Below are 65,145 nucleotides of genomic sequence, written 5' to 3' on the forward strand. Positions count from 1 at the left end.
CAGCTCAAAGACAGGCTGAGAGAGGAAATTCTCTCTTCCTCAGCGTCTTTTGTTTTTCTCACATTAGGGAGCACAATCTGCTTTACTCAGTCTGTGGATTCGAATGTCAATCTCATCCAAAAATAAACCCCACAGACACACTCAGAATAATGTTTGACCAAATATCTGGGTACCCTCTGGCCAGTCAAGTTGATGCATAAAATTAACCAACACAAATGAGCATGTACTGAAACCTGTTCTGAGGGAAAATCATTCTAAAAACTGGGATAAAAAAGTAAAAACTACACAGAGTATAATGTTCTTTGATAATGTTGAAAAAAGTTGTTGCTTCTTAATCAATCTAACTAAAATCTCACCTTAGTGGCGCAGGCTGGACCTGAGAAAAATCAAGTAATATCATATAACATTTTTTTTTTCTTTTTTCTTTTTATCTCCCTCCCTCCCACCCTGCCTATCCCACCCCTCCAGGCGGTCACAAAGCACCGAGCTGATCTCCCTGTGCTATATCATATAACATTTTAAAAGGAGGGCTCCTGAGTTAGACGGCTTGGGTTCAAATCCTGGCTGCTTCAGTTACCAGCTCTGCAACCTTTGGCAAGTTATTTACCTCTGTGCCTTGGTTTCTTCTTCATCTCTATGACAATGGAGAGGATATCCATAGTTTACATGCTAGAGTTACTGTAAGCATTAAATGAGGAAGACATTCATTCATGGGTTGTTATATTACACCTGCTATGTGCCCCACACTGTGCTAGGTGCTGGGGATACAGGGATGGACAAAACAATTAAGAACGGTGTTGCTTATCTAGTGAGTGAGAAAGGCAGTAAGTAAGTAATGAAATGAAATCATTTCTGCAGTGACAATTCCTATGTGGCTGAGAAAAGTATGGTCCACAGTATATATTGCTGGTGGCATGCAAGAAGATTTTACATGGGAAGCAGATGAACATTTTTAATTGTTTGTAATAGTTGTAGATTGACAAAGTATCTTAAAGAAATACTTGCTTTTCTTTTTTTTTTTTTATAAACTTATTTATTTATTTTTGGCTGCATTGGGTCTTTGTTGCTGCATGCGGGCTTTCGCCAGTTGCGGAGAACAGGGACTACTCTTTGTTGTGGTGCGCGGGTTTCTCATCGCGGTGGCTTTTTTGTTGCGGAGCAAGGACTCTAGGCGTGTGGGCTTCAGTAGTTGCAGCATTGGGCTCAGTAGTTGTGGCTTGTGGGCTCTAGAGCGCAGGCTCAGTAGTTGTGGAGCACAGGCTTAGTTGCTCTGCAGCATGTGGGATCTTCCTGGCCCAGGGATCGAACCCATGACCCCTGCATTGGCAGGTGGATTCTTAACCACTGCGCCACCAGGGAAGTCCAGAAATACTTGCTTTTCTATTGATGACAATGACATTTATTCATTCAACAAATCTTGAGTACCGGAGACTTCCCTGGTGGTCCAGTGGTAAAGAATCCGCCTTCCAATACAGGGGACTCGGGTTCGATCCCTGGTCGGGGAACTAAGATCCCACATGCCACAGGGCAACCAAGCCCGCGTGCACCACAACAACTGAGCTCGCGCACCTCAATGAGAGAGCCCGCGTGCCACTATAGAGCCCACGCACCCTGGAGCCCTCACGCCACAGCTAGAGAGGGAAAACCCACACGCCACAACTAGAGAGAAGCCCGTATGCCGCAAGAAAAAGATCCCACATGCCTCAACGAAGATCCCATGCTGCAATGAAGACCTGATGCAGCCAAAAATATAAATTAAACCACAAGAACAAAAACCTTGAGTACCTACCAAGCACTTTATTAGGCACTTAGGGAATATAGCAGAAAGCAAAACAGAAAAATCCTTGAACTGCTGGGGCCGGCGTTATAAATTTTCATTTACAATTAACTATGGTTTTCCTTTCTAAGTAAATTTAACTTTGAAAAGTAGAATCCATCTTACTAAGTGAACAATACCTTGTTGGTGTGCAGACATGGCAAAAACTAGTGAAAGGGGTGTAAAATGAGCCACATCAGGGATGCCCTGGGCCTGAAGTTAGCGCTTACAGTACGGAGTTCCCAGACGGGCGCTTTCACAAGAAGTGCTAGGCTCCGTCCCCACTCCCACTCCCTCCTCTTCCTCTGTTTATATCTCCTCTTTTATTTATTTATTTGACTGTGTTTTGAGGTGTATGCAAGATTAAGTCAGAGTATTTCCATTTTGAAATTACAAGAAAACCCACTCATTGGATTAACTAGCAAAGCTCTGTAAATCAAGGAAACTTGGAATAGGAAAATATTTATAAAGAAAAGTGATTTTCACTTTTGCTAATTATCTAGTTGGCTAACCACGAGTTGCCTATGGAGAACCTGTTTTTCTGAATCTATTAATATCCTATAATTATCCTGTCAAAGCTTCCATTTAAGTAGACCATATCATATCTGCATTCTAAATAAATACAATGTACTTGAAAATAATCTGTCCCTCAGGTAGATCAACATGGTCTTGCCTCCCTAATTAAATGAACAACATAAACACATTAAAGCATACTGCTGCCCCTCCCCCATTTCATTATTTTGAAAATAAGAGTACTCTTACCTTGATTAGCTTTGATCAGAATGGGGGTGATTGTAGAGAGCAATTTTATGTGTCGATGGAAAACTATCATCCACCCTTGTGGGTTATCAGATTCTAGTTCTGTTCATTGAGCTTATTTCACCTCTTTGTAAACTGGATCCTGCTATACCACACATTTTGTCAGTAATTAATGTTTCCAGTTTTTCTCCCACTCTCTTGTCTTGGCATCGCTGAGAACTAAAATGTCCTTTTTCCAAAGCCCTGCATGCTGAACTGGGCGACTTGACATAACTTCAAAAGATTTATCACCAGAACACTGTGGGCCACTCAGAAAGTTCACCGGAACACTTGCTTCTTCCATGGTCCCCTCCGGGGAAGAGCCATGACTGTGACATTGCCACTACCATCATCAGGCTACCACCCAAAGACATTTTGAGCTCAACATTTAGAAATTTCAACTGGCTGCACTCTGGACCAGGAAGGAAAGAAAAGAAAAGAAAGAAGAGAAGAGAGAAGCTCCAACCATAAATCTTTGTTTTTCTTTTGTTTTCATAGAAATGCTCCTCATTAAATGCCTCATTGCTTGCACCATATAAAGGCCTAATTTTGGCCCCACTTCCCTCTGCACCATCACCTCCTAAAATGACACAAAACTTTAACTGGACTGATCTGTTCCCAGGACTGAGAGGCTGGGTCAGTGGAATACGGGCCAATCAGATAACTCAGCTCCTTATCTGTGAAACTTCTAGGGAAGTTTCAGATGGGGTAAATGAAGGGATCTGGAATATACCATTGTGAAGAGTCTTTGTTCTGAATTCCCCTTATCTGCGTAAAAGCAGAACCTTCCGAAAGAATTAAACTGTCATAAACCTCTGCGCCAGGAATTCACAACCAGCGAAGATTGACTCCTATCATTGGAGATGAGAAATTGGCACCAGAATAAGAAATTACCTAAATAGACACGATCACAAAACAATCATATCTCTCAAGTAATTCCTAAGGGCCCATTTATCTTTTCAAAAAGTCGTTTGTTTTTCCATGAACGCCCTTCTCCTCCTCTGTCCTCTATTAAGTTGGTTTATGAGCTCCACATTCTGTCTCCTTGAGTCACATTTTTCTGTGAATTCCCACATACATGTGTGAATAAAAATCTGCCATTTCTCTTGCTAATCTATCTTTTGTCAGATTAATTTGCAGAGCTCCAAACGCTGAACATAAGAGTGTAGATGAGAAGTTTTTTCTCCCCAGCAGGTTAATTGAAACAGAGACTGACTGCCTTGCAGGTGGTATTAAATGGATAGCTACCCATCTTATCATCATTCTGCTCTTTGTCTGATGACTCCAGCTGTGGGGCACAGAGCTGGAAAGTTCACTAAGTAAATATAGAATGACTTTGGCTTATGTCTTAAAGACGTCATACCACCTCTATATTTCCTCTCCCACTGGCCTCGAGGGGAATATACCCAGACGAGGATAACAGGGTTTTATTTTTATTGCCCCTAACTAAAGCAAGGTTTTAACAGTCACTTACCCTGACATTTAATTGGGTCCTTAAGGATGGTTTAGATTCTTTAAATAGTTAGTCTTTCCAGGGGACATTTAAAAAGTCATTTCAAGAGCTTAGCAACTTTAAGGGAAATAGTCTAATGGAGCCGTTGCCACTTACCATCTGGTGGGGAGATAGGGGAGGGAGGAATGTGTTGAGGATCCCACAGGGGTGCAGTCAGTCAAATGAGGAATGGGGCCCAGATGAGGAATATGGGACAAGTGACTGACCAGAGACTTCAAATAAATGGAATTTGGGGGGAAAAAGTGGGAAAGAGAGGAGAGGGGAAACTGTTAGCCATTAGAAGACACAAGAGATAGATCAATCAAGTGCAATGTTGCTTTGGATCCTGATTCCAATAAAGCAAGTGTTAACAATTCTTTTTTGAAAATAGGGGGAAACTGAATGGATTGTGCTAATTTAATTGTGTGCTATTGGTTTGGATTTGCTTATCTATTGGAGATACATACTAAAGTATTTATGGACGAAAAGCTACACCTACAATTTATATCAGGAAAGAAAAAAATGATGCATGTTGGTGGGGGAGAGAGGATGCTGATCGACCAAGAATAGCAAAATGATGATTATTAAAGTTGGGTAATACGGACACGAGAGTTCACCAGATCTTTGCATGTTTGATATTTTAAATAATTAAAAGTCAAATAAAATGGCATACATCATTACTGGTAGTGGAAATTAATAAACTTTTTGGAAACTCATTTGGGATACATATCAAAAGTAATAAAAATGTTTACCTCGTAAAAAGAAAATTGTCAATTTTGTTAACTTTGACAATTGACTCACAGGAATCCATCCTAAGGAAATAATCCCAGGCCGGCAATGGTAGACACTCAGAATCCTCAGCTGCAATTTACAGTTCAAGAGAATAGGAAGTGGGCTTCCCTGGTGGCGCAGTGGTTGAGAGTCCGCCTGCCGATGCAGGGGACGCAGGTTCGCGCCCCGGTCTGGGAAGATCCCACAAGCCGCGGAGCGGCTGGGCCCGTGAGCCATGGCCGCTGAGCCTGCGCGTCCGGAGCCTGTGCTCCGCAGCAGGAGAGGCCACAGCGGTGAGAGGCCCGCGTACAGCAAAAAAAAAAAGAGAATGGGAAGTGTATCAATTCCCTAAGACTTCTGTAACAAAGTACCACAAACTGGATTGCTTAAAATAACAGAAATGTAGTTTCTCGCGGTTCTGGAGGCTAGAAGGCTGAAATCAAGGTGTTCACATGGACGTGCTCTCTCTGAGGGCTGTCAGGGAGAATCTGCCCATGTCTCTCTCAGCTTCTGGTACAGCTGCAATCCTTAGTGTTCCTTGGCTTGTAGACCCCACTGGCTTATGGCATCACTCCAGTCTCTGCTTCCATCCTTATATGGTGTTCTCCTCATGTGCCTCTGTTTCTCTTCTCTTCTTTTTTTCTGCCATTATTATTCCTATTTATTTATTTATTTAATTGTAGTATAGTTGATTTACAATGTTGTGTCAGTTTCAGGTATACAGCAAAGTGATTCAGATATATATGTGTGTATATATATATATATATATATATTCTTTTTCAGATTCTTTTCTCTTATAGGTTATTACAAATTATTGAGTATAGTTCCCTGTGCTATCCAGTAGGTCGTTGTTGGTTATCTATTTCATATATAGCAGTGTGTATCTGACACATACTTCTCTTCTTATAAGGACACCAGTCATATTGGATTAGGGCCCCCACCGTAACAGAGGATGACTTCATCTTAATTTGATTCTATCTATAAAGACCATATTTCCAAATAAGGTCACATTCACAGGTAGCAGGGCTTAGGACTTCAACATATCTTTTGGGGGGACACAATCCAACCGCAACAGGAGGGCCACCCTCCCCCTCCAATTTCTAACATCCGGGTAAGTCCTGACGTGGGCCATGTGCCCAGTCCTTCAGCTAATCACCTTGTCCTGAGGATGCAACCGCCTGCTTGACCCTGTGATGAGGCCAGAGGTGCATGGTGGTGGGCCGTGGGCAATGATTTGACTGTCATGTACCCAAAAGTCACATGGAGTTGAGAAAATTCCTCAAAAAAAACAAAAGAAATGGTATGACCAAAGTGTGCTAGGTGGATGAAAATAAAAGCTGCCACAGTTCACTCTAAACCATTATATCAAATCATTCCATTTTCTGGGGTTATGTTTATTGCCAGTTCATTTTGAGAGGTTCACCAAGAACTTATGTTGGGTATATTTTTCTTTTCAAATATAGGTGCCCAAATTACTGGTAACACCTGCCTTAAAACTTTTCTAAGGTGAAATTGTCAGGTGCATGAAACATTTCCTGACTCTTGAGAGAATCTCATGGATAAAACAGCTGTCTTAATCTCTGAGGCAAAGTCAGTGTAGGTTCATTTCAAAGAATGTTTTTGGAATAATTATGAACTATAGTTATGCAACAAGCCTTTAAAAAATAGTTATTTTGAGGAGTAGTCTTGGAAGCTGGGAATTGTTACGGCCTAAATTGTGTCCCCCCAGGGCTTCCCTGGTGGCGCAGTGGTTGGGAGTCCACCTGCCGATGCAGGGGACACGGGTTCGTGCCCCGGTCCGGGAAGATCCCACGTGCCGCCAAGCGGCTGGGCCTGTGAGCCATGGCCGCTGAGCCTGCGCGTCTGGAGCCTGTGCTCCGCAACGGGAGAGGCCACAACAGTGAGAGGCCCGTGTACCGCAAAAAAAAAAAAAAAAAAAATTTGTGTCCCCCCAAACTCATATGTAGAAATCCTAACCCCCAGGACCTCAGAATGTGACTGTATTGGAGATACGGTCTTTCAAGAGGTAATTAAGGTAAAATGATGTCCTTAGGGTGGATCCTAATCTAATATAACTGGTGACCTTATAAGAAGAGGAGATTAGGACCAAACACACACGGGGGAAGACAAGGTGAAGACACAGGGAGAAGGCAGCCACCTGTCAGCCAAGGAGCGAGCGAGGCCTCAGAAGAAACCAACCCCGCCAATGCCCTGATCTTGGATGTTTATAGTGTCCAGAATTGGGAGGAAATAAATTTATGTTGTTTAAACCACCCAGTGTGTGGTACTTTGCTATGGCAGCCGTAGCAAACTAATACAGGGACTGAGAAACAACACAGAGGATCAAAACAGAGGTGGTGGACATGAGCCAGCGCTCTGCCCTTACCATTCAGTCCTGGCAAAAATTTCCCTGGAGCCTGCCTCTTCTGCGTCCTCAGTGTGCTGGGCGGACAGTCAGGCAGCTTCAGAGGTGGGTCTGAAGACTGGGTTAAACACAGTTACCTCTGGGGGCACAATTTCTCTCAGGCATGAGTGAATGACCTCATCTGGGCAAATAAGGCTTGAAAAGACATTTGTTAGAGGCTTATGGGAAAGCAGCTTTCTTGCTTTTCTGAGAACGCCACTGGGACAGACCTTTTCTCTTTCTGAAGGATGTGGAAGAGGAAGCAGGTAACCCCTGGATCTACTGGCAACCATCTTATGGCCATGATTTGAGATCGTTTTAACATGAAATAGTCCGTACAGAAGGCAGAGTGTAGTGAGAGGAAGAAAACAATCTTGGGTGACATTTTCGAGTGCTATATTAAGCCTTAGCTGACTTTGCAATTGCATGGGCCAATAAATGCCCTTTCTCATATAAATCTGTTACTTTAACTGAAAGCATCCTACTATAATGGTTAGAAAATCAAATTTAAAAAAAAATAGGCCTGGATTACTTTCACAAGTTTAGAGAAATAACTAAAAGCAACTGACAGCAAAACCCAAAGAATTACTTTTGAAAAATTCCATAATGAGAAAAGTAAAAAGCAGGAGGAATTTTCTATGAGGCACTTATTTCTAAAAACCAAATACAATCATGATAAGCAAATATAATAAACAGTTACTCTTTACAGATGATCTACTATGTGCCAGGCTCTACACTAAGCATGTCACATGCAGTAGCTCATTTAATTTACACAACACTCCTGTGAAGAGAATTCTACAAATATGCCCACTTTACAGATGAGGAAACAAAGATTCCAAGAGTTTAAATAACCTGCTCAATGGTACAGTAAAAAAGGCTAAAGAAGAATTGGACCCAGCTAGTCTAACTCCAAAGCCCCACCTTGAACGAGTACACACACTGCCTTCCAATCATCCATCAATCTAATCCTTACACCACTTTCCAGGGTGCGACCCATAACAGATGAGGAAATTCATATTCACAGAAATTAAGTAACAGGTGGGAGCTCCCTCAGCTCATGATTATGCAAAAAAGGTGAACCAGAGGGCACAGAGTATTAAGTCTTAGAGACTAACAGGCAAGATAACTGATATGTGGAAAGAACCGCCAAAACTGGGCACTCAGCAAGCCCTTAAAAGATTCCTGGCTCGTCACCTTCTTTTAGTACTTGAAGAGCTAAGGCCCAGAGAAGTTTCATATCTTGCCCAGGGAAACACAGCATGTTAGTGGCAGAGGTACAACTAGGACACACTTCTTCTGTCAAGGAGAGCTATTTTCTAGGGCTTCCCTGGTGGCGCAGTGGTTAAGAATCCGCCTGCCAATGCAGGGGACACGGGTTCGAGCCCTGGTCCGGGAAGATCCCACATGCCGTGGAGCAAATAAGCCTGTGCGCCACAGCTACTGAGCCTGTGCTCTACAGACCGCGAGCCACAAGTACTGAAGCCTGCGCGCCTAGAGCCCGTGCTCCACAACAGGAGAAGCCACCGCCATGAGAAGCCTGCGCACTGCAACGAAGAGTAGCCCCCACTCGCCGCAACTAGAGAAAGCCTGTGCACGGCAACAAAGACTCAAAGCAGCAAAAAATAAATAAATAAATTTATTAAAAAAAAAAAAAGGAGAGCTATTTTCTAACACACAAAAGTTCCTTTGATGAGCTGCGTGTACAGGGTACCTGCTAAACGTGCTTAATTTGGGACTTTTCCCTGTCTTATTGGAGTAGATTGAGCCTCCAGGGCCTGTTCATCTGATTATAGCCCCTTAATTTTCCCTGTGGAAACAACCCCTTCCCCCCACATGTGGTCTTGGAAGGACTTGTAAATCTCCCTCCCTTAGAGATGTGACTTGAGCTAGAACAATGGGAATCTCTCTCCTGGGAATTTAAATTTTGGCTACCATTTATTTTAATAATAAATCTCTGTTTTTCCTTAAGGAATTCAGAGTCCGTTTGTATTGTTCACAACCCATGAACCTGGATTAGTTAAGGCTTTTCCAGTTACAAGCGTTAGAAAACCAAGCTAAATATGCTTGAGCAAAAAACGGAACTTATTGCCTTAGATGCAGTATCTGCAAATTATTGCTCTTGGGCCAAATCCTGGCCACCACCTGCCCTTCTAAATAGTTTTATTGGAACTCAGTTATGCCCACTGGTTTATGTATTGGTTATGGCCTTTACACTGTAATAGCTGAGATGAGTAGCCCTGACAGAAACCTTTCCTATCCGGCCCCTTATAGCAAAAGTCTGCTGATCTCTGATTTAGGCAGACTCACAGTCAGGTGCTGCTTGATTCTGGGGTTTAATGATACTTCCAAAATCCAGGCCTTCCATCTCTCAGCTTCTGTCTGCTTTCCTCCATGTGTTAGCTTGATTCTTGGACTAGCTCTCCCCTTGCGGTTGCAACCCATGCAGGGACGAGAGCTTCATCCCCTCCACGGGAAAGTAAAAGTCTTGGGTCAGGCATTCATTGGCCCAAATCAGCCTTTCAGTGTGGGCAGAGGAACAGGCCTTACTAATTGGTTTAAGTCTGTAAGGATTGACCCCCTGAAGCTAAGAGTGGGGTAAACCAGGATTCTACAGGGGCGTGGGAGCCCTGATTTGCCAGATTTGTTGTGTAAATACTCCTACCATGGCCTTCTTCAAGCCATCAACACATCACTAAATGCAAAGTTGGGAGGAGATGCACAGTAGCACACCATTAAATAGTATTTCCACCATAGATACAATAGACTTAAATATCTCAAGGGCTGAGGTAATAACGAAGTGCAGCAAAATAATTAGGAAGTGGTGAACTTTGAACATTGATTACTAACTGCACATTTATATAATTTAATTTTTAATAATGGCCGTGTTTGACAACTGACAGATACTTAACAGCCAGCTCCAGCACAGTGCAAAACATTATGGACACTTCCGTTACCAGAATAAAAATAAATAGCTATTAGATGCTAAGTAGACAAACAAAAAATAAAATAAAAACCCACACAAGTATCCACTGTGGAAAAACTGATAAAGGGCATGTAACGCTAAGGAAAAAAAATATATGCACCTGTGGGTGAATCCAACAGTGGTGGGAAGCTAGAGTCTGGCCCTGTGAGGCTAGAGATGTGTGTGCTTATACAGGCTTCCCACTGCCCCTCAAGGAGCTCCATTGGTTTATGCTGACTTCAGGTGGGCCCCCAAACTAGGAAAGTAACCCATTAGGCGGCCATACTGAGAGGTGATCCAGAAAGCTCCATTAGAAAGCAATCAGGCCATTTAGGAGAGCCAGACTCCAAGGAAATTTAAAAGCACAATACCACAGAAATACATATAAGTATTAAATGCTGTTCCTATGGAACACAGTTCACTGATGACACAAAAGGTCTCTGGGAGTATTAATAATAAGAGAATTAAGAAATGTCTTAGATCTGTACGGTCCTTGAAAGCTCTCAAAGGACAGTCCTAAGCACCATCTGATTTTAGCCCCATGCTCACTCTCTGGGGCTTTACAGATGAGAAAATAGAAATGTGAACATAGTTATAGCTGATAATTGACTGAGCTGTGCCTATAATTCTAGTCTTTTGATTCCAGACTCGATTCTATGAGCTGTAAGCCCACAAATAGCATGCTTTTGCCTTGGGATATGTACACACACATAAACAGGTCCAAACTAGAGAACCAAGTCACCACAAGAAAAAATACCAAGATGATAAATGCTTCTATTCAGGGATTTATTTTCACAGGCTAATGAGTCCATTAATGTACTTTGCTTAATTACATATGTTAATGCCCAAAATGGGGTAGGTAAATTTGGCTCCATTGTTTGACTTTCAAAGCAGTAGATTCCAACGCTAGTAGCATGGATAAATAGTGGTTCAGAGTTCAGATTCTAGAGACAGGCTGCCTGGATTTGAATCCCAGCTCTAGCACTGCTAGCTGGAGGATGTTGTTTAACCTCCTGTGGCTTAATTTCCTCATCTGTAAAATGGGGACAATAATGGTGCTTAACTCACAAGATTGTTTGAAGATTAATTGAAATAATGCTTAGAACGGTGCCTGGCACATGGTAAGCACTTGATAGATGTTAGTGGGTAGTACTTTTATCTTAATCAACACTATTGATTTTACTTTGCTCAAGTATTAGCTTTGGAAGTCAAACTTTAAATGGATATGCTGCATTTGGGACTTGTTTATTCCTGCTATGATCTTTAGTAGTGATAACACCATACACTCATATCCACATCTTTTTTACGTTGTCTGAAACCTTTCTGAAAATATTCTCTCATTTACTCCACCAATAACAAGAGGACTAGCATCACTTCCACACTAGACAGTTAAGGGATCTGAGACTAAGAAAGGTTGGATAACCTCACCGTTAAGTATTGGAGCCGCAATCTAGCCAGGCTTCCTGACTCCAGCAGTTACCAAGCAAAGCTCCACTTAGCAGCCTTTTAGCTGCTAAATCACTGTGCTGTTCTTTGCTCACAAAGCTTCCCTGATGCACCCACATTCCCTTGCTAGGTTTGATGGCCGGTCTCTGATGCCTCTCCAGCAGCAGCACCCTTCCTTTCATGGGAGAATCCACTCCTCCCCCATTCTCAGCCATGCAGTTTGGGCAGGACCAACTCCACACTCAGCTCCACATAGGATCCTGACTGTCTGACACAATTAGCCTGCCTTAGACTCTTGGCCACGTGATTGGGCATGACCTGGGCACCTGACCCAGTGTGGGCCAGTGAGAGGTCGTGAATGCTAGGTCTTCAGCAGGAGTCGTTAGAGAGATTCCCAGTCTTCCTGAGTCCAGTATGGGTTGAGGGCTGCAACTGCTATAGTTATGTTGTTCTCGTGATGCGGGAGCAGGAAACTACCAGGAGATTCGGGTTTGCGTGTAAGCAAAGGATGAGGTCAACACTAATGAAGGCACAGTGAAGATATGGCGGAAATCCCAATCCTTGATGACATCATATGAGCTGCTAGAGATTGCCTCACTGGAGGCGAGCACCCACTCTAGACTTTTCGGTTATTAGAATCAAAAATGTCCTTTTACCATTGAAGCCTTCAAGTTGGGTTTTCAGTCATTTGCAAACGAGAGTGCTGTCTGATAGAATGGGCCTTCCAATATGACCCACACAGAACCCTCAAAGAAAAGGAGGCTAGACTAGTTCTATAATCTTGACATGGGATACGTATACTCTTCACAGTGCTTGCTGCTGGTTCTAAATTTCCTTTATTCTTTTTTTCTCATACAGTACCTATTGAAGAGTTAATAACCCATTTTATTTCCCATCAGGAGAGGAAAAAAAGTGATGGGAATTAAGTGCCTCTATTATTAAAAAAAATTATTGCTATGTGATTTGGTCTATCAGAGCTTTTCTAGCTAAGAAAAAAAAAAGGAAAATTCAAGGAAACCAGCTCTCAGCAGGCCAAGCTCCCAAGAACACCTCCTTTTGCTATATTTGAGTCTCTGACATTTGCTACCAAATGTAAACCTTCTCTTCTGCCTTTTCCCCCATCTCCCTTCCCTCTGACCTATCCTGTGATCCACTCCCTCTGATTCCTTTTCACTTTTCCAGATATCCAGGACACTTCCTTGGCTGTACTGCATGGTTGTTCAAACCTCCTTCTCACTATACTCATCCCTGAGATCCTGTCCTAGTGCAGGCTGTGCACTCCAAAATGTCCACCCTCAGGGTCCTTAATGATTCACCGCTGACAGCAGCCCCACACATCCATATATACCTTTTCCAGGTGTGTTGAAAATGAACCCAAATGAACACCAACTGGATGGGTTTCATAGATTCATCACATCTCAGGACTGGAAGGAAATTATTTAGCTAATCCAATGGTTCTAACTGGTGTGTATTCATCAGCTGTGTGAAGTGTTTTAAGCAAGGTGGTGAAAATAGTACCATATAATTTACTTAAATCATTGAACTTAAAAAGGTAAGAAAAGAGTGATAAGAAGAACTATATTCAAATCAGGGACTTCTGTTTATCAGAAAGCACCTGGAACGGCTAAGCTTCTCATATCCAGACTCCACGAAGAATTTCTGCAAATCAGTAAGAAACCTGGCACCTCAACAGGCACTTTCCAGAAGAGGGTATTCAAATGGCACACAGACTCATCACTGTCTTGGGAGACACCAGTGAAAACCGCCAGAAACCAGAATGATAAACAACTGAAACTCTCATAAGAAGTCTCATGGGAATGCAAATAGGTAGAGCCATTTTGGAAACCCACTTAGTGTCTACAAAGCAGTTTAGTATCTACTGTAGCTGGACACAGACAACCCATGACCCAACAACTCCACTTCTAGGTATATCGTAGAATTAATCAAATAATGCTAAACAGACCCAATTTATGGGGAGTTGTATTCTAAAGTCTGTGTGAGAGGTAAAAAAAAAACCCAAAAGGCAAAATCACTCTTGAGGCTCCCTTAAACTGCCCATAAAATACAGTATGCAGACCATTTCATGCGTGCTGAACACTTTACATCACAAAGTTCATTTAACCCTCATAACTCTGAGATGGGTTTTTTCACCCCAATTTTACAGATGGGCTCGGAGGGGTAGAATAACTTGCCCAAGCTACATCCGGAGAGCGCTAGGGTTTAAACCTGATCCAGTCTGTCCCCACACTTTATCCATTCTGTACCACCTTTGCCACTGCTTGCCTTCACTGAGGTAGGCAAGCCCTGTGAAGGAGGGGAAGAGGAAAGGGGGTTTGAGGTTTCCCTGTGCTCTGGGTTCCCAGACCCCTATTTCATCCACCAACACAGATGTAAGCCTGCTTCAGGAACTTGTTGATTCGGGCTCTCCTCTTTTCCAGGTTCCCATCCAGAGCCTTAGCCTAGGCCAGGAATCCACAACTACAGCCCAAGGGCCAAATCCACCCCTTCACCTGTTTCTTTAAATAAAGTTTTATTGGAACACAGCCCACCTCATTAGCCTGTGTATAGACTATGGTTGTTTTTTTTTTTTTTTTTTTTTGCGGTACGCAGGCCTCTCACTGTTGTGGCCTCTCCCGTTGCAGAGCACAGGCTCCAGACGCGCAGGGTCAGCGGCCGTGGCTCACGGGCCCAGCCGCTCTGTGACACGTGGGATCTTCCCAGACCGGGGCACGAACCCATGTCCCCTGCATCGGCAGGCGGACTCTCAACCACTGCGCCACCAGGGAAGCCCGACTATGGTTGCTTTTGCCCTGCAATGGTAGCCTTGAGTCCTTGCAACGCAGAGGGCTGCATATGGCCCTCTATAAGCGCCTATTCCATTTATTATCTGACTCTTTACACAAGAAGTTTGCTGACCCCTGCCTAGACTAATACACTTCCTTTGCAGCCAAACCCCTGTAAGAAGCAGGAGGAGGTTGATTTCATCATGTCCTGGTCCTAAACAATAAGCCTCCGTGTCACCTAGGCCCCATCCCAAAAGAGACACATCTGGATGCTCTGGGTTCAGGAGAACTGAGGCACCCCAAAGCTCCTTTCTGCTCCTAACAGACCCATCCCTTCTCTGGTAGCGAATCCTGGAAGGACTTGTTTGGGGGCAAGGTAACTACGGTCATCTGTGTGAACTGCATTTATGTCTAATTAGTCCGCAGCACAATACTGATTTTGCATATCCTTTACAACGTCATATTACATTTATTACAAGCCTTATTTGATCCCAACGCTAAACTCTGCTCATGCACATTCTATCTTCATAACTAGGTGCTTGTGGAATATGGCCAATTGCTCATAATTTACACAAAATCAAAGGGAACTCTGGTCAGGAGTGCTGGGCTATTAGCTCGTACCCCGAATTAATTCTTAATGTGTAGCTGATGAAAGGAAATGACTACAAAGCTAACAGCCCCCAAAGAATTTACGAGTTCCAAAACTAAATATCAAGAGAAAACCATTAGGAAGTTTATGAATTGTGTAATGATTTAAAATTTCTAAAGCCAGAGCTATCAGCTTAAATTAATCAATTTCTGTCTTGACTAAAGCCTTTAGTAAAATAGCATTGGGATTTCCTAAATACATCTGAACTTCGCAAATGTGAATTTTATACCAGGAAATGAGGCAAATATACTCTCCTGTCCTAATAGTTCAATTCAAGGCATAAGCTTTTAATAATAATAGCTACAGTTTCTTAAACTTTTAACTTGGACAAGTCTTTGTCTTTACGTGCATTATTGATTTAATCTTCCCAACAGCCATATGAAAAGGTACTATTATTATCCCTATTTTACGATAGAGGAGACTAATGTGCAGAGTGATTAAGTAACTTACAAAAAAAGTTCCCAATGTCATCTAGATAGCCCTAACTGTTCCCTCGTTTGTGCTCTTAATGCCTCATACGCATCTTATAAAAAAGTTCACAATGCCCATTTTCCACTGAGAGAAAGCCCATTTATGTTTTGTGAGCACTCAGGCTATGATTTATTCAAAAAGCATAGATTGCATTTCTATCAAACACGAGGCACTGTTTCGTGTTTTGCAGGAATGATTTCACTTTGTCTTCACAACAGCCGCGTCAGTCCTATCATTATCTTCATTCCTTAGGTGACTAGCCTGAGATTCAGAGAGGTCGAGTACCTTGCCCGCCATCACAGAGTTAGTAAAGACCAGAGCGTAGGTTTTCAATAAGGGAAATGGGCACCTGGATGTTTGCAAAGTGCTCTGAAGCCCCTTAAGGAGAGCAACATCTTGATCCATCCGGTGAATCAAGTTGAGGATGTCGGGCTATGATGCTCTCAATTGGGTAAGTTGGTGCGCTGGAGCCAGGGCAGAGCCAAACGGCCCTGCTTATTTAAAAAGTAAAGAATTTAAAGTTCCCAAGAGGCAGAGAGAGGAGAACACCATTGGAGGCTGGTGTGGGGAAAAGGGCACCAAAGGAAACCCTCAAAACACAGCCAGGCAGGGACTTTGGAGGGAAGAAATCCTGAGGGGGAAGAAGTTGCTGCAATGGTGTGTGTATGTATGTATGTATGCACTCAACATACGCCCCTCATCCCCTCCTCAGACCTCGCCAGGATATTGTCAGTAAAGTCCACCTTGCTCACTGATGTGTGAGGAGATTCTTTTAGGGTAACTTAGTCAGGTGCCAAGATCCAGATTATTGCAAAGCAAAAACAGATACAGCACATGTGATGCAAGAGCCCAAGCCCAAGGGGTCAACCGACATCCATGCAGGTTACACAGTCCTCTACAGGGAGCTCATTTCAGTTCCTTCTTGCCAACCACCTGATTCAACTGTACTCTTTAGTACCGAATTAAGTACTCTTTAGTATCAGGTACTAAACAAGAAAAAAAAAAAAAGACTCCTTACAGGGTATTTGAGACCAAACTTCTATATCACTTACTATGAAACAGGTACTTTACCAATTTTTATTTTTTGCATTTGCCCATTGACTTTATTTCAGGAGTTAAGACACTCATAGTCATTCAAAGCTAAATAAACTAAACTTCAGACCAAGCTTCACAATTCTAAAGCCCCATAGGTTAGCAATTTCCTGCATGAGTTTCCTCAAGAACCATCCATTTTCAGGATCTCCTCCTCTCACATTGCTTTTTTGTCAGTCAAGACATAAACACCAATTATCAACTCATTTGTTTCTCACAATTATGGAAGAGAAACTGAGGCACAGAGAAGTTAAGCAACTGGGTCAAAACCACACAGCAGCTAGTAAGAAGTATGGCTGGGACTTGAACTCAGACAATCCAGCTTCAGAGTCCAGGATCTGAACGACTACACTAAACCGCCCAGCACGCTCTGCCTGGAGTACAGTGCATGGAGAATTCAGTAGTGACACTAATTGCAGGGCCCTCTATCCTCCCACATCTGGGTCCTGAGTCATCCAGACTCAAGCTTGTATTCCCCCTTAGCTGGATTTCATTGGCAGTGCAGGGGAGGTCAGTGATGTTTGGCTGCTGCCGGGCCCCTATTTTGAGGCGTTCATAAAGAAAAAGACCCCGGGGATGCGATGGGTCTCACAAACCCCATGTCCAGTCCCCAGGCCTCTCCCTGGCCAGAGCACAGCCTTCTCGGTCTGATTACATCAGATTACATCAGCACGGCAGGCTTGTCTGTCATTGGCTCACCTTCTGCTTCAAAAGGCGACGGCTTGGGCTTCCCTGGTGGCGCAGTGGTTGAGAGTCCGCCTGCGGATGCACGGGACACGGGTTCGTGCCCCGGTCCGCGAAGATTCCACGTGCCGGGGAGCGGCTAGGCCAGTGAGCCATGGCTGCTGAGCCTGCGCGTCCGGAGCCTGTGCTCCGCAACAGGAGAGGCCACAACAGGGAGAGGCCACAACAGTGAGAGGCCCGCGTACAGCAAGAAAAAAAAAAAGCAGACAGCTTTTGGCCACAGGACAAAGCAAAGCTTATCTCCCACCAGAACCTGAGGACCAGGACAAAACTAACTCTGATGTACTCAATGTTTCTAAAATCCGAAACACACTTAACTCTTTGAACCTTGCACGTTGGTGTGGCTTAAAACCTCTTTCACAAAGTGGGGTTAAAAAAAAAAGTAACAATGTTAAGAGTGGGAAATCCCCAATAACTTGGCTTACGCTGGCTTTACTTTTTCTCCCGGGCCCCCTGCCCGGATCAAGATGAGATCAACACAAACAAAACTCCAAGTAAGTTTCTAGCCCAGGGTGGAGTCCCGGGTTTGTTGTTTCTTTCCCTGAGGCTGAAAGAAGACGGAGAAAGATAAGCTGGTGCAGTTAATGGGAGGAGAGCTCTCCTATTAGGGGAACCATTAACTTTTAGAGTCATTTTCACAATAACATTAAGCCATTTACTTTGCAGTTATGCAGGGAATAAACACCGATAGGGTGTTCCGTGAGTACAGCTGCACGCCAGCATCTGGCGTTACCTCTGGAATCCTAGCAGACACGCCTGCCAGCAAAGCGGCTTCTCTGGATAGACCCCTTGGAAGTTGGACGGGAAAGGCAGCTGCGCCATCAGCCAGTGAAGTCAGGAAGGGGCGGGTTGCCCGGACCACGCAAGGAACTCTGGACTCTGTTCTGTCTTATATAGAGAGTCAGGGTCTGTGCTCCTGGCCACAGAAAGAATGACTAAACTAGTAAAAATAAACACCCAAAGTGATTGAGCACCTTAATGGGCCAGGCGCTGTCCTGTGCACCCTGTACGTGACGCTTTGTAACAGTGAGCTGGGTGCTAGTGTTATTGCTGTTTAACGAGTGAGAAAGGAATTCTCAAGCCCACATACCTAGTTAGTGGCAGAGCCGAGACTTGAACATGTTTATTCTGATGCTAGATCCCATGCTTTTAACCATCACCATATGCTAACTCCCAAGTGGGTGGTCATGAAGAGGTGTGCCAACACATTGTGCATGGGAAGTGTCACCTGCTATTTCAGTAAACAAAGAATGTGGTGGCCACCAGGCCACAAACCACTACAGCCACCCCTAACTGTGTACCCTGAGGGGATTCAGGATGGAGAAAAGCAGGATACTGGCCCTAGAGAGTTAAGGTGGGTATCAAAGGAATGATTTCAATGAGCCCAGACTCTTGCATCTTCCCATATGTAGAAAAGCACTAAATTCATTAACTTGAGATGTCTGTTTTTTTTTTTTTTTAAATTAACAGTATTCTTCTGATGTTCTGACTACCTGGTCTTTGTTGCAAAACTTCTATATATCCTGGTTCTGCCCTTCCCTCTTCGGAGCTGTCCCTCAGAGCTCTCTGAGAGACTGTCTTCTGTTCTCAAGTCCTCAGCAAGTCCACCAAAGAAAACATAATTCTTAAAGTTTAGGTTCTGCATTTTTTTTTTCAGTTGACAAGATTCTACAGCACTCTGGCTGGCTTGGACCCCAGCAGTCATATTTCCGAGCACCTACTCAGTGTCAAGCACACCCAGTGGACTGAAATGTTGGGAGCACAGCAGTGGCATGATCAGCAGATGGAGATGGTGCTCTGCACCTCAGGCAGAGCACCCACCCCACCCTCTGCTCTTCACTTGTAGCTTCTCAAATTTTCAACCTACCCTTGTCCTTCTCCCTTTCCCAAAGTCATGGTAAGAGGCAGTCAGGTGACTTAACGGTGAGAGGCAAAGCAACTATTTTAATCCATCCCCTCTAGGTCTTCCCCTCTCTGAGTCATTCTCTAGATCTCTAGATATATACAGGTAATATATTTATGTACGTGTTTCCCAAAAATGGCATTCAGTGAAAAGTCTCCCCCCACCCACCCTGTTCCCATCCCCAAGCTCTACCTATTAATATTTTCTTGTGATTCCTTCCAAACTTACACATATATATGTAAGACACTACAAACTTAGTAGTTATTAACCCCTCTCACTCCTGCCCATTGTCTTGGAGCTCTTGCCGTGTGAATACTTAGAGCATCTTCATTCTTTTTTATAGTTGCATAGTATTCCATTTTATGGCCGTGTCATATTTGCTCAAGCTTAACAGACATTCTGATGGTCAACAACTTTGGCTATTCATAAGTTGATACTTTGACTCCTTGTGTTCAGATCTCAATTGTTTAGAACTCCGTGAATAGGAGGGAGGTTGATGGGCATCCCCAAATTCCACTACAATCTATCAGAGCAAAGAAGCAAAACACACTCAGCAAGAGCCCCATTCTAAGAAGATCTTACTCTGCCAGGAGAGACTGCCATGTCCACCTTTTCCCAAATATTCCATTTCCCCTCAGCCCAGAAAAAAAACCTGACATCTTGAACTAGGTACTCTATACGTAGAACGTTTTTTAACTATAATTTCGGGGGGTGGGTTATTGATATAATATAAAACATAACCCAGCCTAGCCTACAACTCAGGAGGAAGCCAAACAGGGAGGCCTTTCCTTTGCCTCTCTGGCTGGATCCATTAGGGGCTGAGCAGTAGTCCTCTCCACTAAGATATTCGCTTCCCCAGCCCTCCTTCATCCAAGCCAGAGATGCATACCCGCAGTTGTGAAAATATCCAGCACATCAGTGCTAGATTTGTCACCAAGAAATGGTATGTGCTTCTGCTCTTACCCCTTTAAGACTTTTACTAAAAGCAGCTGTGCCAACAGCCACACCTTAGAATGGGACCAGCACTAAAATAATGAGAATTAGCACAATTTGGATGCCCTCCGGTTTGTCCTAATATCCTTGCCTTCCCTAAACTCAGTCACTGCATTCTCAAGCTGTCTCCTCTCTCCTCCCACCCTGCAGTTGATGCTGTTGGTGCCCTGCCCACATTCTCTTAGGTGGTACCATTTCAGGGCACACTGGCCTGGCTTTCGATGACCAGCATCAGCATCTCTTTGCCCGAGGGCTTTCCCAGCTACCAGTGTCCACTCTGCGCATGTGCAGGGCAGGCTGGAAGGGCTCAGTAGTTAATATCACTACCACCACCACTGCCCCAGCAGCCCTCAACCAATGACAGACCAAAGCTGATATAAATAAATAACCTAGCTCCTTTGCCCCTCAGGTGGGAAAACTCAAAGTATTCTGTTTTATATTGTTTACAAGTATTCCCCAGCAGGATTAAGCTCATTGTAATAACTTGCTTGATAAGATACCATTTACTGGACTTCTCTTGCCTGTCTCACTTCCCCCCTCCCTGCTGGTGCTTCCTTCTTTTGTCAAATGAACTCCTGGTACTGGAATCCTTGTCTCAAGGTCTTCTTGGTACCAGAAGTGCTCCTAAGAAACAGAATCTCAGGATAGGATTCTGGGAGGTGGATCCCTTGATGGCTGGATGGCAGCAAGGACCAATTGCTGGTGGTAGGTGAGGTGCTGCTAATCCCTAGGGTGCTGTAGCATCAAAGGACTAAGACTCTGGTTAGTGAATGGGGGTGCGACACAGGTGGAAGGGAATGCAATATCCAGCATTGGAGAGATATGGGAGTAGGCGTCATTGTAAAGACTGTGGAGCTGGTTGATTGATTAGAGGTTGAATTCAATAGGAGAACTGAAGGAAGAAAATGATGCACTCCAATCATTCAACTAGCAACTCAAGTTATGATGTAAAAGCCAGGAGTCCCTACAAGCTCCTAAGGAGAGCCTCATCTCCTGCAGCCAGAGAAAAGATTGTGCTTAAAATCAAGCACAGGATCTGATTGTGTGAATAGCAACGTTGCAAAGCATGTTGAATTCATAGCCCCAGCAAGTCTCCTATAGTAAAGTCAAAGCCCTGGTAGGGAAGAGGTACTGGAACTAACAATATATTGTTATAAGTATGGATTTGCCTTTCCTGGTTGCACTGCCTCAGATAGCAATACTGTTCGAGGGCTCACAGAATGTCTGATTTATTGTCATGGGATCTTGCATAGCATTGCCTTGCCAAGGGACTCGCTTTACAGCAAAGGAGATATTACAATAACCAAAAGATCTACTGGTCTCACTTTATACCACATCACCCAGAAGCTATTTGTCTAATATAAGATTAGAATGACCTCTTAAAAATGCAGGGAAGATGCCAGCTTCAAGATGACACCTTGTGGGGTGGGGATGCTTCAAAATGTAGCGTGTACTTTGAACCAATGATCATTATATGGTGCTGTGTCCCCAGTAACTAGGCTACACAGGTTTGCATACCAAGGAGTTTAAATAAGAGTGGCTCCTCTTGCCATCATTCCCAATGATCCACTTAGAGAATTTGTACTTCTCATTCTTCTCACCTGAGGATCTGCCAGGTTCTGGTGCAGAGGTGCATCCCAGAACTTTGGCAGTGACTGTGTTGCAATTATAGCTGACTTGGTGAGTGTGGTTGAGTCTCTTCATCCCTTCAAGCTTAAAAGTGTTCCAAAACACTCTCAAAAAGCTTTAATTGTGGCTTTTAGTTTATAGTCAATGAGAGAAATCTGGGAGGAAGAGAAGGCAAGGAAACATTTTGAGAGACTGAAATCACACAGCACTACCACCACCACCATCATCACCATCATCACCACCACCACCATCACCATCATAACCACCACCATCACCATCATCACCACCACTGTCACCACCACCATCACTATCATCACCACCATCACTATCATCACCACCATCATCACCACCACCACCATCACCACCACCACCATCACCATCACCATCATCACCACCACCATCACCACCACCACCATCACCACCATCACCACCACCATCACCATCATCACCACCACTATCACCACCACCATCACCATCATCACCACCATCATCACCACCATCACCACCACCACTATCACCGCCACCATCACCACCACCACTATCACCACCACCATCACCACCACCATCACTATCATCACCACCACCACCATCATCACCACCACCACCACCATCATCACCACCATCACCACCACCATCACCACCACCACTATCACCACCACCATCACCATCATCACCACCACCACCATCACCACCAGCACCATCACCATCATCACCACCACTCTCACCACCACCACCACTATCACCACCACCATCACCACCATCACCACCATCATCACCATCATCACCACCACCATCAACATCATCACCACCACCATCACTATCATCATCACCACCACCATTACCACCACCACCACCACCATCATCACCATCACAACTACCACTATCACAACCATCACCACCACTCTCACCACCACCATCACCACTACCACCACCACTGGCATTTGTAGAGGAATTTCACTGTAAGTTGTTTTCAAACTGGGCTGTAGGAAACCCTAAGGACTCTGAGAAGGTAGCTGGCAGGTTCTGCCAACAATGAAAGACATGGTGCCAAATAATGAGTATTTAAACTGCCTGTGGTAGCCAGTTATCAATTTTATATATCGATTTTGAAAAAGAACTCCAACTAACCAAAAGTACAATTTGAAAACCATAACTCTACATGATCATTTTATTTTTATAACCACACCCAACTTGCAGGTGAGGAAAATGAGATTCAGAGAGTTTACATGACTTACCCAAAGTCACAGACTAGACACGAGCTGCACTTCGGTATAAAACCACAGCATGCTCAGTGCTCTTTCCCTTACAATTCTGCTACATTTGAGCACTGATGATGAAACACGTGGTGTAGCAATTTATTGGCCGTGAAGATTGTTTTGGTGAGAATGGGTCAGAGAACAGTTGATAGAAAGTTCTTAGAATTTGGGCTGTTCCAAGAAATTCACCAAAACATCTCCCTCCCTGAGTTATATTCAGCACGTGCTGTTTTGTGCCATGTGGCCTGTGGGATTCCAGTTCCCTGACCAGGGATCAAAACCCACGCTCTTAGCAGTGAAAGCATGGAGTCCTAACCACTGGGCCACCAGGGAACGCTCCCAGGGGTTGCTTTAATGGGACATGTTCTCACATCTTCTCCTACAAGACTGCCACACCATCCATACCCTTTGAGCGACACTCAAAAACATCACCTGTAGCAGTCCCCTATGGCTGCTCCACTGCTGCAAAATAAAAACTTGCGACTTACGAAAACAAGCATTCATTTTCCTTATTCACAGGTCTGCAGATTGGCTAAGGTGACCCTGCTTCAGTCTGGGTTTGGGTCTGTTCCTTGCGACTAATCGTGGGATCCAGAGAGAAGGGGCACTGGCTATCCAAGTCATGCTCTTCTCATAGTGGTTACAAGGGAAGCCAGACAGTGTAAGCATTATTTAAAGGCTCTGCTAGAGTCATAGCCACTCACATTCCATCGGCTAAGCAAATCCGTGGCCAAGCCCAAAGTCATTGGGGCAAGAAACATCCTATGTCCCAAGCTGCAAGGGAGATGAGTGAAGATTTGCTGAATAAAACTCCAATCTATCACGTTAGCTAAAAGCGTGATTCCCAGGACGCGAGGTCAAGTACATCTTCCCAAAGCCCTCTAACTCTACAAACTGATAATGTCTTATTAATCAAGTCAGTCCTGTAAGCTACCAAGAGGAGACCATCCCAAAGGGACCTTTCTTGAGAGACCCAAGGGGAATGTGAAATGGCAGTCTCCCAGACTAGAGATCACCAAGGTAGAAAGTATCTAGTTGAACTGGGATATTTTAAAAACCCACTACTTCAGTCCTCATGATCTGCCCTAAATCAAGCTTTCAAGCCCCCCCCCCCTTCAGAGAGCATGGGACCTTCGGGCAGAGAGAAGAGGCAGGTGTGGGTGATTCATAGGCTTCACCCTAAATAATCAATGTCTAGCAATGGAAGTCTTGGCCAAGATGCAGAACAGTGCAGTGGCCAGGAATAGAGACTCCCGAGTGTGACAACGTAAGCTTGAATCTCTTCTTAAGTGGATACTATGGGCTTCCCCACCCAGCTCCCCAACATCCATTTCCCCTTCTGCCTTCCAAGAAGAGTCTTAATTTTGCTCAGGGAACTCCCCTCCTCAGGGAACAATGACCCACTTCCGACACAAACCTCAGACTAACTGACTTGGGGTAATTCTATTCCCTTTGCCAGTGATTGGTTTGAGAATAGGTAATGACCTGGAATGGGCCGAGGAGACAAACATTGTGCCTGTGGGGAGAGTTTGCTGGAAGGAAAACATTCCTTCACTGTAAGGAGAAAGCCCTAGAAAGAAACTCTCTTCTTTCCCTGAACCTTGTTATGTCTAGATGTCACTGCTAGAGCCCTCTGTCTTCCCAAAGATGAAAACAACTGGAAGATGGCAAAGCAGAGAGATGGAAAGAACAAGTGTCCTGAGGACATCACTGAACTGCTGAATCAACCTCCCATGAATCTGGCCCTAACCATGTCCTCGCTTTTCAATGAGATCATAAAAGATCCCAGTTCCTGACTCTTGACTCACAGCTTAACCAGTATCTCAGCCACTGACCAGCACTGTGTCCTTGGGCAAGTCACTTAACTTCTCTGACTCCATTTTTGCACCAGTACCTATGGCATAGAATTGTTGTCAGGGTTAAATGACAATGAACATGAAGCATCTGAAAACTTGCAGTGTCCAGTGCCTGGTAAGGGTGCAAATGGCTCACAAGCAAGGTTTTTATTATAGGGTTTTGGGATACCATCAAGCAAGAAAGTGCAGGCCTGGGCTAATAACTGCAACTTCTGTACTTCTCAATGTTTACAGTTGTCGCCCTCTGGCTGTTTCTTCTAGAAAGTTACAATAAAACCTGTCTTTAGGATGGACTGATAAATATAAGTTGTCCTACCTGAACCTCTGAAGACTGTGGGGGGTAAAAGTCCCTTGGTGAAGAGGGATACTTTTATGTTTTATTTTTTAAACATTATGTAATTAATATATTCTCCTTTTAATATGACAAAATGCAGATAAGCAATATGGGAAAAAGAAAAGAAAATTCACGTGTGACCCAGTCACCCAAAGGAGACCACTGTGAACACTGATGCGTGTGTTCTTCCGAACTTCTTGGTGGTGACTTCTTTGAAAAGAAGAAGAAAAGAGAAAAACAGGCATCCTTGTATGCTACTTTTGAGGGTGAATTGGTGAAGACCGTTTTTGGAGGGCAACTTTGCAGAGTCTTTGAAAATTAAAATTTTTTTTAAAATGCACCTACACTTTGGCTTGAAAATTCTGCTTCTAGGAATCCATTCCCCAGAAACAACAAGAGTGGTGGATACTTGGATAGAGCTTACAGAATGCCAGGCACTGTTCTCCACATTTTTATGTTATCTCAGTTAATCCTCACAACCCATGAGGGAGATACTCTAGTTTTTATAACAGTTCAATTGAGATACAATTCACATACCATACTATTTGCTCACTTAAAGTGTACAACTCAATAGTTTTTAGTATATTCATAGAGTTGTGTAACCATCACCACAATTTCAGAACATTTTCATCACCCCCAAAAGAGACCCTCATTGGTAGTCCTTCCTCACTGCCTCAAGCCTTCAACCCCCTGGCAACCACCAATCTACTTTCTGTCTCTACGGATTTGCCTATGCTGGACATTTCTTATAAATAAAATCATACAATATATGGTCTTTTTTGACTGGCTTCTTTCCGTTAGCGTAATGTTTTCAAGATTCATTCATAGTGTAGCTTGTGTCAGAACTTTATATCTTGTTAATGCCAAATAATATTCCATTGTATAGATACACTGCATTGTGTTTATCCATTTATCAGTTGATGGGCATTTGGGTTGTTTCTCTCTTCTTGTTAATATGAATAAGCTGCTATGAATATTTGTGTACAAGTTTTTGTGTGGACTTGTGTTACCATTTATCACGGGTATATACATCTGAGTAGAATTGTTGGGTCACATGGAAATTCTATGTTTAACCTTTTGAGGAGCTGCCAAACTTTTTTCTAACGTGACTGCATCATTTTACGTTCCCACCAGCAGTGTACAAGGGTTCCAGTTTCTTTCTATCCTCACCAACCAACACTTGTTATTATCTGTTTTTTGATTATAGGCATCTGAGTGGATGTGAAGTGGCATCTCACTGCGGTTAATTTGCACCTTCCGTGATGAGTAGCGAGAGGCACTATTATTATACTTATTTCATACATGAATACACTGAGGCACAGAGAGGTTAACGATCTTACCCACGGTTACTCAGTAAGTGTACAGACTCTGGCGGACACAATAGTGTATGCAGAAGAAAGTGTGCTGCAGCACTGCTCGCTTGGAAAAAAAATAAGAGCAACCTGTATGTCTATCTGTAGGGGTTTATCTCTACAGAAAACCATTATCCAGCTTTCAAAGAATGAGGAAGGCCCATTTATTCTAACATGAAAGAAACCCCAAGACATTTGTTGGTGAAAAGTCCAGAATCATGTGTACAACATGAACCTACAGATACAGAACTACAGACATCGATATAGTGACAGATATAAATGATATAAATATAGATTGGAAGGCTACACACCAAGCTCCTTAGGAAGTAAACTCCAGAAGAGCAGGGCTCTTTTCATTTTGTGCGCTGTTGTATCACCAATGCCCAGAACTGGATGTAGCACATAGTAGCAGTTAAATAAATATTTGCTGTTAAATGAGCAATTCTTTCGGAGAGAGGAATGGAAGGAAGGAGTACACACAGAGGAGCTCATGTTTCACTCTGCAGAGCCATGTCCTCTGGGCATGAATTCATGTAGTAGTTGTATCATTTTTGACACAGGAAAAAAAGTAACCTGGATAAATATAGGTAGCAGCGCAGGGGTGATCTCTGCTTCCTGTACCTTGGCATGCAAAAGGCTCTCCTAATACTCTACATTCAAACTGAAGAGGAAAATTGAAACCTCTAATGTAGCTGCTGTATTTACGAATATTAATGAATAAAAACTGCTTGGATGGTTTAAAAAAATTAAAAAAGAATTTTTTTTAATCTGGAATTCTTGGGGCTTTTAGCAAGAAAAAAAAAAATGAGGCCCCCAGAGTGTTGGTATGGAACTGATACGCAGCCGCAGTGGCTTGCTGGGATACACGAGGACCTTCCTGGGCCGCAGTGCCCCTCTCTTCAAGTGAATATGGCTCCCTCCCAGTGGCGCTCCATCTCTGGGGCTGATCACCTGCAGGGGACACTGGCTGCTCCTGCCCTGCTTGGTATCCCCTGCCTGGTCAATAAGCCGCTCTTCCAGTTAACAGGAATCCAGTGTCAAGATGCCAGCTGTGAATCTTGTTTCATGCCTGAGAACATCTTAAAAATCAATAAACATTAGAAGGACACAGCCAAGTAATTTTCCTTCTACTGTTTTTCAATATTTGTTTAATTTGTCGGCCCTGTGAGCTCTCTGAAGAGTTCTAAGGATCCAGGGCTGCTGGTGAAACAGCACAGGTGTTCACAGCATTCAAAGGGAACAGCGTGCCGGGTGGGTTAGGAAACAATTAGGAAAGGGACCAGGGGCTGTGGCCTAACTGTGCTGGTAAACTTAGGGTACAGGACTGACCTACAGATTACAACAGCTGCAGATGACAAAATTCAAACGGTGAAAATGTCAAGTTGTACCAAAAGAGATGGTTAGCAGAGTCCAGGGCAAGAGAAACGTGAGTTGGACGTACAGCAGCCTGCTCCTCACAGATGAAGGGGATGTTAGGGGCCTACTGACACCCTCTGCATTATTACGAGAAGGATATCTCTTCTCTGACTACGGGACATCCTCTGTACGTCCCATGGCGCAGGCCAAGAGGGGGCAGGTCCTCAGTGGGGTAGGGTTTGGCACCATCTTGGACTCTCCCTGCACACAACTGTTTCATCACCAAGTCTTGTTGATTTCACTCCAAAGTGACTATCCTATCCATTTTCTCCATCTCCACTGTTACTGTTTTAGTTCAAGTCACCATCACCACATGCCTGGGCGTGTGCAACCACTTCCTAAGCAGACTTCCTGCTTTCCTCCAATTCCTCCTTCACACAGAGAGTGACAGGACTTGAGAGGTAGTACTGCCTAGTGGTTAAGAACATGGACTCTGGGGACCAGGAGATCCTGGCTCCTCCAGGCTCCTCCGGATCTGTGACCTTGGGCAGGTGACTGAACCCTACTGTGCCTCAGTTTGCCTCATCTCTAAAATAGAGATGCTGATTTTGTAGGTCCCTGGAAAAGGCACAGTGAGGATTATGTGAACTAATCTAGACAAAGTGCTTAGAACAGTGGCTGCCACATGCTAACAGCTCAACACTCATTAGGGACATCATTCTGAAACGCAACCTCCTTGCTCACACCAGTGTCAGGACAAAATGCAAGACTTCCTACCATCCCACAACTCTGCAGGACCAGCTCTCCTTTCCCATCTCACCTCTTGGTGACTCCCTGCTTCTCACTCTATACTCACATTCAATGTCTTTTTGTTCCTCTAGCAAAACAGACTACCAGGCCTTCACACGTGCTATTACGTCCACCTAGAACACTCTCCGGTAAGTTCTCCCCAGTCCCCCTTGCCCATCGACAACTCATCTCTCAGGTCTGACATATTTTCTTTGGGAAGCTTCTCTCACCCATCAAATTCAAGTAGGGGCAACTGTGGTGAATTGTTATCAGTTGTTGGGAATATATGAGAATTCATTGTACTCTTGTACTGTTCTTTTGGCTTTTGACTTTTCTGTGTGAAATCTTTCATAATAAAAATTTAAAAATATAAAGTAGCAAGTGCATTGACGGGAAGTAAGGATACTGTGGGAACACAAAGAAGGGCCCCTACTTGGATTTGATGCTCTCTTGTTTCCAAGTACATTACAGACATCATGACCTTTCAACTCTAAACATTTCAACTTGCACCTTCGAAAAAGAAAAAAGACTGAGGGCTATTCTCCAACCTAAACTATAATACCATAATAACACTTACAAAAAATGAGTCATTCTCTAATAACTGAATACTTGGTCTGTATCCAAATTTCCCCAGCCCCTCCCTAATTCCCTTCTTCTGTCTTTCTGCTACATTGCATTCGAATTGCTCCTTTCCTTGGGCTGTGAGCTCGGAGAGGAATGGAATGTGTCCCTTTGCTTCCCTCACCCTGGCACTCAGCCCTCAGTAGGTATTTGTTGAGAGGAGTCCCACTTCCTCCTGCTAAGGTCTTCAGCCTCCTGCAGTCCCAGCCCAGCTTTCCCTCTCCACACACATGCACACAGATACAGATACACACACACACACACACACACACACACACATACACACTCGCTCAGCATGTCTTCAGTGGTCCAAGTCAGAAACCAGAGGAGCATTTCTAGAGGCTTTGGTTGACCTCACATGGCTCTCATATTCTCTCGGGCCAAACCCCTTCCCCTTTTCATTCTTTTTTTTTTTTTTTTTTTTGCGGTGCGCGGGCCTCTCACTGTTGCGGCCTCTCCCGTTGCGGAGCACAGGCTCCAGATGCGCAGGCTCAGCGCCCATGGCTCACGGGCCCAGCCGCTCCGCGGCATGTGGGATCTTCCTGGACCGGGTCACGAACCCGTGTCCCCTGCATCGGCAGGCGGACTCCCAACCACTGCACCACCAGGGAAGCCCCCCTTTTCATTCTTGAGGCCAAGGCTTCGGTTTGGCCCTTCATGCTGTCTTGCCCGCCTCCCAGGATGCTGACCCCTCCACTTCTCCAATGCATCCCTGTCCTGCCTCTACAAGGCAAACCCACTTGGGGGCTTCTCTGTTGAAAGCCCTGTTGGGTTCCCACTTGGGCCCTCCCTCTCCAGCCTCAGGTGTAATCTCCCAGCTTCTCCCTTCTCCCTGTCCCTGCTGCTGCACCCTCACCCTTGATCTCTGGCCATTCCAAGCCATCCGCTGGCCTCCAAGCACATGATGCTTTTCCATTCCCTCCACCCGAAACACCCTCCTTCTAGCGTTTTGTCTTCCTCTGAGAACCCATAGAGAAGCTCGGACTTCACTTTTTCCAGGGCCCCATTCAATGACGACCCATCCCTTCCTGGCAGAGTGCCCACAAAGGCCTTGGGCATAATAGTTGTTCATTAAATAATTGCTCAGTGGATGAACAGGAATATCATCATCCGCTTCCTCCCTGGTCCAAGTCAGCTGCAGCCCCAGCCCATCCCAGTCCAGTCCCCTGGGCCCCCGATGCCACCCAGCCCAGCCCAGCCCAGCCCCGGGCTGCCTCCAGTGGACCCTGGACACAGCCTTAGTACGCGACTTCTGAACAGCTGCCAGACACATTATTCATCCTCACTTTCCTAGGAAATTGTGCAAGGATGGGCAATGGCAGGCCTGGACTTTTTATATTTAAAGAAAATAATTAAAACTCTATACAAAAAAAAGGTTTTTTAAAAATAAATTAGGAGTTTGGGATTAACCTATACACACTACTATATATAAAATAGATAATTGACAAGGACCTACTGTATAGCACAGGGAATTCTACTCAATACTCTGTAATAACCTATATGGGAAAAGAATCTGAAAAAGAATGGATATATGTATAACTGAATCACTTTGCTGTACACCTGAAACTAATACAACATTGTAAATCAACTATACTCCAATATAAAATAAAATTTTAAAAAATCTTTATATTTTAAGGTCTTTGTTAGGTAGAGTACCTCCTAGGAGACAGAAGGTGAGATGATATGGCCCCTTCTGCCTCGAATAAGGTTTTCAGAACACAATATTGCTTTGATGCACTTCTACAAAAAAATATATATTCCACCCATGTCATGGTTCCACTGATTAAATTATACTGGGGGAGGGGCAAGGGTTTCAAGCAGAGATCTTTTGGTACCTAGAGCTAATCTCACACTGGACCTGTGAACCTTCCTGGTATACTTGTCACCCCTGGCACCAGCCCCTATGTTACAACTGGAGCACAAACAAGGATTTCACCTTTTTATCTTTACAACATTCTACTTAAAAGGAAATTTTTACCAGCACAGAACAAAATCCGGCAGGTAAAAGCTCTAAGAACCCAGAGTGGTGAAGGCCCAGAGAAGGGTTAGTAAAGTGGATTAAAGCTGCAATCTACACCCCCTTTTCTCTGCTAGCTGAACAGTCTAACGTGGGTAAGTTCCCTAAGCTTTCTGAGCTGCAGATTCTTCTCCTTCAGCTGTACGTGGATAATATTACCTTTCTCATAGGGATCTTCATGAAAATTAAAGGAGATGCTGTATGTGTAGCAGGATGAAAAAAATGATTTTAGTCTCTGTTTCTGCTGAAGCCACAAGACAATGGATGATGCATTCCAAAGTGAGCTATGACACCATCATGTAGGACTCGTGAAAGAAAACCCTCTCTCCCTTATCCAACCACCTCCAGCCCACAAAGAAGGGTTGGATGGGGAAAACTGTGGGAGAGCAGAGGAGGAATTTTGGAGTGAGCAGTAGGTACCCTCCAAGTCCCAACTGCCCAGTCGTTACTTCTCAGGAGCGATCTCAAAGGCACTGTGTCCCTGGAGCTTGGATGTCATCAGGGGCTGGTGTCTAAATCATGCCTTAGAAATTGAGGATGCAGGAGAGATGGGTGGCCAGCTGGAGTGGGAGGGGGGACTTTGTTTTGGCCAGGGGAGAGGGGAGTTGAGTATTTTCTATAAGCCAGAGGTGTGCAACAGGCAACCTTGTGTGTTGTGTAGATCCTTTAAGAAGAACCACCAGGAAGAAACTTCCACAGAAAGAAACTGACAGCTGGGAATTCCCTGGCAGTCCAGTGGTTAGGACTCAGTCCAAGGGGGCCCAGGTTCAAACCCTGGTCAGGGAACTAGCATCCAAAAAAAAAAAAAAAGAAAGCTGACAGCATCTGTTATGGTTAAATTGTGTGCCCCCAAATTCATATGTTGAAGCCCTAATCCCCAGAACCTCAGAATGTAGCTATATTTGCTGACAGGGCTTTAAAGCGGTGATTAAGTTAAAATGAAGCCTGTAGAGTGGGCCCCAGTCCAATCTTTATAAGAAGAGGGATTTGGACACACAAAGAGACACCAGGGATGCACATACACAGAGCAAAGGCCACGTGAGGACACAGGGAGAAGATGTTGTTTACAAGCCAAGGAGAGAGCCCTCAGGCGAAACCAGCCCTACTCACACCTTGATCTCGGACTCCTAGCCTTCAGAGCTGTGAGGACATAAATTTGTTGTTTAAGCCACCTAGTTTGTGTTATTTATTTTGGCAGCCCTAGCTGTCTAATACAGACTGCTCAGATTCTGGGAAGCTAAGGAAAGAGTCTTAGGCACCTGCTTCAAGGGACCAGCAGCTTAGAAATCTCCACAGTTAAGGAAGGACGGTGTTCTCTGAAGTAGCCACAAAATTGTACCAAGAGATAAAGAAGCAGATTTCACACCCACCAGGCCCAGCCAATGGGATGCCAGCTTCCCACAGTGTCAACCAGGTAAGAACTTCCTGCTCCTCTCCCCGCCAGGGGCCAGAATCCCCAGTCAGCCAGATGGAAGCACAAGGGGGGAAGCAAGAAACTGACCACAGACCCCCTTTCCCAGCTCCAGGCCCCACTGGAGGAGGATCCACTGGGAAGGAAGTTTGAAGGTCTGGGTTATTGCACAGACCTGGATGTATCAATTACTGACCTGAGACAGTGCTGGAACTAGAAAGGTAACCAGAAGAATTAAGGACCTGCCCTAATTTTCATCCCAGGGCAAGGAAAGAGTGGGGCGCCACAAAAAAATTCAGGGCAGTGACAGACATAAATAAAGTTGGCTTCCTGAATATACCTGGTGACTCCTGCTTATTTAACATCTGTTCTCCTACGTACGTGGCAGCTTAGCCTGTCTCTGGCCAGGTAAGCAATGGCATTCATTGAGCAATTATTATCATTCTAAATTCCTTCCCTGTCACCGTTGGACAATTCCATCTTCCTCAAGCTCAGCAAATCTAAGGACGACAGGCAAACCATTTAAGAGCTTCTGCGCTCCTGGAGCTGACAACTCAAGTGCTGATGTCCTACAAAGCCACGGTCAGAACACCACCCTCCATACCTCATGACCCAGAGAAGGAAACTAACTCCAAACCAGCCACAGGGCTGGGCAAGCTTTAGAGTCAGCTCCAGAGAAAACTGAGTTCAAATCCTGACTCTGCCACCTGACAGCTGTGTGACCCTGGGCAAGTTACTTAATATCTCTGTTACTTCAATTTCCTCATCTATAAAATGGAGATGATTAAAGTACCATAGAGTTATTATGTGGAATAAATGAGGAAATAGATGCAAAACATTTAGGACCTTGCCTGACACGATAGTTAGCATATACATAGTTACACACAGTTAGCATTATAGGTCAGTGCCCCTCAGGGTGAAACCTTGCAATAACCTCGGTTTATTGTAAGGAACATTACACAAGATGCATGATGATGCAAAGCACAGATTCTAGAACCAGACTGCCTGGGTTTGAATCAACCAAGAACGGAGAGCGCATTGTATAAGTGTTTGCTATAATTGCTAGCGGTACAGTCAGATACGTACAGTCATACACATACATAGACAACACATAGAATAAGAGCTTAATTCCGACAGCTATTAGTAGAGAACTAGTCTTCTCAACAAACCCACACGGACCCTGAAGTTTCTGGTCACCCAGAGACATCAGAGGCATGGAATGGGGGTCAGAGGGGAAGAGTGCTTCCCTACTCGGGACGTGGCAGAACTTGACCTCAGTTGCTTTTGCCTCTTTATTGTTTACCAGCAGACAGTGGCTCTCAAGCAAACGGGGTATCTTGAAAGCAGAAACCCATCCTCCTCGGGCCGGACCTTCAGCCATGATCTCCAGCCCCCGCTCCCCGCCAGCAGCTCTCAGCCTCTCTCCTGTTACCTGGTCTGGTTCCTTCCTCCAGGGCAGGCCCCACCTGGCAGGGGAGAGGCGAGGTACCACTGCCTTTCAGCCTTTCGAGAAGGTGACATTTCCACGGTGCCCAGCTGTCCCTGGGGCTGGCTCTCCACTCGGTTCCCACCGTCCTGGGCCCTGAGGACCAGCGGGGGAGCAGATGGAAAAGATGAAAAGCTGACACCCTCCGCAGGAAATCATTGTTTAACTGATTCCAGGACTGAAAAAAACAAGTGTAACGTTGGAGAAAGGAGAGCAACGTGCCATTCAAGGCCATTGTTACAGCCTCCTCTCTGTGTATCCGGAAACAAAGAGGCCCTCTGTGTGTGAGCACAATGCTGTGTGTTACCAGCCACTTCTGTGTTATTCCTGGGGACAGGAGGACGGGAAACGGGAAATGAGGCCACAGTGCCCTCCTGGGTCTGGTGTGCTCTGGACTTTGCTAACACAGTCACCAGGCCAGTCAGAGCTGGGAGAACAACTTCAGACTCCCAGCCCATGGTGTTCTGCAGTGGGGGCCCGGGGTATCCCGTCAGGAGTGACCTGGGTCCGTGCTAGTCTTCTAGGCATGGTGAACTGCCAAGTGCCCCTCCCCTCTCCCTTTCTTCTTCTCTTACCAGTTTTCAGAGACTCACCACAAGTTAGAGCTGAAAAGAATCACAGCTATCATCTCTTCAAACACTCCAACTCTCAGCTTTAATGAGGGGGCACCTGGCCTGGACTGATGCCCGGCCACGTGGCATGTCAGCTGCAGTTGGTAAGGCCAGATGAATCGTTATGTGGTAGTATCCATGGGACCCCCTCACCGGCCACTCCGTTATGATCAAGCTCACAAAGTGAGGCTCCTGCCTTTAAATCCTGGTTCCGCCACTAATTACTGATAGATTGCGAGGGTTTTTTTCCCTCTGAGCCTTAGTTTTCCCACCTGTAAACTGGGATCATCCTTGGATTACTGTGGGGATTAAATGAGTTAATACATGTAAAATTCATAGAACGTTACTTGGCCTGTAAAAATTGCTCAAGAAGCATGAATGACAAATTAGATGCTCATACCTGTGATTTGCTTAGATTCATGAGGAGAGGGTATGGGGATGGCTGGAAACCCAGGATCTCGAATACCCCAATTCAGCCTTGCCACCTACTATGGCCTACGTTGGCCCCATTAGGCCCCATTAGGGAAACTGGGCACCAATATATACCCATTGAGCACCCGAGCCAGTGTTTGGGAGCAGCCAGGCCTCAGCTCCGGGCAGCTGTGGCAGCGTGGAAATGTGGCAATGGCATGGCCAGGCCTGTCAGTCTTTAAAGCAACCCAGAAACCTGGATTTTTATGTCAGATTTCCCAATTTTGAAACAGTGTTTCCCAAGGCACTGTTAGTGCAAAGCGAGCCTTGAGTCATGCAGCTTGTGATGCCTGGTCTGGACACACAGGGCATTCCCCAGCCAGGGCACGCCTGTCGTTTGCAGATCTACTGGCCTCTGTTTGCCTGCAGCCTCTGGTGAGCTGATCAGGCCACTTCACAGCCCTCCTTGAGTTGGAGCAGGCAGTGTAAGATCAAAAATGATGAGCAGCCCGGTCTCCCTGGATACCTGTCCTCACCTCAGTCCACGAAATGGGGGTGAGGAAAAGGGAAACCAGGGAAATGAGGGGGGCTCTCCCTCAAAGACCATGGTCCCTTGGCCAATCCACCCACTGCTGGCATTCCTCTGATAAAGGGCAGACCGAGGGCTTAAGCCCCCATAATCTCCATCAGTCACCTCCAATGAACATAAGTATAGGTCTAAGTGACCAAAAGTGCTTACCATGCAAACGCAACTTCAAAACAAGATTGCTTATAATGAGATACCACTTCACACCTACTAGGATGGTATCATCAAAAAGACAGATAATAACAAGTGTTGGTAAGGATGTGGGAAATTGGAACCTGCAGACATTGCTGATGGGAATGTAAAATGGTGCGACCATGTGGGGAAACAGTCTGGCAAGTCTTCAAAAAGTTAAACACAGAGTTACCATATGACCCAGCAATTTCACTCCTGGGTATATACCCCAAGAGAAATGAAAACAGAAAGCTACACAAAAGCTTGTCTGAGAGTGTTCACAGCAGCATTAGTCACAATAGCCAAAAGGCAGAAACAACCCAAATGTCCATCAAATGATGAACGGATACGCAAAATGTGGTGTTTCCACAATGGAAATTACTCAACAGTCAGAAGGAATGACGCACTGACACAGGCCATAAGAACATTAGGACAGCCCAGGAAAACATTAGGCTGAGTGGAAGAAATTAATTAAAAGACCACATTTCATAAGATTCCATTTATATGAAATGTCCAGAACTAGGCAAATCTAGAGGTATAGAAAAGAGATTAAAAGTTGCCTAGGGCTGGGTGTGATGAAGAGAGTTGGCAGGATGATAGCTAAAGGGTATAGTTTTTCTTTTGGGGGTGATAAAATATGTTCTAAAATTGGCTGTGGTTATGGTTACATAACTCTGTGAATACACTAAAATCCATTGAATTGTTACACTGTAAGTGGGTAAATTGTATATGTGAATTACATCTCAGTAAAGTCATTACCAAAGAAAGAACCTCAAAACTAAGATTGCTGCCCTTAATTACCTTCTATTAAAAAGAAACTCTTTATCCATGTCACTCTTTTCACCATAGCCCCACTGGAGAAGACAGGACAAGAGCTCTAAAAGGATGGTTTCCTCAAAGGCACAGGGCTCAAACGAGGGTAACCAACTAGCTTGGTTTACCCAGGACTATCCCACTGTTGGCACGGGAAGTCCCCTGTCCCAGGCAAACTGAGATGGTTGGTTGATCACCCTAATGCCAACTCTTTCTGAGAGCACTGGATAGCTCTACCCTTCAGTGCTGCCAGTGGCTAGAACCAAGTCTCGATATAAATAATCCATCCCCATTTTGGGTACAAGTCATCCCTGAGCTCCCTCTAATGGTCAAACGTATTTTTATTATTGTTGTTCCTAACTTACAGATGAGGAAACTGAGGTTCAGCGATGAAATAACTCGCCAGAAGCACACAGGAGCCAGAAATTGAACCTTGATCTTTTTCCAAAGCCCAAGTTACGCCTTCCACTCATCATCTTTTCTCTTACCGTACCACTGGGTTGATTGTCCATGAATACCATCAGATTTTTCTTGCCTCCTGGAGAAGGTAGTCAGACATCCAGACAGAAGAAGCATGAGTTTTCAGCTATAGCAAGACAAGGAGACACGTAGAGCTTGGTAGTTAACAGCACAAACTCTGGAACCAAACTGCTCAAGTTTGGACCTGGGCTCTGCCAAAATTTTAGCTGTGTGACCTTGGACAAGTTACTTAACTTCTCTGTGCCTCAGTTTCCCCATATGTAAAATGGGAAAATTATAGTACTGTGTGTGTGTGTGTGTGTGTGTGTGTGTGTGTATCACACAGGATTGTTATGGGAAGTAAATAAATCATTAAGTGTAAGAGCCTTAAAATGGAGTGTGGTATATTTATTAAATAAATCTATTTAATACATTTATTTAATAATACAAATTTATTACATAAATGAAAGCAAGCACACATCCATATACCCAGAATTGGAAAGAAATCAGACAAGGCCTAACAAAAACCAGGTAGCGAGACCAAATCATGGAAATTAACATTCTGTTCTGTTCTTTCCCACGTAAATGTTTATGGCTGAGGAATTGCTGGAAGCTCTCCAGGCCATAGACAAACCTTTAGATACAACATGGCAGTGGCAATGCGGGCAGTCCTAGAACAATGGGATGACCTGGTGCAGGGCTGCAGGCCCTGCCTGGCACTGATGGAGCCCAGGGTTTCCTCTCCTTTCAAGGAGAGCTGGGTACCCTCCCACTGGGGCGGGTAGGTGTGATCAACATCATTTTTTGGATCAACATCAGCTTCAGTTGAAGTTCAAGAGGCTCAGAGAATTTTCAAGAATTTGTTCAGGGTTAAGTTAATAACATGTAGAGTTACATGTGGGATTCGAACTTAGGTTGAATTCTAAAGCCCCTATGCTTTTCTGCCTACATGAAATAGTTATTATTGCTCTGTAACAAATTACCTCAAAGCTTAGCAACTTAAAACCACGAACACTCATAATCACACAGTTTTTGAAGGCCAGAGAGCCAGGAGTGTTTTAGCTGGGTGGTTCTGCCTCAGAATCTCTCATGAGGTTGTAGTCAAGATGTTGGCCAAGGCTACTGTCATCTCAAGGCTCTACCAGGGCTGAAGAATCTGCTTCCAAACTCAGTGATGGGGCCGTTGGCAGGCCTTAGTTTCTTGCTGGCTATTGGCCGGAGGCTTCAGTTTTTCACCACATGGACCTCTCTAGAGGACTGTTCATAACATGGCAGCTTGTTTTCCCCGGAGCAAGAGATTCAAGAAAAAGAGAGCAGACGAAAGAGAGTACCCAGAAGCTGCAGTTAACTAATTGCAAAAGTTAAACTAATTAGTTTACAACTATCTTAGATGTGACATACCACCACTTCTGCCACCTGCTATTGGTCACAGAGACTAATCCTGGCACAACAAGGGAGGGAAGATACAAGGATGAGTACCAGGAGGCAGGGGTCACTGGGAACCATCTTGGAGGCTGGTGACCACTCTGCCCATCTTTCCAAAGTAAGACAAGAAAGCACAGACCTGCAAATAATAAGGTAATATCCCTGCAGAAAAGTCACAGAAAGTAATTTTAGTCTAACCACTTTTGAGGGGTTTTTGTTTATTTAAGAAAACATTTACACCTACTAGAGAATGGACTTGAGGATATGGGGAGGGGGAAGGGTAAGCTGTGACAAAGTGAGAGAGTGGCATGGACATATATACACTACCAAACGTAAAATAGATAGCTAGTGGGAAGCAGCCGCATGGCACAGGGAGATCAGCTCAGTGCTTTGTGACCACCTAGAGGGGTGGGATAGGGAGGGTGGGAGGGAGGGAGAAGCAAGAGGGAGGGGATATGGGAACATATGTATAATTGATTCACTTTGTTACAAAGCAGAAACTAACACACCATTGTAAAGCAATTATACTCCAATAAAGATGTTAAAAAAAAAAAGAAAGAAAACATTTACTTCAATCAAGGCACTGGACTGGCCCTATGAATACAGGCAGGAGTAACCCTAGGGCTTACAGGGACTTATGGCAGAAAACAAGAATCAAGCCATGTGGTCCTGGAAGAAGAGAAGAGGGAGAGGCCAAGAAAGAGAGCTGGGATCAGGACTCCAGGACAAGGCGGGTCTAAAGTCTTCTAGTTCAGATATGGGTTCATCCTCAGACAACCTGGGTTTATTTTCCTGGGGCTGGACAACATCCTCACAGAAAATGGGAGAGAGAAAAGAAGGGGGAGAGTAGGAGGCAGAAAAACAAACGACCAATTCCCGGACTCGCACAATTAGACATTCTTCCTCTAGCTTGAATTTATCAGAACCTGTTTCAAGCCAAATTTTGCTAAGGAACTGGGTATGGAAAAAGAAAGAACCAACTAGATCCTAAAGATGCATAGGGGAAATGTCAGAGGCTGGGGTTAGAAGGCAGAGGAGATAGGTTCCGTAAAACCAAGTTCCAGGACTTTACAGTTTGAGTCTGTTCCGAGGTAAGACCTCTGATCACTGGGCAAATCAGAGTCCTGGACTGCTCACTCAAAACCATCCTTACATTCATTGTAATTATCTTGTTGAATAAATGAATTAAATCATTTCCATGAACTACCCCTCCCATCCCCACTATAGGTGTAAGAGGAACCTAGTTAGGTAATATCTTTCGTTGGATTCCCTTTCTACTCTTTGTCCCAAACACTTCCTCACCTGCTCATCAAAACCGATCTCCCCTTGGACTAGAGAAAGTCATCAACACCCTTTCCTCATCTGGATAAGGTTAATAATACCAGCTCCTGCCTACCCCAAAGACACAAAGGAAACTGTTACACATGAAATCAATTTTACATTCTTCAAGACAGGCGGGGTTGGGGGTAAATTCCAAGAATTGCAATGATGTGCACAGCTACTTTAATTCTAAGAGGCCAGGTACGAAGATCACTCCAGAACAGCTAAGGCGCTTGTCAAGCCTGCAAATGCATTCCCCCAATTAGCCAGCCCACCCACGAGTCAAGAGAAAATCAGTTTCCCCTGCCCTGGTAAGTAGCCAAGCGAAGCCAAGCCAATTTCCCCCCCACCCCCCCGAAAACCATCCAGCACCCGCGTCCTCCAAACCCCACGGTCCTAGAGTCCCCGCGCTGAGCTATCCAGCCTCCGCGCCCTACTCGGCTCCTCCCCATCCCGTAGTGCCAAGAGCCAGGCAGCTCCCGCCACCCTAAAGGACTACAGCCCCCGGCATGCCCCGCGCTGCTGTCGGAGTCTCCCGGCCGTGCTTCTCCGCGTAGCTAGGTCACGTGACTCGGGGAAGATGGCCGCGCTGACGGCGGAGGTCTTTGCAGCTCTCCAGAGCCTGCTGAAGGTAAATGAGAGGGGTGGGGACAGCGTGAGGTAGGCCTTTGTCTCCGAGGCTTTGCACAGAGCAGGAATTGGGAATAAATGGACCCCGATTTGGAGCCACGACGCTGCCGCTGCCTCTCACTGTGACTCCTAGCAGGTTGTTGCGCTTTTCCGAGCTTTTTGAAAGTACGAACAAAATTTATACCACTTTGACAGGATAGTGAGGAAACAAGACAATGGACCTGAAGGCGCTGTACAAATGTTCCCTACTAATAGCTTCGGGGGCTGGCTTTCGGGGTTGGTGCGTTGGGGTGGTAATCTCTAGATCCGCGTTGCCAGTTCCCCATTTCATCCCGCAGCCCATCTGCGCTCTCCAGTTCTCTCCTCTGCGTCCGCCCCCTGAGTCAAGTGTGCCTTCTATATTCTCTTGAGTCCTGGGTTTGTTTGGGTTTTTTTGTGGTACGCGGGCCTCTCACTGTCGTGGCCTCTCCTGTTGCGGAGCACAGGCTCCGGACGCGCAGGCTCAGCGCCCATGGCTCACGGACGCAACCGCTCCGCGGCATGTGGGATCTTCCCGGACCTGGACACGAACCCGCGTCCCCTGCATCGGCAGGCGGACTCTCAACCACTGCGCCACCAGGGAAGCCCTCCTGGGTTTTTTTATTTGCTGTGACCTGTGTGAGGGCCAAAACACTCTCCTGACAATCATTTGAAAAATTGTGAGGATGGAAGGGATGTACTTCATAGGGCTTTGTACGAGACTGGAAGTTTTTGCTTAATTTATGACTTTCCCTATAGAAGAAGCGGCGGCTTTATCGTCCTTCGTAGAACTTGTCACTAGATGACATTATGCACCTGGTTGCCTGTTGTCTGCCTTTTTCTCACAAGAACGTGAGATCCACGAGGGACCTTGTATTTTAAAAAAGACTCCAGACGGGGCTTCCCTGGTGGTGCAGTGGTTGAGAATACGCCTGCCAGTGCAGGGGACACGGGTTCGAGCCCTGGTCTGGGAAGATCCCACATGCTGCGGAGCAACTGGGCCCTTGAGCCACAACTACTGAGCCTGCGTGTCTGGAGCCTGTGCTCTGCAACAAGAGAGGCCGCGACAGTGAGAGGCCCGCGCACCGCAATGAAGAGTGGCCCCCGCTCGCCACAACTAGAGAAAGCCGTCGCACAGAAACGAAGACCCAACACAACCAAAAATAAGTTAATTAATTAATTTTTAAAAAAAACTCCAGACGAAGAGGGTTGAGTTGATTACACTCAGCAGTTCATGGCACAGCATCATCATTGGTCCACATAATGGTCCTTCTTTTGTTTTAACCGCCTCCCCAGTGTTCACTTGTATTCTCCAATCTCTACGGGCATCTACTCTGTTATTCACAAATGTATGCATAACAAGCGTATCCTCCACACCTGGCATACAGCATGTGCTCAATAAATAGCTGTTCTATGAATAAGTAAATGTAGTAAAGCTGGGACTGGAAACCTAGAGCTCTCAACTCCCAACCCAGTGCCTTTTCACCCTTCCTGTGGCTGCTCTACCCCCAACCCCCACCCCAATCCCTCTTCGTTCTATGGGCTTTTTTTCTTTAATACACTTATAAAAGTCATTATTAATGTGTAACACACATACAAAAGAAGTGCACAGATTATAAGTGCACCGTTTAATGATTTATTACCACCACCACAGTCAAACAATGGAATGTTACCATTACGGCAGAAGTCTCTGTTGTCCCTTTGTTATTTCCCTCACTCTGCTCCCCAACAGTAACCACTATCTTTACTTCTAATATGTCAATTTAATATTGCTCACATTTGAACTTCACATAAATGGAATAATAGGGCATATTTTTGTGTGTGTGTCTGGCTTCTTTTGTTTGCTGTTATGTAGCAGTAGTTCATTCATTTGCATTCCTATTGTCCTATGTACTTTCTTTTTAAAAAAATTACATAAACTTTTAATTTTGAGATACAGGTTTACAGGCAGTTGCAAGAAACAATACAGAAAGATCCCATTTATCCATTACTCAGTTTTCCCCAATGGTAACATCTTGCAAAACTATAGTATGATATCAGAACCAGGATATTGACATTGATAGTCAAGATTCACATTTTCCATCACCACAGTGTTCTTCATGTTGCCCTTTTATAGCCACACCCCCTTCCCCTCTGCCCTCACGCCTTTTGTAACCTCTGGTATTCACCAATTTGTTATTCATTTCTGTAATTTTGTCATTTCAAGAATGTTATATAAGTGAGGGACTTCCCCAGTGGCTCAGTGGTTAAGAATCCGCCTGCCAACGCAGGGGGCACGGGTTCAGTCCCTGGTCTGGGAAGATTCCACATGCTGCAGAGCACCTCAGCTCGTGCACCACAACTGCTGAGCCTGTGCTCTAGAGCCTGCGAGCCACAACTCCTGAGCCCACGTACCACAACTACTGAAACCCGTGCACCTAGAGCCCGTGCTCCACAACAAGAGAAGCCACCGCAGTGAGAATCCCGTGCACCACAAGGAAGAGTAGACCCCGCTCCCTGCAACTAAAAGTCCACGCACAGCAACGAAGACCCAACACAGCCAAAAACAAAAATAAATACTATAAAATAAAATCAGTTGCTTCTATACACAAACAATGAAACATTCCAAAAAAAAAGTTATATAAGTGAAATCATATAATATGTAAACTTTTGGGACTGGCTTTTTTCATTGAGCCCAATTTTCTGGAGCCATGTTATGTGTTTTAATAGTTCTTTCCTTTTTATTGCTAAGTGGTATTCTATGGTATGACATCTACATTGTTTCCAGTTTTTTGCTATTACAAGTAAACCTGCTATAAACATTTGTAGACAGATTTCTGTATGAACATAAGTCTTTATTTCTCTGAAATGAACGCCCAGGAGAACAGTTCTGGATCATTTGGTAGTTACATGTTTAGGGTTTTGTTGTTGTTTTTATGAAGCTGCCAAGCTGTTTTCCAAAGCGGCTGTACTACTTTACATTCCCAACAGCAATGCACGAACGGTCCAGTTTCTCCCCATCCTTGCCAGCATTTATTGGCATCACTATATTTTATTTGAGCTGTTCTGATAGGTGTGTATTTATATCTCATTGTGGTTTTAATTCAGAGTTCCCTAATGGTTAATGATGTTGGACATCTTTTCGCGTGCTTGTTTACCATCTGTGTATCTTCTTCAGCAGAATATTGTTTTATGTCTTTTGCTCATATTCTAATTTCATTGTTTGCTTTTTTACTTTTGCATTTCTTTATATATTCTAGATAATGGTTGTTTGTCAGATATGTGGTTTGCACATAGTCTTTCCTAGTATTTAACTGTCTTTTCATCCTCTTCACAAAGGTGTATTTGCTAGATCTGCTGTAACAAAGTACTACAGACTTGGTGGCTGACACAACAGAAATGTATTGTGTCCCAGTTCTGGAGGCCAGAAGTCTGAGATCAAGGTGTCAGCCAAGTTGGTTCCTTCTGAGGGCTTTGAGGGACAAATTGTTCTGTGCCTCTCTCCTAACTTCTGGTGGTTTCTGGTGATATTTAGTGTATCTTGGCTTGTAGATCTCTGCATTGATCTTCATATGAAGTTCTCCCTGTTTGCATTTTTGTGTCTAAACTATCCCTTTTAATTAGGACATCGGTCATATGGGATTAGGGTCCACCCTATGACCTCATCTTTATATTTTTTGGCATATATTTTTATATGACTATATTTATAGTCATATAAATATGACTGTATCTGTAATAATCCTATTTCTAAATGAGATCACATTTTCAGATAGTGGGGGTTATGACTTCAATATATGACTTTTAGGGGGGACACAGTTCAACCCATAACAGGAGCTTTAGCAGAGCAAAAAATGTTTTAATTTTGATGAAATACAGTTTTTCAAAAATTTTTCCTTTTATGAATTGTGATTTTTTAATGAATTACGCTTTTGGTGTAAAGTTTAAGAACTCTTTGTGAAGCCATAGCTCTGCAAATTTTCCCCCCTTTTTATCTAAAAGTTTTATAGTTTACATTTGTATAACATTTTTAAAAATATTTATTTATTTTATTTTTGGCTGCGTTGGGTCTTCGTTGCTGTGTGCAGGCTTTCTCTAGTTGCGGCGAGTGGGGGCTGCTCTTCTTTGCGGTGCGTGGGCTTCTCATTGCGGTGGCTTCTCTTGTTAAGGAGCATGGGCTCTAGGCACGCGGGCTTCAGTAGTTGTGGCTTGCGGGCTCTAGAGCGCAGGCTCAGTAGTTGTGGTGCACAGGCTTAGTTGCTCTGCGGCATGTGGGATCTTCCCAGACCAGGGCTCTAACCTGTGTCCCCTGCATAGGCAGGCGGATTCTTAACCACTGCGACACCAGGGAAGTCCCTACATTTATATAACATTTAAGTCCATGATTGATTTTGCATTAATTTTGTATAAGGTGTGTGGAAAAGTTTGAGAATTTTTTTTTTTTTTGGCCTGTGAATGTCCCCTTGTTCCAATATCATTTGTTGAAAAGGGCTTTCTTTCCTCCATTGAATTGCTTTTGCAACTTTGTCAAGAATCAATTGGGCATATTTACTGGGTCTACTTCAGGATTCTTTAGTTTGTTCCATTGATCTATTTGTTTATCCCTCTGAGAATACCATACAGTCTTGATTATCGTAGCTATATAATGTCTTAAAATCAGATAGATGGATTCCTCCTACTTCATTCTTTATCAGAATTGTTTTAGCTATTCTAGTTTCTTTGCCTTCCTGTATAAATTTTAGAATGATCTTGGATATATCTTAAAAAAAAAAAACTTGCTGAGATTTTCATAGGAATTGGGTTAAATCTGTACATCATTTAGGAGCAAATTGATGTCTTAACGTGTTGGATCATCCAATCCATGATCATGATGTGTCTCCCCATTGATTTAGATCCTTGATTTCTTTTATCTGTATTGTATAATTTTCAGTATACAAGTCCTGTACATGTTTTGTTAGATTTATACCTAAGTATTTCTCTCTTTTTTTTTTGAGCAATTGCAAATGATATTGTACTTTTAATTCCAGTGTCCGCATGTTCATTGCTAGTGTGTAGAAATACATCTGATTTTAGTAGGTGTATCTTGGATCTGCAAACTGCTGAACTCACTTATTCTAATAATTTTTTTGTACATTTCTTGGGACTTTCTCATAGACAGTCATGTCCCTGCAAATAGGGACAGTTTTATTTCTTCCTTTCTGATCTGCAGACCTTTTATTTCTTTCTCTTGCCTTATTTCAGTGGCTAGAATTTTCAGCACAATGTGGAATAACAGTGGTGAGAGCCCACATCCTTGCCTTGTTCCCAACTTTAGTCTTTCATCATTAAGTATGTTTTCTCTAGGTTTTTTGGTAGATGCTCTATGTCAAGTTATGGAAGTTCCCCTCTATTCCTAATTTTATGAGAGTTTTCATCAAGAATGGATGTTGAATTTTGTCAGCTGCTCTTTCTGCATTGATGGATATCCAATGATTTTCTCCTTGAGCCTGGTAATATGGTGGATCACATAGATTTTCAAATACTGAACTGGCCTAGCGTCCCTGGAATAAATTCCACCTAGTTATAGTGAATAATCCTTTTTATATATTGCTGAATTCTGTTTGTTAGTATGTTGTTAAGGATCTTTGCCTCTATTTTTATGAGGGACATTGGTCTGTGGTTGTTTTTTTGTTTTGTTTTATACAGTCTTTGTCTGATTTTGGTATCAGGGTAATCCTAGCTTTGTGAAATGAATTGGGAAGTGTTTCCTCCTTTTCTGTTTTCTAGAAGAGATTGTGTAGAATTAGTTAATTCTTTCTTTAAATGTGTGTTAGAATTCTCCGGTGAAACCATCTGGGTCTGGTGATTTCTTTTCTGGGGGTTTTAAAATTACAAATTCAATTTCCTTAACAGTTATAGCACTACTCGCGTTTTCAATTTTATATTGGGAGAGTTATGGTAGTTTATGTTTTTCGAGAAATTGATCCACTTCATTTAAACTGTCACATTTGTGTGTATAGAGTTGCTTGTAGTTATTCTCTTATTTTCTTTTTGAAATCTGCAGGGTCTGTAGTGATATGCCCTGCTTCATTCCTGATATTGGTAATTTGTGTCTCCTTTCTTTTTAATTTTGTCAGTCTTGCTAAAAGTTTGTTAATTTTATTGGTATTTTCGAAGAACTAGTTCTTTGTTCCATTGATTTCTCCTTTTTTATGTTTTCAGTTTCTTTGGTGTCTGCCCTTTGTTGTTTCCTTCCTTATTCCTTTGGGTTTATTATGCTCTTGTTTTTCTAGGTTCTTGAGATGAGGACTTAGATTATTTATTTGAGACTTTTCCTCTTTTCTAATATATGCATTTAATGCTGTAAATTTCCCTCTCAGCACCATCTTGGCCGTATTCCCAAATTTTGGTGTTGTTTTTCATTTTCATTCATTCAGTGTAATTTTTTTAACTTTCCTTTTAATCTGTGGATTATTTAGAAGTGTGTTGTTTAAATTTCCAAATGTTTGGACATGTTCTTGTTATCTTACTGATTTCTAATGTGATTCCATTGTGATCACTGAGAACACACTCTGTATGATTTAGTTTTTTTAAGTTCGTTAAGGTTTGTTTTTTGGCTCAGAATATCCTCTATCTGGTATGTGTTCAGTGAGCTTTTGAAAAGAGTGTGTATTCTCTTGTTACTGGGTAGTGTTCCATAAATGTCAATTAGATTGATTGATGGCGTTGTGGAGTTCTTCTGTGTCCTTGTTGAATGCTGTCTAGTTGTTCTATCAATTGTTGAAAGTGGGGTGTTGAAGACTCCAACTGTATTTATAGATTTGTCGATTTCTCCTTTCAGTTCAGTTTGTTTTTGCTTCACATATTTTGCAGCTCTCTTGCTGAGGGCGTGCACATTCAGGATGTCTTCTGGTCGACAGAACCTTTTACCTTTACGTAATGTCCCTCTCTGTCTCTGGTAATTTTCTCTGCTGTGAAGTCTACTTTATCTGATATTATAGTAGCCACCCTTGCTTTCCTGATTAATGTTTGCATGATCTATCTTTTTCCATGCTTTTCCTTTTAATCTGTCTCTGTCATTATGTTTGAAGGGAGTTTCTTGTAGATAGCATTTAACTGAGTCATATTTTTTAATCCACTCAGCCAATTTCTCTTTTAATTGGTATATTTAGACCACTTACAGCCAATGTAATTATTGAAATATTAGAACTTAAGTTTGCCATTTTATTTTTTGTTTTCTATTTGTTCTTTTATTTATTTTTTGTTCTTTACTTTTACTGCCTTCCTGTGGGTTATTCGATCAATTGAACATTTTTTGGAATTCCATTTTGATTTATCTGTAGTGTTTTAAAATTCATTTCTCTTTATAACTCTTATAGTGGTTGTTCAACTTATTACATTTATTTACTATAACATCACAATCTCAGTGACATATCAGTGTCATCATTTTACCAGTTACAGTGAAGTCATCCCTTTATAGTCCTACCCTTATTTATAATATAATTGTCTTAAATATTTCCTCATATATATATACATTTACAGCCGCATCGGACAGTGGCTTTTCTTTTCGATCATATATCCCAGACTTCGAGCTGAAGAAGAGGGCCACCCAGAACGCCAGTGGGTGAAAACAAACTCCAACAAATACTTGCTCTCTCTAGCCAAAGACCAAGAAAGGGGCGGCTTAGGAAGACAGAAGACTTTTAGACAATAACTGCTCTACTCCACCAAAACAGCACTGAAAAAACTGTGTCCCTGCTCTACTGTACGTCAACAAAGTCTGAGAGCGAACACCCCCATCAGGGTGGTGTTAGAGGAGGCCAAGTAGGGAGCTGGACCTCCATCCCCACGAGCTGGTAACAAGTTCCACCACCCCACAGTATTAGTGGAAACTACTGGAGCCAGAACTTCCACCCCTGCCCAGTAGCTACAAGGAACCCCCACTTTTGGGTGTGAGCAGGAACCAAGTAGGGGAGCTGGACTTCTGTCTCCATTTGGTAGTAATGAAGCAACAACCCCCAGCCCTACCGTGCTCGTCCTGCCGCCTGAGCAGTGTCAGAGAAAGCCAGCTAAAATAGAAGATTTAAATACGTTCCAGAGGCTCAGAACGTAATATGGCCATGTCATTCCTTTGTCATGAGGTCCGTAGCAGGTCTGTCTTCTCTTCTCCCCTTTCAGAGTCGTCTTACATTTGTTTTGTATAAAGTGCCCAGGGAATGTAGCTGTGTTTAGCAGGAAAAATAGGGAAAAGTACATCTATGTCATCTTCACAGAACTGGAAGTGTCCTGTGCACCTCTTAGGTGTCACACCATGACGGAGACAGTATTACGTTCTAAAAAAAATGTATTTTCAGAGTCTGAGTTTGTTGCTTGTTTTGTTTTTTTCCAGGCCTCCTCGAAAGATGTTGTCAGACAGCTGTGCCAAGAGAGCTTTTCCAGTTCAGCCCTTGGCTCGAAAAAGCTCTTGGATGTTACGTGTTCCAGCTTGTCTGTGACCCAGGAGGAGGCAGAACAAGTAAGTGGGGTCAGAAACGACCTCTGGCCGCTGGCTTCGCAGCTCATTAGTCTCTTCCTTGACTTCCCAGTTGTTGCCGCGCGTCCAAGGGAATTTTTCCCCTGAAGTGTCTGTTGACCTTATAGCAAACTTAAAATAGATGCTTTTTTCTTTTTTAATGTTAGTGAACTTAAAAGCCATTGTCTTTGAACCTTCACTTCCTTGTGATAAGTGAGGCGTGGATGGGAAAAGTATACCCAGAGTCGGAGCTCCTGACCATTTCCTTTTCAGACTTTCACCTAGACAGTATGGACAAAAGCCAACCTTGCTATGATTTTCTTTCCCAACTTGTAACTTAATAGTGCTGATGAATTGTTGGCTGGATAGCTTAGGCAGACTTTTCAGGGATGGCTGGGCAGAAACTCTGAGGCCTGAGTATGATTAGGGAGGATGTACTGCTGGACCTCACCTGATCTCAGGTGGCCAAGAGGACAAGGATGGTTATGTAGCACTCACAGCCTTATCTTTCCATGGCAACTGTGTTTCCAAAACAGTAATTCATCCAAGCAGACCTATGTTGTTGTTGTTCTTTTTTAATCTGGAGCTTGGCTCATTGAAGTGAGAGGCAGCAGCAAGGTTATGAAAGTGAGTTGGAGTCTTAGTTTGGGTTCCTCAAAAGTAGACCGCGAGGCAACGACCTGGCTGCTAGTAGTTACTTGGGAGGTGATTCCAGAAAGCACAAAGGAGGGAGTGAGGAAAATCAGACCGGGAAGAGAGACAAGCCAGGAGAAGGATATGTTAGGGAGCGGTCAGTGCTGCGGGGTCTGCAGTTGGGATCCTGTAAGAAACCACGTGGGCAAATGCCCCAGCACTGTCACCCTGGAAGGCAGGGAGGGTGGGGCACTTAGCCACTCACTCCCACCCTTCACCAGTAGAGGCTTACTGTCCCCTCGCCTCTGGGTTGTGCTTTTCTGAGCTGAGCAGCCTCCCGTGGCATCCGGGAAAGTCCTAAAGCGGAGAAAGTTACCTCCAGAGAGTCCTGTTCTGTTCCGCTGAGCAGCAGATTCACTTGGAAGGACACAGGGTAGAACCCAGCGTCCTAGCGGGGCAGCGCCAGGCATTCCTTCCACAGGGAGGTCCGCGCAGCCGGCCTGGAGCTGTTTGTTTGCCTGCCTCACCCCACCAGGTGACAGCCTAGGGGTGAGGACGTACCGGTCCAGCCAGCCTGGATGAGAAGCCCCAGCTCGGCAGGAGCCGGGACCTCTGGCAGCAGTTCAGTAAGCACGGCTTTGGGTGCTGGAACAGACCGCGCAGCCACAGCCAGGGAAGCCCCAGCCGCGGGCCCCGGTGTTTCTGCAGCCCTCGCGGTCCAGAGGCAGGGGACTGGTGCAGCGTTGTCTAGTAACACCGCTGACTTTCTGCTTCTCTCACATTAAGAGGGGAACAGGCTAGAAAGTTAGCTTAAGGTCAGAGTCTGTGCACAAGGAAGGGGATTTATTAACCCTTTGCCCACAAACAGAGACTTTCTGGCAGGTTAACAGCATCCTCGGTCAGGCAGCTACATGTCTTCTAAGCAACAGGTGAGCTTGGAGGTGGGCCGAGGCACGTGAGCATCAGCGTCTGCACCAGGGGCCTCCGGACTCCTGGGATTCAGCCTGAATGACGGTGGCGGTTTGTGGCAGGCCCTCTTCCCAGCAGGGGAGATAGAGCCCTGTCCCCTGTCCCCCTGCCCCTCACCACCCAGGGCTCCCCGTCTGTCCCGCAGCTGCTCCAGGCTCTGCACCGCCTCACCAGGCTAGTGGTGTTCCGTGGCCTGTCCTCCGCCGAGGCGATTCTGGCACTCTTTCCTGAAAATTTCCACCAAAACCTCAAAAACCTGCTGACAAAAATCATCCTAGAACACGTGTAAGTGCTTATTTCTTGGTAGTTGCTTGTAATGCTTGTATTTTTTATTCCTGTTCTGGAAAAAATACGCTTATTCTTGAAAAGCAAGCACAGGTAAGCAAAAAGAAGGAAACCGTAATCCCACCACCCAGAGGGTTAGTAGTGTTAATTGCTTAACGGGAAACCTTTTGAGACTGGTTTATTTTTTCCATTTACACATAGAGGGTTGGGTTTTGCTTTTGGCAATGGGATCATGCCGTTTTATAACTTGCTTGTTTTCATTTAATAGAATTAACATTAATGATATTTCAGGTCGATAAATATTTACCTTCAGTATCATTCTTATTGGGTAAATATATTCCATTACATGAAGAAATTATGTGTAATTTAGTTAATAAATTCCTTAGGGTTGGCCATTTAGGCTATTGGCAGTTTTCACTGCAGTGAACAATTTACTGTGGAACCTTTGCCCACATTGTGCATCCTTATTTCCTTACTGGTAAATGGTGGTATTGAGGCTTTGGCTTTTTATTATCAAGTCTGCCATCGGAAAGATTGCACCAGCTACTCCTCCACCGGGAGGACGTTGATGTGCCACTCTCCCGACACCATCACCAGCACTGAGGGTGTTTTGTTTTGTTTTTTTACTTTTTATTCCCAGTTTCACAAATGGCAAATAGTACCTCATTTCAGTTTATATATCTTTGGTACTAGTGATGTCAAATATCTTTTTCATGTTATTGGTCACTTTTATTCTTTTGTGAATTTTCTGTACGTTTTCTAGCTGAGCAAATCCTTTTAGATACATACAATTTAAGCAGAACTGATTAACTGCTGGTTAGCAGCAGGCTTGAAGAGACCTCTCTGTTTTTGTTGTTTATTTAGAAACTTTTGTTTCTTTATTTTGTTGTTTATTTTGAAACTTTTGTTTTGTTGTTTATTTAGAAACTTTCTCTTTTGAGAAAGTTTTGTTGTTTATTTAGGGGTCTTGTTGTTTATTTAGAAACTTTCTCTTGCGTGACCACAGTTTACTATGACTCTGCTCGGCATCTCACTATGGCGTGATTTGTGTAGCATCAGACACGTCTGTTAGATGTGTTTTGCGTAAGATGCCATACTTTGCATAGTAGATGCTCAGTAAAAAGAGGATAAGTTGACCTTTTCTGCTTTGTCTCTGAGAACAATAGCACAGTTACAGTGCATTTAGCCTTTTCTTGCTTTTCCTAAGCCATGAAAACTAACAGCATCTATGGCCTTAACATCACTCAGTTTCGTAAAACAAGCAAACAAAAAACTGCTCCTTGGAGGGAGGCGTTTCTGTGGTCCTTTCCTGTCAGGAGGTGATTATAGGTTTTAAGATCACAGAGGAGCAGAGGCCCAGGCCCATGGGCCTCACTATCAGAAGACTCAATTCGCATCCCTTTCGCATTATATTTTTCTTATCTTTCCCTCTTAAACAGATCTACTTGGAGAGCTGAAGCCCAAACAAATCAGAGTGAGTACCAAGAAACCTGCCTCTTCCTCCTTCCCCCTCCTCCCCAGCCCCAGCCCTAAATCTACCAGAATTTTTAACTAAAGTCAAAGTGAATTAACCCAATCCCAAACCGAATAGTGTTTGTTATGTATTTCTTTTTAATTCCACTTTTTAATTTCTTTTCTGGTTATAAACCTAGTATAATAGAGGCATGTTGTTAAAAAACAAACAAATATCCCAAGCAGAAAGTGAAGTACTTAAAATAACTATGTTTCCATTGGAAAACAAATTAACCATAATTGAAATTAGTGTGGAAGATTGAATAAAAGTGGGTGTTTGATAAACAGTCACTAAACTCACTCTGAGCCGGTCACAGTGCCACAGACTCTACCTGCATTAACTCATTTAGTCCTCCCAGCAGCCCTGTGAGCTAGGCTGAGATCATCCCCATTTTACAGGTGAGCAAACAGAGGCTCAGAGGTTAGACAGGTGGTAGAACACACATTCAAGCCAAGTCTGTGTGTCTCTCAAACAAAAGCTCTCTCCGCTATTCTCAAAGCTACACATTGCCTAAGACTCCAGCCACAGCCTCCTCTTCTCCACCTGCGTCATTCCTCATTCTGTCTGGACATCTGGAGGGTTGGGTGTTCAGGCAGAAGCTGGAGGTGCTGACCACCACGAATCTGCACTAAGTGCAGGGGCCACAATCAGTGGTGAGGAAGGCCCAGGGCCTGCTGTGGGGGCTTGGGCCCTGTCTGTGTGTCTGTCTCCCTCAGAGGCTTGCTGTGTGGATCACACGCATACCCACGTGCAGCCCTTGGAGCTGCCTGTCGTCGAGGAAAGGCTTAGTACGCAGGTGGCGTGAGCACTGAGCCGAGCTGTCCCCACACAGTCTCTCTGCCGCGCCTGGTCGACCTGGACTGGAGGGTGGACATCAAAACCTCCTCAGACAGCATCAGCCGCATGGCCGTCCCTACCTGCCTGCTCCAGATGAAGGTACATCCACTGTCATGCTCACTAGAAGGAAAGGAGGGGCAGCAGGGACTCGGCGCCCCTGCGGGCCAGCAAAAATGCCAGACTCCAAGTTTTAGGATCTCCAACCCCATAAATAAAAAAAATTTAGCACCCCCAAATGCAGTGTTTATTTAGAAAGTATATGTGTATTAACGTAGTACAGTCATAATAAAACATATACCGAAACTAGAAATTTTAAAACAAGACAAACACAAAATATAAATTTACAAAATAATTTGCTGACACCTAAAGGTTGTCTTAGACACTTACAGGAAGGTTTGGCTTTAACAATAGAAGCACGCACTCAGATTTCCAGTTGCCTTCTTGAGAATTGTGGTATACTTTTCCAAATTCCTGTCCAATCTTAGGCTGTTGCCATTTGTACTGTGCGGAACAAGGGCTCCTATTAGCAGTTGGAGAAGTATCAGTTCTTCATCTTATTGTTCACATTCTTCATTGGTGTTATCTTCACAGTTATTTTCAGGAGTCTTTTAAAGCCACATACCCATTTTTAGGGTTTGTTTACTTAAAACTAGGTAGCATAATGCTGTATTTACTTAACCACCAGACACCCAGAAACTCAACAGCTGTAAGAAAATGAAAGAGCAAGGGTGCCTCTAACAACTAAGTTTTTAACTATTACTAAGGCTTACTTTAAAAAAAAAAAAGATACAAATACATATAACTAGAGGCTGTAATACTTTTCCTACATCCCGGAGGATTCTTACATACCCCTAGAGCCCACGGCCTAAAGTACCAGCATGAACCCAGGATGTTTCCTCACTCGAGTGCCCAGAGAGAGTTGGGGGCGGGAGGGTGAGTGAGCCTGGCTTCTCCGACCCCTGCCCGGAGCCCCTGAGACAGCTCCCTCCCTGTCCCCAGTTGCTGAGTGACTCCAGGGCTGCAACTCTCTGTGACTCTGAGCAAAGAGCCTCTCTTCCGAGCTTCGCCAGAACGGGGTGGGGCCTGCAGGTCGAAGAGAGGCAGCTCTGACTTTGGGGCAGTGTTCTCTTTTCAGATCCGGGAAGATCCCAGTCTGTGTGGGGAGCAGCCCTCCGTGTCAGCTGTCACTGTGGAGCTGAGTAAGGAGACCCTGGACACGATGTTAGACGGGCTGGGCCGCATCCGGGACCAGCTCTCCGCTGTGGCCAGCAAGTGACGCGGCCAGCTGGCCCCCAGCACACGCCGTCCTCGCAGCAGGCAGCGGTGGGGACATGGGGGCTGCTATCCAGAAGGCGCGGTTGGACCAGGCAGAAGCAGCCAGGCCCCCGCGCTGCTTTTTCCTCTTTCCAAAGATGGAGCAGAAGCTGCTGATCTCGCGAGGCTCCTGTGTGGGACTTAATGACCCCGTGGCAGCAGGAGGGAGCGTTTGCTTGGTCAGCCGCCTCCGTCTGGCTGATTGGAAAATTCAGGCCCAAAGTGTGGTGCTCGTCTTAATAAGTTCCTTTCGCTCTGATGAGCTCATTTCCGGCTCTGGAATGCACGCAGGGAGTCAGGTGGGAGACACCAGCAGTTCTGCTTCTCTGTCAGAGAAGCCAGGCGGATCCCACAGGGCAGGGTCCCCTCTGCGTGCCTGCCTGCCCTGAGCCCAGAGCCTGCCCGAGCTCCCTCAGCCCTGCTGGACCACCTGGCAGCGAAGGAAGTCTGAAATGGGAACTCATTTCCTTCTCATTGGAGCCAGAGGCCCCTTCCTTGATGTAATGCAGCCACTCAGGGTGAAGAAGTAGGAGTGATTGGAAATAAATAACAGTTCTAAAAACTTCATGATTCCGGTCACGCTTCTGTAGCTTCTGTCCTTAGCCCGAGTCGTTTCCTTAGGCCCGTGCTGCCTCTCGTTTGTAAAGGCGACCCCAGCTTCCTCGTTCCTAGCTCAGCTCATCAGCACGGGATGACCTGAAACCGGGCCTGTGAACCGCCCCACCTTCCATGTATCCGTCCGTCACGTAGAGCAAAAGCAAGCACTGCTGCCATCAGCAGGTGCTTGTCACGAGAGCTGTGATGAAAGCGCTCTTCGAGGAGTTTAACCAGACGGAACCGTCTGTCACGGGCCTGACAAGTCCCGGGGGCTCAGTGTAAGGTGTTCCCCTTTCCTTCTCCAGATCACCCAGTGGCAAGAGCCTGCCTGCTCTGAGCGCATTGTTTGGCGGCTTCTCAGGTGGGGTGTGTGGACGGGGTGGGAGGGTGGGTGGAGGAGGCAGGACTTCGGGCTAAGAGGATGCTCTTGAGCTCAGTTCCTGCCCACCCCAAGGTGGTTTTGTTTTAATTAAATGGGAATAATAATCATACCTACTGTACAGCGCTCTTGTGAAGACTGAGTGATATAATGTACCTAAAAGCACTGCGCACTGTTACGGCAAATAGGAAGGACTGGATAATGCTGGCTTCGGTTACTAATGGGAAGCAAAGTAGAAAGCTCTCTGCATTCATTGCTTCATCTACTATAAAGGGGTTGGAGTGACTGTGAGTGTTATTATCCTCCCTTTATCAACGAGGGAGTCAGCTCATCGAGGTGAAGTCCCTGCTAGTAAATGACCTCATCAGGACTTGGGCCCAGATTTCTCTACCACACGGGACTCTGCAAGGGACTTGGCATTCTGTGATTTTAGCTCCATTTGGAAAATACTGGAACTGAAGTAGAGATGAGAAATCTTACTTTTCCCCGCCATCCCCCCAGTGAAACGCTAGAGAAGTCAAGAAAAAACCCCAGGCTCCTCTCCGTCTGCCGTCTGCCGTCTCCTGGAAGCTGAGCTACCTACTGTCGAAACGGGAGTTCTTTACCTGTTTGGAGCCATAACCACTGAGAATCTGATGGAAGCCGTGGATCCCTTCTGTAGGCAATGAACACTCGAGTTTTCACATTCATGGACCCTGGAGACCTGCCCACTCTCTCCAGGTCAAGGGCCCCTGGTCTCACCCTCAGGTTGAGTTTAGCCTTGTCATGAATTCTTCCCCTTCTCTTTTCCTTCCACTCTGTGACGCACAGATGGAGATCTCCAAAAGCCCATTCGCTGGGCTTCCCATGGCATTCCATAAGAAACTGACTAGAAGCGGGAAGCCTGGCATGGGTGTCTGGACGGTTGAACATTCCTTTAGCCAGATCCACGTGAACAGAATCATCTGGTTGCATGACACATAGAGGGCATTCAGGAAATAATACTGATGAATGTTCGCTGCCCTTCACCTCACGCGCTCCTTTAAGTGGGTAGTTCTCCTACTATTGGCAAGGGTGGATGGTGTGTAGATACCATGTTAATGGGTTGGCTTGACCCTGTCTCAGAAAAAACCTCCAAGCTTCTACCTCAAATGAAGTTCCTTCATTCAGTGCTTGTCTGGTTTCCCAGAAGTACTTTGTGTAATGAGCAGCTGCCTGCAAACGTCTTTCCTTAGGGTGAGGCAAGGTTTGGGTGTCCAAACCCCATTCACAGAAGGGCGATGATAGGTCTCAGTGGTGGCTGTCCAGCACTGTCCACCCACCCAGGCACAGGGGTGAGTGGATGGCTCAATCCTGACCGACGTCCGTGTCCCACAGAGATTGTCCCGTGATTGTACCTGACTCAAACTGGGCCAAACTGATCTTTCCTTATGAGTGTTCTGCCGGAATCGGCAGCGGTTCTGATAGTGAAGCCGGGGATGCTCGGGCCCACCTTCCTCACACGAAAGCCCATCTGCAGTAGGAGAGGCTATCTCGGAGTGAAGCAGAACCCAGAGGTTGGGAAGAGGGTAAGAAAACCCAGTGTGTCTGATGCCAGTCCCAAATCTCCTAGCGTATCCATCAGGAGGGGTCGGATTTGAGTTAAAATGGACTGGGATTTATTTTTATCAGGAATGATGAGACATGCAGGCACAAACATGATGATCATAAAGAAGTTTCTACTCACATATCTGTAGAAGCAGGAGGCATGGAACACCTTGCAGTGCCACATGGAGGGGGACCGGGGTCGGTCAGGAGGCGCGGAGGGCCAGGGAATAGCATGGCCCAGAGCCTTTCTTGGGGTTTTCGCAGGAAGGAATGGGCAAGGCAGAGTAGGTACGCTGAGTAAGCATAGGGTTGACTAGTTTGGATAATTTTGGCAGGTCTGGGCTACAGGTGTGGCCCCTAGCTGTCCAGTACCTGGTCCTAGGGTGATTCAGGGCAGGGAGAATACTGGCTTGGGTGTGCGTTTGATAGAAGACATAGTTGGGGCCGTGGCTGTAGATTGGTTAGTTTGTGTATCAAAGGTGTGTTCTCACAGGAGCTGTTTGCTATCTCTAGGAATTAGCTAGCCCTAGGAGGTCAGTCTCTTCAGGGTCAAGGCCCCAAATACCTAAGCGTCAAGAATACAGAAAATAAGAAAATGTAGTCAATGCAAGGTTATGCTGTAGTAACCAACAATCCCAGGATTGCAGTGGTTTTTATACAACTGAAGTTTATTTTTGCTACAACAGTCAGTGCAGGTTGGGGACAAAGGGACAAGTGCTCTGCTCACCATACTTACTAAGGGACCAGGGACAGGGAAGCTTCATCTCAACACATGCCTCCCCTGTCACCGAGGCAGGAGGAGAGAATATGGCGGGTCACAGTCTTGCACTTGAAGTTCTGCCCAGAAGGGACAGGCCAGTCACGTGGCCACACCTGGCTTTAAAGAGGGCAGAGAACGTCAGTCCTTCCATGTACCATGAAGGAAGAGAAATGGGATGTTTGCGATCAGCTGTTATAACTACTGTCCCCTGATGTCTGAACCGAAGACTTCTTTTTGTCTAAACTCATCTGTACTTCTAAACAAAAGAATTGTGAGTAACAACACACATGCCGTCTTGGCACCTTTTCTCACGATAAACCTCATCACCTGTGTGGCGCTAGAAAGTGTGAAACGTTTTCCCAAATATCTTACCGCCTGTTCACCTTCCCCTCCTGAAGTTGGTGGAGCGTCGTTCCCCGAGGATCTGTGCATTTCCCTGAGAAGGTGTCAGCTCCTGAGGACACGGCCAGGGCTGAGTTAGAACTCCAGTCTGGGTCTTTCAACTCAAAGGGTTGTGCTCTCTCCATTCCTGCCTTGATCTTGGAAAAAGAAAACTTGGGTTTTTCACAGAGAGCAGAACTTTACCCTTAATCTAGTGACATTCAGCTCCCTCCCTCATCAGTCCTGCCTTCCTACTTCCTGCTTCTGGTGATTTTTAGGTCCAAAGGCAGTGACCTGAGGACCAGACATTTGGGTCTTTCCCACACACGCCGGTTCTCTAAACACACACGGTGGGCACCATGTCTAACGGTTGTTAGTCAAGCTCTGTGCTCTGGTATTTACAGATATCCAGGAAGTGAGTCCAGTGTGGTACAGAGGGCTTTTCGTTATTTTGTTCAGTCAAGTGAGATGTTATCAGAAGTGAGAGAGGGTTTTTATTGCATTTTTAAAATATTTTCATCTAGAAACCATTGGCTACCTGGCATTTTGAAAGTTTTCCAGTGGTTGGACATTTACAAGAACTATTTTGAACCTGTACCCACTAACTTCTAAATACTGATCATTCTTAAACATTCTCTCACCTGCATGATGCTGACTTTTGTACAACTTCTTTCTTTCTTTAGTGCCCACATTTCTGTGGTTTAGTTGTCCTTTTTACAACTAAGAAAGATTTCTTAGTAGCATTTCCTGGTTGGTACCAGAGGACCCTAATCTCTGAGGGGAGAGAACCATTCTTCATTTGAGGAAATGTTAAGAGCTCTGGGGAGCTGAGCTTCTACTAGCCCTGGGCTCTTGGGAAAGACTCTGCTGGGCTTTTCCACCCCATCTGTAAGTGGAGATAAGATAACTACTTAGGTAATGCATCTCATAGATTTATAGTAAACTACAGAGCAGACCCCTAGGCTGAAGAACGGGACTCTCTTGGCTACTGGTTTCGGTGCTGCAGTAGCCATGTGACCTTAGACACATACCACACAGTGAAACACAATCCTGTCCCAACAGGTTAAATCATAAATGAATTCAGAGATGCTATGGAATATCAGAGGGCTCTGGGGTCAGTATAAATGTACACTGGATCCACAGCTCAGGAGATGGCCTCTGGTTAGGATTTCAGGAACTCTGATAAAAATCCTACTCCGAAAAAAATCCTACTCCAGGCAGGAGATGCCCCAGGAAATGTTCATTTGTGTCCCACCTTCTTCCACAGACTCACACAGGATTTGACCTGTTATTAGTAAATGACGGTTGAATTATATCGCATTGATCAGAATGGCAGACTCGCGTAATTAATGTTGATTTGAATTGCTCTTCCTAAACCTACCTCAGCAGTGCCCCCTTTCACCCCAGCTCAGTTCATCCAAATCCCTGCAGAGGGACCTGTGGCAGCTGGGCTCCAACTCACCAACTGGGACCATTCTCCCCTGTTGCCGCCACGCTTTCTGGCCTTGGCTGACTTCACATCTGTGGGTGTGGGGAGGCCGCAGAGCAGTCTCCCAACCAGGCTAGTTTGGCTTGAGTAGGAGGAGGAAGGGATAGGATCCCTGACGGGAGGGTGGGAGGGAGTCCGCTGGCGGGGTAAGAGCTGAGGGCAGAGCTCAGCGCCCGTCACTATTACAGAGTTCAGGGACCAGCGTTTCCAAGGGAAGGTGCTGAGTTCTCTCCAGCTGCTGGAGGGGGCAGAAAAGGAGAGACGAGCCCTGGGCCTGAGCAGGTTGGCAGCACAAACATCAAGGCCTTGCTGCGCCCTCTCTGCAGAATGTCCTCCTTTATCCCGGCTTAGCACCTATTCATCCCTCTGGCTTCAGGAGCAGGGCCTAACGGGGCCCTAGCTAGTCAACTTAACCACCTGTCTTCTCTGCCTGTGTTTCCCCCATCATTGCTCTTACCGCACTGCATCTTAACCGTCTAGGTATTTGCCTCTGACCCCGCCCCCGCGCACTGTTCACACTGTATCCCCGTCACCTAGGTGCACAGGTAATAGGCAGCTCCTACTGGCACTGAGTTTCCCGCCACCAGCTGAAATGGGGTTCTGTTCCCAGGGTTACTCCTATGGAAGAGCTCGCTTGTCACTTGTTATACCCCCTTTGTTGACCCAAGATTCTTCTTAGGCCCAAAATACACACCGCAGGGCAGTTTCCGCCTACGCCGCACCTGTGCGCAGCTGGAGCTTCCCCAATATTCCCAGCAGATGGCGCAGTTGCCCTCCTTATCGCCCCAGCTGGGCTAACATGGGAAACAAAGACCGGGAAAGAATGGGGAAGGTGGGGTAGTGGGCAGGCCTCTCCGAGAACCCCGGCGAGGGGAGAAGCTTCCTGCACAGGAAGCCCGCAGGCCCAGGCCCCCTCCCCTACAGAACCCGCCCCCTCAGGCCCAGAGGAACAAATGAGAGAGAAGGAGGGCGATGGCGGTAGGACAGGCCCGCCCAGGGAGCCCATTCAACTCTGTTGCCGGGGCCGAGGTCGGAAGCACCCACTGCCTTCTCATCGCTTCCAGCTTCCACCGCAGGCCGGTGGGTGCCAGAAATCCCAGCCCTGGGGCTGGAAGATACTACTCTTCCCAATAAGGTTTTGTTAGTGGCAACGCCCACAAGGCCTTGTACTGCATAACTTTCTAGCTAAATCCGTGGGCAGGTGGTGGAGCCTGGATTGAAATTCAGGTCAGCTTGGAGGCAAGTCTCAGTTTCTTCATCTCCAAAAAGGAGAGATTAAGTTTAATTTTTCCTGACAATGCAGCTCGGAGGGGATTAATTATACATGAAGGTGTCTGAGAAATGGAAGCTGCCCAATCAGTGATGGTTAAACTTCCAACACGTTCAGATGCCTCTGCTGGGGCAGGGCCTTCCGCAGGCTGGAAGACTCCTCCATCCTCTCCTGGGAGCGTGTGGGTGTGGCCAGTGGGGCGGACAGGGGCCTCCTAATACTTCCCCGCCTCCAGCCTCTCCGTCCTCCTCTCCTGGCCTCCCTGCTTGCCTCCTCCTTGCTGAAGGTGTCTTCTAAGTGGAAATCTAAGGCCGTCCCTCACTTAAAATACTGCAGTGCTCTCTGTACTCTTGGCATAAAGGCCAAACTCAGAAAAATGTCATTGGGTGTTCTTTACAATCTGATTCCTCCCTATAGTTCAGGCTCATGAAACAGGACTAAGGAAATGGACTTCAATCAGAATAAACAGCGTGAGGTCCAGGGGCTGAAGGGAGTGGGCGCTGGGTGATGATTCCAGACAACTCTGGGCACCAGGAAGGGAAGTGAGGACAGGGTGAGGAAGAAAGACACGAGAGGCCTTGGTGGCCAGCATTGTCCAGGCCTTGTTCTGTCTTTTCTCAAGGACAGAGACTGGTTGCCCAGCACCTGGGACACTGCCTGTCATCAGAGATGCTCAGTCAGTATTTGTTGAATGCGTGCAGGCATGAATGAACAAGTGAATGAATGAATGCATGCATGGCAGGGCCCAGGGTCGACTGATTGACACTTCCTGTGTCCTACAGCCACTATTTTTTGCCTGTAAGGGGCTATACCTGCTTCTCCCCCACCTGCCGGGCTAGCCCCCCTCCCTGCTGCCTTAGCTGGCCTTCAAGGCCAGAAGAGGCAGTGCTGGAGGACAGCGAGGCCAAGGAGAAAAGAGCTGGTTTCAGCCGTGCAGCCTGGGCCTGCTCTGCCCGTGGCCTCTCTCAGTGTTCCGTCCTGAACCTCACAGGAAGGTTCACCCTCCTTTTCCCCCCGTGAACCCCTTAGTCAGCCAGGGGCATGGGTGTGGCTGCCTGGCCATCTGTTTCGGGACAGCCTTGTCCCTGCACAGGTACTGCATGTCCCGTGCTCCCCCTTCCATGGCGCACAGCCGGCTGCGGAAGATGTCGCATTGCTGCAGCCTCTTCCTGGTCTCTCTCGTGACCCCATTTTCCACATCACTGGCCTTCCCTCCTCTCCATATGGTAGTTTCACTTCAACGTTCTCCCAAAGGAGCTCCTCCCTCTGCTCGGCCTGCTCAGCCACCTGGCAGACAGAAACCCAGAGCGTTTGGGGAAGCAGAACGCTCTTCCGTTTGTCGGCGTGTTCAGCAGGGACGTGGGTTTTCCCACCATCCCCATGGCCACCGCTCTAGGTCCCCTCGTCACCAGCCTTGAACGGGGCTCCCCGCCCTGGACTTGTTGTCTTTCCCTAATCTGGCCTTCACAATGCATTCCAGAAAGTAAATCCCATCTTGTTTTACCCTCCAAACCGGACCCTGCTTTTCCCAGGCTTCTCCATCTCAGCAAATACCAGCTCCAACCAGAAATGTGGGGTACATCACTGTCTCCTCCCTCTCCCCCCATTCAACCCACCCACAAGTCCTGTTGGTTCTGCCTCTGAAACGTATTCACATTGATCCATCTCTCTTCATCTCTGCATTCACGATACCGTCATTTTTCAGTAGCTCCTAAGCATGGTGACATCTGTCAGTTTGCCTCCTGATCTCATGTCACTTTCTTCATCACACCAACCATCAGTTCCAGGGGCCCTCGAAGCTCTTTCCTGCCACAGGGCCTTTGCATGTACTGCTCCCCTGCTCCCACCCCTACCCCTGCCTGGAACACTCTTTCCCCTGGTTTTCACAAGACGGGCTCCTCATCTTTTAGGGCTCAGCAAGGAAGTTACTTCCTTAGAGGGGCTTTCTCAGGCTTCTCTCTAAAGAGGACTCCTCCTTTTATTCTCAGTCCCAGAATCCTGTTTATTTCCTTCCCACTCCCCAATATAAAGTTTTATTTATTTAATGAATTTAGGTGCATACTTATTTAATTTGTCACTGTCTTTCTCCCCACTAGAAAGTACTGTGAGGGTGAGAAGCTTGTCTGTCTCGTCCAGCACTATATCCCGAGAGCCCAGCACAGGCCAGCACAGAGTATATGCTCAATAAATATTTGTTACATGAATGTAATAAACACATTAAAGATACATCGTGTTACTGCCCTACTTTGGCCTGTCAATGCTTCTCCACTGCCCTCAGGATACGTGCCAAACTCCCTGGGCTCCGTTACAGTTTCCTTACCATCTCACTTAAGCTCACCTGTCCTGGCTTCCTCGTCAGGCCTATGGGGAATGAAGATGGAAACGGTTAAACCAGGAGGTGTGCCGTGTTGCAGACAAAGCACTGGCCTGCGAGTGAAAATGATCTTCATGATCCTAGGCACTGCTTCAATTCTATGATGTCTAATTTTTTTCTTTTTTAACCATAATAAGGATTAAACTCTGGACCAAGAAACCAAAGGTACAACTTGAGATCGGCAGAGACCGCTCTCTCGCTGTCTCTCGTGGCTGGGAAGGGGTATGCAGATGGCCGACTCCCCAGTGCTGTCTCAGGCCAGGCAGCAAGAGAATTCTCAAGTCCTGGAAGTCAGCAGATCTGGGAGCAGGGGCGCATCCACTACTTCCCACTCCATCCCCAGCGCTTAGCACGGTACTCGGCACATCGTATGTCCTGGGTGACAAGTTGAGTGAAGGCATGTGCATGGGGACCAGAGAGCCTGTCCCACTCCTGTCATAACTAAGATGCAGCAAGACTGCAAAAAAGCCCCCAGGGGTCATGGTCCCTATGAATGAGAAGCCTCTCTGGAGGGCAGGGAGGGGCTCTCTGGCCCACTTCCCCACCTCCCCTGCCCCATTAGAGAACGTGACCGAGCCTCAGGCCCCTGGTGAAGGTCTCCTTCCGGCCCAGCCTCTGCTCTGCTCCCCAGCCTGAAACACTTACCTGGCAGATTAAACTTAGCTCTGTTGGCCGCTGGCAGAGTGGCTCTGAGCCAAGGTGTCTTGCTCTAGCTTCCAAGCCCGGCACCAGGCAGCTGTCAGGACTGAGGACGGCGTTTCTGAGTCTCCAGCTCAGCCCATGAAGAAAACACTTCCTGCGTGCCCAGTGTGTGGCTCTGGGTGTGCGCCTCCAGGCTCAGCCCTTACCATGGGTGTAAGTCCAGCGTCTGTGGTGGGAGCGGGGTGGGAGGAGGGAGTGGCATTTTGAGCAGCAACTGGGGGTTTCTAGGTGCTTTTCCACGACACAGCCCTTCCGAGCAGCATGGGCTGCTCCATAGCAAACTCAGAAACCGTTTTGTGTTTCTCATCAACCCATGGACCCACCGAGAGGACGGAGTGACCCCACTTCAATGCTGGGCATCAGACATTGCCACATAAAGCGTCTGGCTGGCATGTGCACGAAGCCGTCCTCAGGTCAGGAGACAGACTCAGAGATGTGAAATAACCCACTGGAGGTCACAGGCTAAGTGTCTCCTGGCCGCAAGTCAAGTGGTTTTCCATTTCCGGAAAAATTAAGGGGCAGGAATTTACAGTGTGAAGAAGGATCATCCCGGGAGAATAGAAGTCAAAATCAAGGAGAAGATGTCCCCTGGGGGGTGGGAGTGAGGGTGCCAGTGATCTGAAGCTCTGAACTCCAGGCTGCCTGTCCTGTCCCAGATGGACCCGAGGGTGAGACGGACCTGTGTCATTAGGAGCAGCTGGGAAGAGAGGATGGAAGCAAAGAAAAACGCCGGG

General features: G+C 45.5%; 1 protein-coding gene across 3 annotated transcripts; it reads left to right on the plus strand.

The window, feature by feature from the left end:
* Nucleotides 1-40,789: 40,789 nt before the first annotated feature.
* Nucleotides 40,790-55,458, plus strand: COMMD9 (COMM domain containing 9). 3 transcript variants are annotated; one of them, XM_060159390.1, is made up of 6 exons: nucleotides 40,790-40,858; nucleotides 49,220-49,345; nucleotides 51,069-51,229; nucleotides 52,669-52,703; nucleotides 53,575-53,678; nucleotides 54,715-55,458. In XM_060159390.1, the coding sequence occupies exons 1-6, from the start codon at nucleotides 40,808-40,810 to the stop codon at nucleotides 54,853-54,855; spliced, it is 618 nt and encodes a 205-aa protein (XP_060015373.1). In that variant the 5' UTR covers nucleotides 40,790-40,807; the 3' UTR covers nucleotides 54,856-55,458. The 3 variants fall into 3 exon arrangements, with proteins under 3 accessions (XP_060015373.1, XP_060015374.1, XP_060015375.1); XM_060159391.1 differs by having other exon boundaries at nucleotides 51,090-51,229; XM_060159392.1 differs by having other exon boundaries at nucleotides 54,701-54,828.
* The last annotated feature ends 9,687 nt before the right edge of the window (nucleotides 55,459-65,145 follow it).

The sequence above is a fragment of the Lagenorhynchus albirostris genome, chromosome 9, assembly GCF_949774975.1.
Source record: "Lagenorhynchus albirostris chromosome 9, mLagAlb1.1, whole genome shotgun sequence".
NCBI lineage: Eukaryota > Metazoa > Chordata > Mammalia > Artiodactyla > Delphinidae > Lagenorhynchus > Lagenorhynchus albirostris.

Bases quoted from the DNA above. Each gene is read 5' to 3' on its own strand.
- COMMD9 (XM_060159390.1), top strand. From the start codon at position 40,808: ATGGCCGCGCTGACGGCGGAGGTCTTTGCAGCTCTCCAGAGCCTGCTG. The intron at 52,704-53,574 runs GTGAGTACCAAG...GTCCCCACACAG, and splicing joins TGAAGCCCAAACAAATCAGA to TCTCTCTGCCGCGCCTGGTC. The intron at 53,679-54,714 runs GTACATCCACTG...TTCTCTTTTCAG, and splicing joins CCTGCCTGCTCCAGATGAAG to ATCCGGGAAGATCCCAGTCT.